At 45.9% G+C, this 71,218-nt stretch overlaps 1 protein-coding gene and 13 non-coding genes across 14 annotated transcripts; all 14 read right to left on the bottom strand.

Moving 5' to 3' along the window:
- Nucleotides 1-14,801: 14,801 nt before the first annotated feature.
- trnat-ugu (transfer RNA threonine (anticodon UGU)) lies at nt 14,802-14,875 on the bottom strand. Its single transcript has one exon. It is a non-coding gene; the product is annotated as a tRNA-Thr (tRNA).
- An 8,375-nt stretch (nt 14,876-23,250) lies between these two features.
- On the bottom strand, nt 23,251-23,324 carry trnat-ugu (transfer RNA threonine (anticodon UGU)). The gene has a single exon. It is a non-coding gene; the product is annotated as a tRNA-Thr (tRNA).
- Nucleotides 23,325-23,777: 453 nt separating this feature from the next.
- Nucleotides 23,778-23,850, bottom strand: trnak-uuu (transfer RNA lysine (anticodon UUU)). The gene has a single exon. It is a non-coding gene; the product is annotated as a tRNA-Lys (tRNA).
- A 1,059-nt stretch (nt 23,851-24,909) lies between these two features.
- Nucleotides 24,910-24,983, bottom strand: trnat-ugu (transfer RNA threonine (anticodon UGU)). The gene has a single exon. It is a non-coding gene; the product is annotated as a tRNA-Thr (tRNA).
- Nucleotides 24,984-25,426: 443 nt separating this feature from the next.
- trnak-uuu (transfer RNA lysine (anticodon UUU)) lies at nt 25,427-25,499 on the bottom strand. Its single transcript has one exon. It is a non-coding gene; the product is annotated as a tRNA-Lys (tRNA).
- Nucleotides 25,500-26,558: 1,059 nt separating this feature from the next.
- trnat-ugu (transfer RNA threonine (anticodon UGU)) lies at nt 26,559-26,632 on the bottom strand. Its single transcript has one exon. It is a non-coding gene; the product is annotated as a tRNA-Thr (tRNA).
- A 1,583-nt stretch (nt 26,633-28,215) lies between these two features.
- On the bottom strand, nt 28,216-28,289 carry trnat-ugu (transfer RNA threonine (anticodon UGU)). Its single transcript has one exon. It is a non-coding gene; the product is annotated as a tRNA-Thr (tRNA).
- A 443-nt stretch (nt 28,290-28,732) lies between these two features.
- Nucleotides 28,733-28,805, bottom strand: trnak-uuu (transfer RNA lysine (anticodon UUU)). The gene has a single exon. It is a non-coding gene; the product is annotated as a tRNA-Lys (tRNA).
- A 1,059-nt stretch (nt 28,806-29,864) lies between these two features.
- On the bottom strand, nt 29,865-29,938 carry trnat-ugu (transfer RNA threonine (anticodon UGU)). Its single transcript has one exon. It is a non-coding gene; the product is annotated as a tRNA-Thr (tRNA).
- Nucleotides 29,939-31,536: 1,598 nt separating this feature from the next.
- trnat-ugu (transfer RNA threonine (anticodon UGU)) lies at nt 31,537-31,610 on the bottom strand. The gene has a single exon. It is a non-coding gene; the product is annotated as a tRNA-Thr (tRNA).
- Nucleotides 31,611-39,457: 7,847 nt separating this feature from the next.
- trnak-uuu (transfer RNA lysine (anticodon UUU)) lies at nt 39,458-39,530 on the bottom strand. The gene has a single exon. It is a non-coding gene; the product is annotated as a tRNA-Lys (tRNA).
- Nucleotides 39,531-40,400: 870 nt separating this feature from the next.
- Nucleotides 40,401-40,474, bottom strand: trnat-ugu (transfer RNA threonine (anticodon UGU)). Its single transcript has one exon. It is a non-coding gene; the product is annotated as a tRNA-Thr (tRNA).
- A 453-nt stretch (nt 40,475-40,927) lies between these two features.
- On the bottom strand, nt 40,928-41,000 carry trnak-uuu (transfer RNA lysine (anticodon UUU)). Its single transcript has one exon. It is a non-coding gene; the product is annotated as a tRNA-Lys (tRNA).
- A 15,002-nt stretch (nt 41,001-56,002) lies between these two features.
- On the bottom strand, nt 56,003-61,894 carry LOC140411342 (probable G-protein coupled receptor 139). The gene is made up of 2 exons (XM_072500463.1): nt 61,741-61,894; nt 56,003-57,170 (listed from the first exon to the last, which is right to left on the bottom strand). The coding sequence occupies exons 1-2, from the start codon at nt 61,892-61,894 to the stop codon at nt 56,275-56,277; spliced, it is 1,050 nt and encodes a 349-aa protein (XP_072356564.1). The 3' UTR covers nt 56,003-56,274.
- Between the last annotated feature and the right edge of the window lie 9,324 nt (nt 61,895-71,218).

The raw sequence follows: 71,218 nt of genomic DNA, 5'->3' as shown, positions 1-71,218 counted from the left end.
TTTATCCACTATTACAAGGACGTCATTGTACTTTTGACATTTAGGAAGGCTGATGTAATCTACCTGTATATCCTGGAATGGACCTGCAGGAGCAGGAGCTCTTAATTGAGGCATTGATGTTATGGGTCCCAAGTTATCTTTTGACAGGTTACACAGCGGTTTGCTAACAATTGTGCATGTTTTTTTAATCCTTTACCACACCAACTTCTATGGAATCGATCCATCATTTGTTGAGGTGATATGTGTCCCCATGAATGAATTTGTTGAGCTAAAAAAGGCATTAGCGATTGTGGTGCAACTGGTTTACAAGTTTGAACTTCTCTCCAAATGTCATCATCATCACCTGGTTGAATACCTGATTCTAACCATGTCCATTTTTCTTCCTTTGTACAATCATTCTGCATTTCACGTAAATCATGTAATAAGGTAGTTACTCCCAATTTGTAAATGTGACTGGATTCTGATGCCACTGAGAGGCACAAAGGGAGGCAGCTTCCCTTGCTGCTTGGTCAGCAAGAGCATTTCCTCTTGCTTCCATAGAGTCCCCATGAGTATGGGCTTTGCATTTTAGAACTGATACTTCTTTTGGTAAAACCATAGCTTCTAGAAGATTTTGTACTTCCTGTCCATTTCGGATAGGTGTACCTGCCGTTGTGAAAAATCCTCTTTTTCTCCACAGATGGCCAAAATCATGTGCTACTCCAAAATCATATCTGGAGTCAGTATAGATGTTAGCAGTTTTATCTCTTGCCACATGACATGCTTCTGTTAGTGCCTTTAATTCGGCCTGCTGAGCTGATGTACCTGGGGGCAAGCTTCCTTCAGCTAATACTTCGTATGGGCTTGTGACTGCCCACCCAGCTTTTCTGATACCCTTGTCAATAAAAGAGGAACCATCAGTGAATAGGATTAAATCTGGGTTCTGTAGTGGCTCTTCTTCTACTAAGCGTACTTCTTCCATTTCCTCTATTATTTTCACACAGTCATGCCCTTCTCCCTCCCCTCCCTTTTGTTCCTTGGGAAGCGGGAGCAAGGATGATGGGTTTATAGGACTAGCTTTGTGAAAATATAGGTTGGGAGCTTCCAGTACTGCTGTCCACCTCGTCCATCTAGCTGATGTAACTTGTGACACTCTGTTCATGGATAGTAGAGAATGGACTGAGTGTGGACATTTAATGGTTAATTTTTGGTCTAGAACAAGGCCTGATGTCATCATTACAGCTCGACATGTGGCTTCCATGGCTCGTAAACAACTGCCAAATGCCAGTGCCTCATTGTCAAGTTTAAGGGAATAGTACCCAACTGGTCTTAACTGATCACCATGTTCTTGAGCTAGAAATGCAGTCATGTAACCATCTCTTTCATGAACAAACATGGTGAAAGGTTTTCCGTTGTTTGGAATACCTAAGGCTGGTGCCGAACACAAGACCTTTTTCAAATTCAGAAATGATTGTTTTTGTTCTGAATTGAGTTTAACTTGATCTTTTGATTTTCTGTTTCCTTTTAAAAGATCATTTAATGGCTGACATAACTGAGTATAAGAATCAATCCAATTTCTGTTAAAATTACAGAGGCCCAAGAAAGATCTGACTTCCTGTACAGTTGAGGGTTCTTTAGCTGCTTTGATGGCAATTGTTCTGTTCTGAGTAAGTTCCCTTTTGCCTTTGGAAATTTTCTGACCCAAGTAAACAACTTCTTCCTGGGCAATTTGTGCTTTGGCAAAGCTAGCTTTGTGACCATTTGTACTGAGGTGGTTCAAGACCACCCGTAAGTCTTTGTCATGATCATCTTTATTGATGGAGGCTATTAGAACATCATCTACATACTGAATAATGGTGGAAGGCAGATCAGGCAGTTGCCTGAGATGATTCTGCAGAGCCATGTGGTAAACAGTTGGGCTATTATGAAAACCTTGCGGTAGTCTAGTCCATGTGTGCTGTTGCTGATTGACTGTAAAAGCAAACCATGGTTGTACATGTTTAGCCAGTGGTACTGACCAGAAGCCATTTGCCATGTCAATAACTGAAAACCATTGAAGGTCAGGAGTTAAAGAGTTAAAGATTGTAGATGGATCTGCCACTAAAGGAGCTTTTCTGACAATGAATTGATTTGCCTTTCTATAGTCAATAGTGAGGCGCCATGTGCCATTAGCCTTTTTTACAGGCCATACAGGGCTGTTTGATGAACTGTGAATGCGCATGAAAATACCCCTCTCTTCAAGTTGTTTTATTATCGGTAGAATGCCTTGAATTGAAGTTTTATTAATAGGGTATTGTTTGGTACAAGGTGGAGCAGATCCCATAAAAGTGACTGGTTCCATTTTTAAAAGACCACAATCATTTTTGTCAATTGCCCAAATTGGATGGCTTTGTATTTCATCTTTTTTGATGTGTCTAATGGACCAGGTGATTTTTCCATTATTGAAATTGAGTGAAGAATTTAGTTGTGATAAGATGTCCATACCTAGAAGTGCTTGTGTTACCGGACCTACCCATATTGATGTCATCAGTTGATGTGGTCCAAATTCTAAAAGCAGTGGTTTAGTCTTCCGAAGAGTGACCGAGCCTCCTCCTGCAGCAAAAGCTTCAATTGTTTCTACAGTTAGGGGAAAGAAAGCAGCACTCTGTTCAGTAACACAGGTAAGTTCAGCTCCAGTGTCAAATAAAAAATCGATATAAATGCCTCCCACTCTTAATGAAATATATAGTCCATCATTTTTTTGTTCCACAAGTGCATGTAGAGAGAAATGGAGAGAATCATCAAGAGTGGGTTCTAGTAGTTTTTTGAATTATCAGACAGAGAACTTCTTTGAGCTGGAGGACAGCTGTTTAACATTTCATTCATAGCATTATCATCATCGTATGGATTCCTACGTGGGTACAGCTCGTCCCTACGTGGGTACGGTTCCTCCCTACGTGGGTACAGCTCGTCCCTACGTGGGTACGGTTCCTCCCTACGTCGGTACGGCTGAGAGGGTCTAGAATCCCTGTACGCAAGTCTGGGTGTGTCTTGTTGGAACGTAACCCTAGGTGCGTCTTGTTTGTGTGAGTTACGTAATTGACCACGAGGTGGGTATGTATTGTAATGAATATTTTCTACTTCATTATCATCTCTTGAATCCATCCGTTGTTTTTGATAGCATTTTGCCATCCAGTGTCCTACTCTACCACAGAAAAGACATTGTGGTATTTCCTTACGTGATTTTAATGGAGCAAGGGTACATGTTTGCCCTGGCGCCGGTGGTGAAATTGTAGTTACTGCTGATATTCCTGCAGGTGCTGCAACAGCCGCCGCTGGAACAGCAGATAACATGGGCTGGATTTGAGCAATAGGCTGCATTTGAGCAGCTGCAGTGTTAAAAGTTGCCTGATTGTACAAACCACGATCTATCTGAATGCATCGGTCAACTATGTCTCGGTATGTGCCAGCTGTGGCCCAAGCTGGTAAAACCAAATTCAAGGCAGCAGAAATTCCAGGTTTAACACCGGCTATAAAAGCCGTTTTTAATGGACTTAAAGTGCTTGCATCCCATGTGTCATTTTCCTGGTCGAGTGTCATCCCTGAATATTCCATCCAAGTATGTAAAAATCTTTCCTCAAAATCTTGAATATCTTCATCATTTTTTTGAATGCAAGCTGTGATCTTAGACCAATTGGTCCTCGGGGGACGGAATTTTAATAGCCAATTCTTGACTGCTTGCCAACCAGCTTCTAAATTTTGCAAATCGTCTCCAAAGGGAACTTCTACTTCATTTTTAAGGGTTAAACTTATACGAGTACCTAGCATGATAGTCAGAATTTGTACTCCATCAAGTGGGTGGAGACTGTAATTGGCTTGTAATCTGTGAATTCCATCCCATGTGGTCATACCACCCTTTTTAGGGTGTGGAAGACCCTTGGACCATTCGTCAATTTTAGAAGTATCAATTTGTTCATGAACCCATTGGTGGTCAAATATGTTTCTAGTGATAGTTTCACCATCTTCTTCTATTTTTTTGCTTCCAACCCTAACCCGTTTGCGTTTTAAAGGGGCTAGTCGAATTGCTTTAGTATTTTGTATTGTAGGAACACTATCTTCGTCTGATTCATCCGACAGAGAAAATGATTTATGTTTAACAATTGATCTCGGCTGTGCAATTGCCGATTGTGCCACTAGGTGGGTGGCTTGGACTGCTTTCTGAGTTTGTTCAATCTTTTGTACAGAAAGCATGTTTGTCAAAGAATTGCAATGTTCAGTCACGCTGGTTATATTCCTTTCTAAAACACATCTTTGTTTCACTAACTTGCAATTTTCAAGTTCAATTCGCTCAGTTTTTAATTGCAATTGTCGGTATTTTGACTCCACTTCAAAGACTTGATTTTGGAACTCTGTTATTTGAAAAGATAACTGCTGGAGTTCAGAGGTTTTGTTTTGCAGATCTGTTTTAATTTCATCAGAATGCTCAAGTTTGGATTTTGCATCTTGCAATTCTTCAACAACTGCAATTAGTTGCTTTTTAGTGGACCTATACTCATCATCGCTTCGCTCAGTAGTTAATTGCAACTGTTGGTATTTTGACTCCACTTTAAAAACTTGGATTTGAAATTGCTGGAGTTCAGAGGTTTTGTTTTGCAAATCTGTTCTAATTTCATCATAATGCTCAAGTTTGGATTTTGCAACTTGCAAATCTGTTTTAATTTCATCAGAATGCTCACATTTGGATTTTGCATCTTGCAAATCTGTTTCAAGTTTGGATTTTGCATCTTGCAATTCTGTTTTAATTTCATCATAATGCTCAAGTTTGGATTTTGCAACTTGCAATTCTGTTTCAAGTTTGGATTTTGCATCTTGCAAATCTATTTTAATTTCATCATAATGCTCAAGTTTGGACTTTGCATCTTGCAATTCTGTTTTAATTTCATCATCATGCTCAAGTTTGGATTTTGCAACTTGCAAACCTGTTTTAATTTCATCAGAATGCTCAAGTTTGGATTTTGCATCTTGCAAATCTGTTTCAAGTTTGGATTTTGCATCTTGCAATTCTGTTTTAATTTCATCATAATGCTCAAGTTTGGATTTTGCATCTTGCAATTCTGTTTCAAGTTTGGATTTTGCATCTTGCAATTCTGTTTTAATTTCATCATAATGCTCAAGTTTGGATTTTGCAACTTGCAATTCTGTTTCAAGTTTGGATTTTGCATCTTGCATATCTGTTTTAATTTCATCATAATGCTCAAGTTTGGATTTTGCAACTTGCAATTTTGTTTCAAGTTTGGATTTTGCATCTTGCAAATCTGTTTTAATTTCATCATAATGCTCAAGTTTGGATTTTGCAACTTGCAAATCTGTTTTAATTTCATCAGAATGCTCAAGTTTGGATTTTGCATCTTGCAAATCTGTTTCAAGTTTGGACTTTGCATCTTGCAATTCTTCAACAACTGTAATTAGTTGCCTTTTAGTAGACCTATACTCATCATCACTTCGTTCAGTATTTAATTGTAACTGTTGGTATTTTGACTCCACTTTAAAAACTTGATTTTGAAATTCTCCGATTTGAACAGATAACTGCTGGAGTTCAGAGGTTTTATTTTGCAAATCTGTTCTAATTTCATCATAATGCTCAAGTTTGGATTTTGCATCTTGCAAATCTTCAAGAACTGCACTTAGTTGGTCTTTAGTGGACTGAAGCTGATGATCACTTTTATTTTTAACAATGATCTCTTGCTGACTGTGTATCCGTCCCATAATTACCAAGGACCATTTTACACGTTCTGCACCGTGTAATCGTGTGCATTTTCCCCATGCTCTCTTGATATTATTGAAGGACCACTGTCCTCTGGGGATATCATACTTTGATTCAATTTTCTTTGAGGTTTCACATAGGTTAAAATGTCTACGAGTGAAAGATCTACAATCCCCCAACGTATCTTCAACAGAAACATCTGGTATTCCAGCACCCCCCTTGGATGTAGTGGGGAGTAATTTTCTGCCTTCTAAAGGCTCTGAATCTACACTTTGATTAGGATCAGCCATAACTTTTCTTGATCGCTGACTGCCGTTTTATTTTAGTTACTGCAGTGACTCATCTTCCAGTCACGTCTGATAGTCTGACCGACTGGCACTTGATTTATTTAACACAGTTTATAAAAAATGTTCTTTTCAAGGGTCGAAGTACTGATTGATGCGGCTTTAAGACTTTTAATGGGTGAAAAAGATATTTCTTACCCTAGTCTAGCCGTGGGTTCCGGCTGTCTTCTGGGCCTCCTCCGATTATCTCCGAAGCTTCCCGAAGGTTTCCGACCTCCTCCGATTATCTTCGAAGCTTTCCGTCATCACCTGGGCCTCCGAAGGTTGTCCTCAGTACTCCCCCCCACTGCCTGACTACGCCAAAACGAATGACTTGTAATCAGAAGATTCTAGGTTCGACTCCTGGCTGGCTCGCCAATTAAAGGAAACTATAATTTATAGAGATTCTTAACCTGCCGAACTACGCCAAGTTTGGGGGAAGCTTAGTTGATGAATCAAGTCCTGGCGCAATACGACAAGTTGTAAGATTTATAATATTTGTAGACTGTGTTAAGTTGTTCGATTCCTTGTATTATTCGACTGTGTATAGTTGAAGGAATTTATATCATCTCTGCTATTCGGTTATCAGTAGCACTTTGCGAATACTGGAACTCAGCAGAAATTTGCAGTATAAACTCCTCAGGTGCCAAAAAGAATTGTTTTATTTGTAGTCGCTTGATTACAATTTGAAAGTCATTTAAAAGGCAATTCGTAGACAATTCGAAGCTTTCAGAGAATTACAGACATTATCTTTCTTTGCTTAGGCAGACAGCTCGAAAGTAACTTTTTAAAGGTCAAAGTCTGGCAATGAAACATGAAGAGAGAGAGAGCTAATCTTCAGCTAAACTCAAACTCAAAGTCAAAAGTGGACTAACATCACTGACACAGACTGTTAGACTGACAGAATGCCCAAAAGACATCTCTAAAATGGAGACTATAAAGGACAAAACTGACTAAACTAAACACTAAAACCAAACCTAACCTAAAATGGCCGGGAGAAACTTTTCAGTTATATACTTTCATATCTGTCTTCTACACCATCACTTGCTGAATTTGCGCGGCTGTTCGCGCTGCACAATCTGCTCGTTCATTACCAACGTCAACTGGGGTTGTACCATTCATGTGGGCAGCGCATTTAATAACGGAAATCTGCGCGGGCATAAGGAGGGCCTGCAGTAGGTCATTAACTAAACCCCGGTTGGATATTTCTGTGCCTGCCGAGGTAAGGAATCCCCTATTCTTCCAGAGTTGTCCGAAGTCATGAACTACCCCGAAAGCATATCGGGAGTCAGTGTAGATATTTACCCGACGATCTCCCCCAAGTATACATGCACGGGTGAGGGCAAAAGGTTCGGCGAGCTGCGGTAAGATGCTGAGTCTGCAGTTGGCCCAATAGTGCGATTACCGAGTGGGAGCTATACACCGTAATATCCTGTTGGAGAGTGATGTAGGCAGCAGCCTGCAAACTATTGTATATCGCTGCCAAGATCTGGGTGCAAACAAGGTGGCCCAACGCCACTGGGTCGAGTTTGGAAGAGTAATATGCTACGGGCCGGTGCTTGTCCCCATGTTGCTGGGTGAGTACCGCTGTTGAACATCCTTCCAGAACAGTACAGTATATCTGGAATGGTCGGTCGTATAGGGGCCTACCGAGGGCCGGTGCTTGTAGCAAGGCCTGCTTCAGGCAACGGAAGGGCTCGAGTGCCTCGGTGGTGAGAGTAAAATTCCCCCCTTCACTAGTGTAAGGCGTCAGCAGCTTTGTATAGACAGCGATGTTTGGTATCCACTGCCGACAATAATTCATCATACCCAGCCAATGACGAACCTCCTTGGCTATTGTAGGGGCGGGGAATTGGCATATTGGTTCAATCCTACTGGGTTCGAGACTTCTTTCTGTGGCTGTAAGTAAAACTCCTAAGAACTTAACTTTTCCCTGAGCCACCAAGACCTTTGCTTGTGAAACAACATAACCCAACGAGGATAGGTGGTTCAATAATTGGATCACATCATCCCTATTACTGGGCTCGTCAGGACTTGCCACCAATATGTCATCTACATACTGCACCAGAGTGGAACCATGCTCCAATGTCAAGGCCTGGAGTTGGGTCTGCAGACATCTGGAGAAGAGTGTAGGTGAATTGACGAACCCCTGTGGCAGTCGGGTCCAGGTATACTGCTGTCCATTGGAAGTGAAGGCAAACAAATATTGACTTTCAGTCGCAAGTGGGAGGGCAAAGAAGGCGTGCTGAAGGTCAATTACGGCGAAGACCCGGGCTTGAGCTGGAATTTGAGCCAGTATGTGGGCAGGGTTAGGGACGAGAGCATGTAACGGCTGTACGATGGCATTAATTGAACGTAAATCCTGTACTAATCGGTACTGGTCTGGTTTGGCTGGTTTAGGCACAGCAAGTATGGGGGTGTTACATTCTGATTGGCAAGGGACCAAAATACCCTGTTTCAACAGCTCTCGGATTAATTTATCTATTGATGGAGCAGCTTGAGATTTCAGGGGGTATAGTCGAATGGAAGGTAGCTTTACATGATCCTTAATCATCACCTTAATAGGTGTAACATTTGTCTTTCCCACTTGTGATGGGTATTCCGCCCAGACCTGTGGATTGACATATTCCAACACATCATGTCCCCTGTGATGCTGCAGTCGAGTGTTAATCGTTTCAGGGACCTCAAAATATTTTATGGTAGTGCCGTCTGGCATGACTTGAAGTGCGTAGTCTGTTGGATCCGAATGATCCACCGCCCTCCTGACCATTCGCCCCATATCCCTGGCATGGTACTGGTCATGGACCTGACATGTAATATGAGGGCTTACCGAATCTGACTGTGGCCATAAATGTGGTGATATTGTAACAAAATCGGCTGTACCTTCTTTTCCCGTGACTGTGGCTGTAACCTTGACTGGCCATTCGGTCTCAAGTAATGGCCGGTATTTGTCCTCCAACTCCCTGTTTCGTCCAGTTCTGTCATAGGCCATGGTAACGTGATGCAGTGACTGTTCAACATCTAACGTCCACCACTGGGGGGTGATAGAAATATAGCACTGTTGTCTCATCCTCCATGATGTAACCGTTACCCCCTCATCTCCGCATTCTAGCTATAGCTGGAAGATACACAGTAAATCTCGGGCCAACAAGTTACAGTCCAATCCAGTAGTCACTACAAACTGATGCTCTGCAGACTTATTCTCGTAAGTGACTGTCACAGGTTCAGAAATAGGATACTCACACACCTGTCCTTGGAACCCTGACAATTGCTGCGTGTGGTCGGATAATGGTAATTTAAGTGCTGATTGCACAGAAGACATGGCTGCCCCGGTGTCGATTACAAATGAGTGATGTTGATCTCCTATCTGCAGAGAGATAATAGGTTCCCTGTCCGATTGGAGAGTCCTTATGGCTAAATTAGCTAGTCAATCCTGTGTTGGGAAAGGGTTTTCCTGGGAGAAGTCAGTGTATCTCGTCTGTCCTCCCCTTGGTGGGTACCCTCTCCTTTGGGTCAGATAATCTCCTTCTACTGCCTGTCTTTTAAAGGGGCATCCCTGTTGCCAGTGATCTACACGGCCGCAATTAAAACATGCATTGCTCACTCTATTTCTGCCCCGTCCTCTTCTTCCAGTAGACCAATGGCCCCTCAGAGGGGGCTGCGGTTGTAGAGCTGTTGATTTGTTCGGTGGGCCATAAAAAGGGGGTGAGGGTCCCTTTGGGTGGGTTTGGTATCCTCCTCTTCGCTGATCCACCCACCCAAAGTCACTATATTGGGGCTCCTGCTGGTAAACTACCATTTCTGCCGCTTGTTGGGATCGCCAATCATCCTTTTTCATTACATACTCAGTCTTAAGCTTTGTAACTGAGCCTCCTTCTTGGCCTACACCCTCCTTCCAATAAAATCTGACTACCCTTGCCATCTGGGAAGGGTCGTTCTCTGTCCAATTCATGTTATTACATTTCACAGCAGTAACCACAGAAGGTGGTAGGCAATGCATTAACATAGCACAATATTGAGGGGACTTCTGACCATTTTGACACAGCAAATCGCCTGACTGCCCCCGGTAGATTTCATTAAAACGCTCCAGAAATTCCTCTGGCTCTTCAGTCTTCTTAGGTTTTAGGTCTAAGATAACAGAAAGATTTATGGGCCTTTGAAATGTGTATTCAACGCATTCAAGATCTGTGTCCTTCCATCGTCGTCTAACGCATAGGCCTGCTGAAGTGCGGCATGACTAGCATAATTCAGGTGGTTAAGATAATTGCGGTACTCTGCTGGGGTTAAAATCTGCTGGACTAGGGCCAGAGGTCCCTTGAATCAGCTTGATAAATTGAGATGGTAGTTCTCAAGGAATCCACGAAGGCAGCAGGAGATTTTTTTCTATCTGGGATTGTAGCCATAATAGCCATCATCTCACTGGGTGTCCATGGGAAGTAAACGTCTATCGTGGGGTTCGCTCCTGCAGTCACTGCGTCGGGGTTTCGCATCTTCCTAATCAGTAACTGTCTCCGAATGTCACCAGGGGGCACTCTAGCTATTTCCCCTGGCTGTTCCAAGACTTCAACGTCTCTCCCTGTCACTAGGGGGAGTTCTTTCTCTTCAAAATAAGTTGTTTCAGCTTCCTTTGTTCCCGAATCTTGTGGTTCCTCCTTAGTTTGGGGAGACTTAGGTGATATGCTTAATTGTTTCTGGTGAGGGTCAAGCCCCTCTCTCGCTGTCCGAGATCTTGTCCTAGAGCTAACTGGGCTTGTGGGACAGAGTTCCTTTTGCTCTTCTGGTCGTGAAGTTGGTAAATCAGGACCCACACTATCACCCACACTATCATCCAAAAGGGCTTGAGTTTCTGGCATATTTGGAATCTGGGGAGCAATGACTGGGTATATATTATTGTACTCTGGTGGTTCTGGAATGAGCGCAGACCATGCTACGGGTGTAGACAGAACTTTTACTGACTTTTCCAAATTATTGAATTTTTCTTTTTCTGTCAATTCAAGGCCAGCCATTGAACTACGTAGCTCATCTCTTGTTTGACCCGCGTCTTTCCTGTCTCTACTTGCTCTTTTTTTAAATGCACATTCCTTTTTCAAGATCTGTAATGTTTTTAGGTTGCCCTGTTCACTAATTGGAATCCCCATTTTAAGGGCATTGTCCTGCCAGCTAGACAACATAATCTTATCTCTTTCCTCTTGACAATATTGCCTCCATAATCCAATTAATTCTTTAGCTTTTGTAGAGGGTGCCATCTCCGCTACTCCACTACTGGGCCGATATCTGGGGTTTGAATATCTGTGTGTGTCTCTCTCCAGCTGGCACTGAAACTTCAGAGGCCAGGGGATGTCGCACTGGGACACTTCCACTGAAGAGAGCACTGATTCAAGCCTGCCGTTTATTCCTAACCGACAGCCTGAGACTTATATCACACAGATCTCCAGACCCCTACCAATACCCAGGTGATTCTCTCTCTTGCCGGTGGTACAACACCCACCCGGTTCCTACTCCACTAGAGTAGCTTTCCCAAGAGAGAGAATAGGACACTGCTGTTTATTTCCTAACCAGCAGTCTGTCCTGAGTGAATCGCTCAAGATGACCCTCGATTCTTGAACCCGGAATTAAGGTGAGGAGTATTTTAACAATGACTTGGTCAGAGATCGCTGGTGAAAGATTGAAGAATTTAAACGACTCCAATTATCATCAAATCAAGGTTTATTGCAAAACCCAGGTCAAAATCATCAACAGAAGAAACACAATAAAATCTTATGCTCCACTACAACTAAGTCTATTCAAAAGTAATACAGCGGACACAACGAAAATTCTTATGATTACACAGTTTTTAGCAATATCACAAGGCACAAAACAAGTTCCCTTCCCCAAAGCCTCAACCACTATTAAAGTCAAGGGAGTTTCGTAAGCTGCTGCAGGGTACTTACGGTCACAGGCTGCAGAGGTCAAGTCAGGGGTGTAGAGGTCGAGCCAAGAACGAAGAGAGCCCCAATCGAAAACACAGCCCCTTTTATATTGTTTTACCTGGCTTTGTCCTGTGATCGGCCAGCCCCTTTTGCATTGAAAAAGGTAAGATTTAAAGTTCCCGCTGGTCCCGCCCCCTTTGAGCCGGTCAGACCTGTCGAGATGGGAGTACCTCCCCTAGGTCCGCCTCCAGTCTGTTTTTTGAGATAACGAGGTTGAGCTCCCTTGAAGATTTTCAAAGACTTCCATCTGCTCCGGAGATAGCTGCTATGTTGATGGGGTGTTGATTGGATTCTGCTCTGGTGGAGGCCAGGTCATTTACATTTGCATGGGGCTATGACCATCCCATTGTCCTGCTTGCATGCAAGCCTCCTGTGTATTCCCGTGCCCCTTTGTCTGTGTTTTGATGTTATCTTGTTGTCTGGCTCCTTCTTCCTTGTAGCTCCTAGGGGGGTGTTTTGGAAATATTTATGTATTTATGTCCCTACTCAGCTCAGCGGGCCAAGCCTGCTGGGAAAACTGGTTCTGTTCCCTTGGCTGGAAAGTCAGTTTACAGTCTCTGAGTTTCTCCAAAAGGGCCGAATTGCCCGAAAACTTACACTTTCATACTTTGATTTTTTCTCCAAATTTGTCCCTGGATTTTCTTAACCATTTCTAGGTCTTTGGTGCCCCCTAGTGGCCACGCATCTCCCATTTTAGTTCTTAACTGTGCTGACAATTTTCTAAAATCCTTCGCTTTGTCCGGATACTTATCACATAATATTTGCAGTGGCATGCCTGGATCATTTGTGCTATCCAAGGAATTCCCCATAATCTCAACTAGTCCTCGGAACTGTGTTTTTCGCCACTACAGTCCAAGGAGACAATTTTAGCTTAATCAACTATATTTTTAACACACACACACATGGAGGAGAACCATTTTCAATTTCAAATGTCGCATCGACCTCCCATAACCTAACCCAACCGAATTAACTCACAAATGAAGTTGAACCATTTATAGTTTTAAATGTCCCATCAACAATATAGCCTTCCCCAGCCGAATTAACTCACAAATGAAGTTGAACCATTTATAGTTTTAAATGTCCCATCAACAATATAGCCTACCCCAGCCGAATTAACTCACAAATGAAATCCCATCAATTAAAATGCTAATCCCCAGACTGACCTGTGATTTCGTCGAGGCGGTCTTTCTGTGCCAACCGCGAGTGACCAGACTAATCAGACGATAAGAAGAGCGGAACAATCAATGCGCGTTCATTTTCCAGTTCTACATTGAGGGCCCTCGTTCCCCATCCTCCTGTTCATAATCAGTCTAATTCTGATTTCGCAGTTGGACCAGGATCGCCCTGAGAAATCCCGGTTTTCGGCACCAAATGTTGAATCCCAAATTTTTTTATCCGTCAGTCTGGCCTCAATAAAAGTCAAGATGGATTTGCAGGTATAACATTAGTTATTTTATTCAGCTTGCAAGCTACCTAGTCCACATTGATACAGATAACATGTTGCTCTCTGCAGCCCCGGGAGCTAAGTGAATGTTCCAGACAAAGAGATCAGTACTGATACATTCAAATGGCATCAAGTTTCAAATACTCGACACCCGTAGGTCATCCTATGTCGCTCCTGACTTGTTAGATCTATTCTGATTGGCTCACTTCCAATCCCTTTCTCCGGCCCCTATCAATGCAGCATCACTCTCATAGACACACCTCTTCCTGCTTTTTCCATGCGGTCTAAAATCCTTTGTCTCTACTTGCCAGAATCAAAGTGGCTTATTTCTACATTACATTAACTAATATCTCTAAAGTAACTATTTTATATCACATTCGTCACAAGCAGACCGGCAGCCTCCCTTCGGCTTTCTTTCTCAAATTCTTCAACTTGGACTCGCATTTTACCAATGACCTGTGATGTGACAACTGTTGTTACCCAGGGACATGCACTGGGACTTCAAGACATTGAAGATTACGTTTAGTTCGCTGAGATATCAGTGGGAAGCTACAGAGATACAGATTGTATTTTCAGAGAGGGAATAAAGCGTGTCATCTGTTGTTTGTTGTGGCAGCGAGTGAACGCAAGTAAGCTCATCTAGAAAAGTAACAAATTATTCAAATCGCAAAGTTTCAGGGTGTAAATAGATCTGTCAACGCCACATCTTCATGGAAAACGCCCCATCCTTTATACCGCCCAAATCGTTCTTGCTGACATGCAGGAACATATATCGTCCAATAAAAAGACAAATTACTGCGGATGTGAAATCTGAAAAAAAACAGGAAATGATGGAAAATCTCAGTGGGTCTGGCAGCATCTGTGAAGAGAGAACCGAGCTCACGTTTAGAGGCTGGGTCACTCTTCATCAGAGTAAATCATTCAATCTTTGCTCACAGACATCGCTGACAGACATTCAAAATGTTCCTACTGAATTTCCTGACGTCAATCCTGTCGTGCATTCAAAGGAAAATACTGCACATGTTGTGAATCTGCATGAGAAACTAAAAATGATTGGATTAAAGCTCATAAAATTTGAGGATGTCTGTGGAGCCAGACACAAAGTTAATGTTTCAAATCCGTGTGATCCTTATTCAGAGCTGAAGCGAGGTTAGATGCAATGGAGTAGATGAGGAAATTGGAAGTTGCATGAAAAACGGAAGATTATGGAAATTTGAATCAAGTTTGACATAAAACAAGCTAAAACAATCTTGAAGGTCAGTACCACAGAAATGTTGTCAACATTATCTGTGTTCACCATTAAACATGCTTCACAGACTACATGCTTTGACCTGAATTTATAAAGGTACTGCTGAGATTTGAACTCAGGATCTCCTGTTTACAGGACAGGCGCTTTAAACATCTAAGCCACAGCACCAATCTGCAAGACAGCTTTGCAAGTGTAGAACAGATTTCAATTCTTTTGATTAAACATCAGTATTGTTGATTTCTCCTGCTGACTTTGAGAGTGCAAATTAAAATATTCATCGGCACTGGGCTTTTGAAACTGTAAAAATTGCAGTGATTCTGAAAGTTGTTAATTTAAAAGCAGTTCTGCAGGAAAGAAGTATACAAACAGGAAATATTTTGCGAATTGGGAAGTGATTAAACATGACCAGAAAACTACAGTGGTATAATGCGGGACAAGACCAGGAGAGAGTTTATACATTCACTGAAAATCTAGCAAAAATTCTTGAAAATTTTGGACGGCTGTTGCAATTTGGCAAACACGACGTTGTCACGGTTCTTCCACTTTCCATAAAGCATCCTGCATTCTTTATTTTTATTTCCTACCGTTCATTGGGAAGCAAACGCCTTGAGCTAAAATCAAACGTTGGCAGGGACTTGAACCCTTGACACTCAGATTAAAAGCCTGATGTTCTCTCGACTGAGCTATCAGGGCCCATCACAAAAATGTTCTCATCGCTCACTTCAAAGTCTCATATTGTATCTTTTGAATTTCCTTCACTGGTAATTCAGCCTCTCCAGCTCATTTCCCTCGCAAGCAGACCGGCAGCCTCCCTTCGGCTTTCTTTCTCAAATTCTTCAACTTGGACTCGCATTTTACCAATGACCTGTGATGTGACAACTGTTGTTACCCAGGGACATGCACTGGGACTTCAAGACATTGAAGATTACGTTTAGTTCGCTGAGATATCAGTGGGAAGTGTAAGGTTTTCGGGCAATTCGGCCCTTTTTGGACTGCCCAAGAATAAAACTCAGAGACTGTAAACTGACTTTTCAGCCAAGAGAACGTAACCAGTTTTCCCAGCAGGCTTGGTCCGCTGAGCTGAGTAGGGACATAAGTATTTACAAACCCCCCCCTAGGAGCTACAAGTAAGAAGGAGCCAGACAACGAGATAAGATCAAAACACAGACAAAGGGGCACGGGAATACACAGGGGGCCTGCCTGCAAGCAGGACAATGGGATGGTCATAGCCCCATGCAGATAAATGACTTTGCCTCCACCAGAGCAGAATCCAATCAACACCCCATCAACATAGCAGCTATCTCCGGAGCAGATGGAAGTCTTTGAAAATCTTCAAGGGAGCTCAACCTCGTTATCTCAAAAAACAGACTGGAGGCGGACCTAGGGGAGGTACTCCCATCTCGACAGGTCTGACCGGCTCAAAGGGGGCAGGACCAGCGGGAACTTTAAACCTTATGGATTCAATGCAAAAGGGGCTGGCCGAACACAGGAAAAAGCCAGGTAAAACAATATAAAAGGGGCTGTGTTTCGATTGAGGGTCTCTTGGCTCTTGGCTCGACCTCTCCACTTGACCTCTGCAGCCTGTGACTGTAAGTACCCTGCAGCAGCCTGCGAAACTCCCTTGACTTTAATAGTGGTTGAGGCTTTGGGGAAGGGGGCTTGATTTGTGTTTTGTGCTATTGCTAAAACTGTGTAACCATAAGATTTTTCGTTGTGTCCGTTATAGTACTTTTGAATAGACTTAGTTTGTGTTAGAGTTTAAGATTTTATTATATTTTCTTCTGTTGATGATTTTGACCTGGGTTTTGCAATAAACCTTGATTTGCTGATAATTGGAGTCGTTTAAATTCTTCAATCTTTCACCAGCGATCTCTGACCAAGTCATTGTTAAATATTCCTTACCTTAATTCCGGGTTCAAGAATCAAGGGTCATCTTGAGCGATTCACTCAGGACAGGCTGCTGGTTAGGTAATAAACAGCAGTGTCCTATTCTCTCTCTTGGGAAAGCTACTCTAGCGAAGTAGGAACCGGGTGGGTGTTGCACCACCGGCAAGAGAGAGAATCACCTGGGTATTGGTAGGGGTCTGGAGATCTGTGTGATATAAGCCTCAGGCTGTCGGTTAGGGATAAACAGCAGGCTTGATTCAGTGCTCTCTTCAGTGGAAGTGTCCCAGTGCGGCGTCCCCTGGCCTCTGAAGTTTCAGTGCCAGCTGGAGAGAGACACACACAGATACTCAAACCCCAGATATCGGCCCAGTAGTGGAGTAGCAGAGATGGCACCCTCTACAATGGCGAGTCAGGCAGGAGCCCGGTGGTTTGGAGTATGTGACTTGGCAGAGGGGGTGAGGGAACGAAGTAAAATGGAGGAGAGAATCTCCTCGTATTTGTGGCAAAAGGTCAACCTCACCAAACCTTGGGTCTCAGAACTAATCAATGCGGAGCAACCGGTAATGGCAGCGGCTGCATGGACAGAAAGTAAGGCGCACAAAAAGCACTTGGAGAAGGCAGTTTGGCTGGTTTGCCTGTCTCAGCAGGTAATCAACACAGAGCAAAGGATCGAAGAGTTAGAGCAGGAGGCGAGCGCAGCGGAACGACTGCGGGAGGAATTGGCAGAAATGAAACAGGAAAGCGAGTCTAACCGGTGTGAGAAGGACTATCTCCACTGCCAGATAGTGGAGGGTAAAGAAAAGGAACGGAGGCTCCAGGAACTCTATGCTCGGAGTACAGAGCAGTGTAGGAAGCTGGAGGGGAAGTTCCGGGACATCCAGGCAGCGTACCGAGTGGCTCGCGAGGAAGTAGGGGACTGGGCCCATGGGCCGTGCCAGGCACGAATAACGGAGTTGGAGGAGACCTTGTCCAATTTCAGGGGACAGATACACCTGGTAGGTCCAGGGGGGTTCCCTAGGGGCAAGGTGCTCCTCGCAGCGGATGATTCCCCAAAGGCCAAGGGGAATAGACCGCCTCCTGAGGCACCGGGATTGTGTCCGGGTCGGCAGGGGGGGATCGGACTGCACGTTCAGGGGCAAGTCCAAGGGGGGTCGGCAGGGTACCCCCAGCTGGCGGCGTGTCCGCCTGGTTTCGTATGTGGGTCCCCATGGGATGGGGACAGACCGCTGCCTGGGAGGCCGGTGATGGGGCCGGGTCAGCAGGTAGGGTTTGGACCGCCCGGTCAGGGGCAGGTCCAAGAGGGGTCAGTGGTGTATCCCCAGATAGCGGCGTCTCCTATATGGGTAGTTAGCCCAGGGACAGGGGGGCTACCCAACGGGGCAGGAGAGCTGGACAGTGGGGAGGAGGAGCAGGGACCCCAGGTAGGGCAGATGTGCCCTGTTAGACAAAGAAGGTATGGTCCCCCGGCGGGGCTGGCGAATAGGGGACCGGTTGAGGGCGACATTATCATTCCTCATGAGGCATCCGCGCTCAGGGGGATGGTGGCCCACGTTCCCAGGCTAACTCCAAAGGGGGATCCGTCGCTTCATTTTATGGAGGTGGAGCAGGCAGCCAGCATTAATGACTGCGACGAGGGGGAGCAGATAAGGATGCTCCTGATGACCCTAGATGCACAGCTATGCAGGACAGTGACCTCTGGGAATGGGGGAAGACCTGACACATGGGCGGCCGCACAGACTGCTGTTCTGGAGGCGATGGGCTTGAATCTGGGGAGCCCTTTCATGAGAGTGGGGGAAACCAAGCAGCAACCAGGGGAATCTCCCACCATGTTCGCAGACAGGCTGTGGATTGTCTATATGGAGGCATGCGGGGTTCAAGCGGATAGACGGAATTTAGGGGAAAGAACCGCCCACTGGCTGAAGACCCTAGTTGCCAACTGTCTCCCTAACGTTAGGGCAAAAGCCGAACACTGGTTCGACCCGCAGAGTCCGGACCTTAATGAGGAAGAGGTCCTTAGGAAACTTACCCTCGCATATCGTAATGGGGAGAGGGGTGAGGACAAGCCCCTTAAGGGTAGGGTGCATGGAATCGCGCCAGCAGCCCCTAAGAGAGAGTGGAAGCATGAGGGCACCCGGACCTCCGACGAGAAACCGGTATGCTACGGGTGTGGGAAGGCCGGGCATTTCAAGAGGGAATGTAAAAATCCTAGCAAGCAGGAGAGGGCTCCCGCAGTAGAGAGTCAGACCCCGGCGGTAGGAGCAGCTGCCCCGGGAACCATCGAGATAAGTAAAATTTTAGCCCTTTTGCAAGGCTCAGGACAGGTGGCAATGGCAACGGGCCAGGGCCTGCCCGCACCCACACCACAAGAACCCGTATGACTACCCAGGGAGCAGCCTCAGGAAAAAGGGAGCGCAGGGGTAGTTCTAGCCCCAGACCCTGGTCCGGTCCAGGTGCAGGGTCCCATTCTGGAGGCTGCCTCAGGGGCTATTTGCAGTTTAAATCCCTTAAGGTGGGACCCATGCGAACGCCACATCAGTCAATTTAAATTGTTCCACCCCATAAGGACAAGAAAGAGCAAGGTGGGGGGAAGACTGGGGGTGGTAGTGGAGAAACCCCCCGTAGAATTAACGACGGTGGGGGAGGTCCCTGACTCCACGGTCACACAACCGGTGACAAGGTGCTGTCCCGAAGGGGCAGTCCCAAAGAGACCGACAGTGCTGCAAGCACCCAGCCCAGGGACAGTAACGATTCCCAAGCCCTTACCTGTGGGTCAGGTGGCCTGCCTTAGTATAGAGGCTAAGGAGGCGGAGGAAGTGGAGGTATCACCTTGGGTTTGGGAACCAGTCAGGGGACGAAGGAGCAATCGGGTCTCCAAGCCCCCTCTAAGATGGTCCCCATCACACCTCCCTAGAACCCGGTCCCGCAGTAAGGGGGCCCGAGTAGAAGGGAACGCTGAGGGATCCCCGAACCCTGTTGGGGAAGGAGAGGCAAGGGGCAGCCCGAACCCCCGGGAGGGGACGGTCTGGCCCGAGCCGTTGGACCAAACAGGTGAACTGCCCCAGTTTAGCGGGGCACAGTTTTAATTTGGCCACCCGGAGACGGGTGGCATTGTATATAGCATTCCCCCCCCTGTTAGTTCTAATTAGTGTGTAGTGGTGTGTGAATTATTTAGGATCGTGGGATCACAGAAGCGCCTAGTGCAATGGTAAAATGATGAAGCAGCAGGCACTAGGACCCTGGTGCAGCCGGGCTGTAGACACAGAATCACAGACAGGCTGCGGCAACTTCAAAGCGGGAGCTGCTGCTGCCGCCGGATAGCAGCAGGCACTAGGACCCTGGGGAGCCGGGCTGTGGACACAGAATCACAGACAGGCTGCGGCAATTTCATGTTGATTTCACAACTTCAAAGCGGGAGCTGCTGCTGCCGCTGGATAGAACCCATGCACTTTAAGGTAGGTAGTTCTGTAGAGGCAAGGATGTGTTTTGTTTTTTTTACAGATGGGGCACCCGACGATGTGGAGTTTGCTGATCTTGGCGATGGTGGGACCGGGAGAACTCCGCAGAGGCGAGACAGAAGAGTCCTTCGACTGACCGGGTTAGGGTGACTGAGGGCAGGCGGGTGTGTTTAACCTGTGAGGGGGACGTTCCTTTGGGGAGATGGTGGTGGCCCAGGAAGCTGAGGCTGGACATGAGGGATCGGTCCTCGGACTGGGAACGCCTGGACAACACCTACCGGACCATCACGGGGTCACCGGGTAGGATCACCGTTTGCTGGGATAAGTGGTGGGCTTCTGACCAGGGCATTTATTTCTGTTTATGGGGATCTACCAAGGCATGTCCACAAGGGGCATTAATCACTTTTGTAAGGTGGTGGCAGAACCCAGGGAACGGGATAAATTGACCGCAGTGGGGAGGGATGTGTAACGCCCAGGGAAGGGATGACTGTAAAAGCTACCGAACTGCTGGTTCAGGTAAAGCGACCCCTGCCCACAGCCCAACCGATCGACCCTCACAACTGTCCGATCACCACCAGGGGGGGGCCTGAGAATGGTTTAGTGTTTGCCCCCACAAAGAAAATGTTGTACAGGGGGTACATTATGCTGTCGCCTCAGTTGGACTAAACCTCTCAGCTGCAGGTATCGACGACGGAGGAAAAATGAAGAGCCTTCAACGGGAAGAAGCGAAGTGCAGCCAAGAAAGGAGGATCCTTGGTGAAATAAAGAGATGCAATTGTAAATAGTTGTATGGATTCGCGGGTTTCAGTTACTTGATTGTGATATATGTACAGGGACCCTTACGTTTGGGGTTCCGGTGAAATGTGTATATGTTACTGTGTGTTTGAATTAAGTATGGTCTTGTCTTTCCCTTTCATTGAAATCAGGGGCAGCCTAGATTAAGGGAACTGTCTTGGGACTTGTAGTTTCGCATGTTGTTGGGGGGGGGGCCTACGGTCCACACAAAAGGAAATGATTGCCCTTCACCTGTGTCGATACGGTCCAAGCAGGTAGGGACGTATCGAAGGGGCAACTGTAAGGTTTTCGGGCAATTCGGCCCTTTTTGGACTGCCCAAGAATAAAACTCAGAGACTGTAAACTGACTTTTCAGCCAAGAGAACGTAACCAGTTTTCCCAGCAGGCTTGGTCCGCTGAGCTGAGTAGGGACATAAGTATTTACAAACCCCCCCCTAGGAGCTACAAGGAAGAAGGAGCCAGACAACGAGATAAGATCAAAACACAGACAAAGGGGCACGGGAATACACAGGGGGCCTGCCTGCAAGCAGGACAATGGGATGGTCATAGCCCCATGCAGATAAATGACTTTGCCTCCACCAGAGCAGAATCCAATCAACACCCCATCAACATAGCAGCTATCTCCGGAGCAGATGGAAGTCTTTGAAAATCTTCAAGGGAGCTCAACCTCGTTATCTCAAAAAACAGACTGGAGGCGGACCTAGGGGAGGTACTCCCATCTCGACAGGTCTGACCGGCTCAAAGGGGGCAGGACCAGCGGGAACTTTAAACCTTATGGATTCAATGCAAAAGGGGCTGGCCGAACACAGGAAAAAGCCAGGTAAAACAATATAAAAGGGGCTGTGTTTCGATTGAGGGTCTCTTGGCTCTTGGCTCGACCTCTCCACTTGACCTCTGCAGCCTGTGACTGTAAGTACCCTGCAGCAGCCTGCGAAACTCCCTTGACTTTAATAGTGGTTGAGGCTTTGGGGAAGGGGGCTTGATTTGTGTTTTGTGCTATTGCTAAAACTGTGTAACCATAAGATTTTTCGTTGTGTCCGTTATAGTACTTTTGAATAGACTTAGTTTGTGTTAGAGTTTAAGATTTTATTATATTTTCTTCTGTTGATGATTTTGACCTGGGTTTTGCAATAAACCTTGATTTGCTGATAATTGGAGTCGTTTAAATTCTTCAATCTTTCACCAGCGATCTCTGACCAAGTCATTGTTAAATATTCCTTACCTTAATTCCGGGTTCAAGAATCAAGGGTCATCTTGAGCGATTCACTCAGGACAGGCTGCTGGTTAGGTAATAAACAGCAGTGTCCTATTCTCTCTCTTGGGAAAGCTACTCTAGCGAAGTAGGAACCGGGTGGGTGTTGCACCACCGGCAAGAGAGAGAATCACCTGGGTATTGGTAGGGGTCTGGAGATCTGTGTGATATAAGCCTCAGGCTGTCGGTTAGGGATAAACGGCAGGCTTGATTCAGTGCTCTCTTCAGTGGAAGTGTCCCAGTGCGGCGTCCCCTGGCCTCTGAAGTTTCAGTGCCAGCTGGAGAGAGACACACACAGATACTCAAACCCCAGATATCGGCCCAGTAGTGGAGTAGCAGAGATGGCACCCTCTACAGAAGCTACAGAGATACAGATTGTATTTTCAGAGAGGGAATAAAGCGTGTCATCTGTTGTTTGTTGTGGCAGCGAGTGAACGCAAGTAAGCTCATCTAGAAAAGTAACAAATTATGCAAATCGCAAAGTTTCAGGGTGTAAATAGATCTGTCAACGCCACATCTTCATGGAAAACGCCCCATCCTTTATACCGCCCAAATCGTTCTTGCTGACATGCAGCAACATATATCGTCCAATAAAAAGACAAATTACTGCGGATGTGAAATCTGAAAAAAAACAGGAAATGATGGAAAATCTCAGTGGGTCTGGCAGCATCTGTGAAGAGAGAACCGAGCTCACGTTTAGAGGCTGGGTCACTCTTCATCAGAGTAAATCATTCAATCTTTGCTCACAGACATCGCTGACAGACATTCAAAATGTTCCTACTGAATTTCCTGAGGTCAATCCTGTCGTGCATTCAAAGGAAAATACTGCACATGTTGTGAATCTGCATGAGAAACTAAAAATGATTGGATTAAAGCTCATAAAATTTGAGGATGTCTGTGGAGCCAGACACAAAGTTAATGTTTCAAATCCGTGTGATCCTTATTCAGAGCTGAAGCGAGGTTAGATGCAATGGAGTAGATGAGGAAAATGGAAGTTGCATGAAAAACGGAAGATTATGGAAATTTGAATCAAGTTTGACATAAAACAAGCGAAAACAATCTTGAAGGTCAGTACCACAGAAATGTTGTCAACATTATCTGTGTTCACCATTAAACATGCTTCACAGACTACATGCTTTGACCTGAATTTATAAAGGTACCGCTGAGATTTGAACTCAGGATCTCCTGTTTACAAGACAGGCGCTTTAACCATCTAAGCCACAGCACCAATCTGCAAGACAGCTTTGCAAGTGTAGAACAGATTTCAATTCTTTTGATTAAACATCAGTATTGTTGATTTCTCCTGCTGACTTTGAGAGTGCAAATTAAAATATTCATCGGCACTGGGATTTTGAAACTGTAAAAATTGCAGTGATTTTGAAAGTTGTTAATTTAAAAGCAGTTCTGCAGGAAAGAAGTATACAACCAGGAAATATTTTGCGAATTGGGAAGTGATTAAACATGACCAGAAAACTACAGTGGTATAATGCGGGACAAGACCAGGAGAGAGTTTATACATTCACTGAAAATCTAGCAAAAATTCTTGAAAATTCTGGACGGCTGTTGCAATTTGGCAAACACGACGTTGTCACGGTTCTTCCACTTTCCATAAAGCATCCTGCATTCTTTATTTTTATTTCCTACCGTTCATTGGGAAGCAAACGCCTTGAGCTAAAATCAAAACCCTGACAGGGACTTGAACCCTGGACCCTCAGATTAAAAGTCTGATGCTCGACCGACTGAGCTACCAGGGCCCATTACAAATATGTGCTCATAGCTCACTTCAAAGTCTCATATTGTATCATTTGAATTTCCTTCACTGGTCATTCGGCCTCTCCAGCTCATTTCCCTCGCAAGCAGACCGGCAGCCTCCCTTCGGCTTTCTTTCTCAAATTCTTCAACTTGGACTCGCATTTTAACCAATGACCTGTGATGTGACAACTGTTGTTACCCAGGGCCATGCACTGGGACTTCAAGACATTGAAGATTACGTTTAGTTCGCTGAGATATCAGTGGGAAGCTGCAGAGATACAGATTGTATTTTGAGAGAGGGAATAAAGGGTGTCATCTGTTGTTTGTTATGGCAGAGAGTGAACGCAAGTAAGCTCATCTAGTAAAGTAACAAATTATGCAAATCGCAAATTTTCAGGGTGTAAATAGATCTGCAAATGCCACATCTTCATGGAAAACGCCCCATCCTTTATCCTGCCCAAATCGTTCTTGCTGACATGCAGCAACATATATCGTCCAATAAAAAGACAAATTACTGCGGATGTGAAATCTGAAAAAAAACAGGAAATGATGAAAAATCTCAGTGGGTCTGGCAGCATCTGTGAAGAGAGAACCGAGCTCACGTTTCGAGGCTGGGTCACTCTTCATCAGAGTAAATCATTCAATCTTTGCTCACACACATCGCTGACAGACATTCAAAATGTTCCTACTGAATTTCCTGAGGTCAATCCTGTCGTGCATTCAAAGGAAAATCTGCACATGTTGTGAATCTGCATGAGAAACTAAAAATGATTGGATAAAAGCTCATAAAATTTGAGGATGTCTGTGGAGCCAGACACAAAGTTAATGTTTCAAATCCGTGTGATCCTTATTCAGAGCTGAAGCGAGGTTACATGCAATGGAGTAGATGAGGAAAATGGAAGTTGCATGAAAAACGGAAGATTATGGAAATTTGAATCAAGTTTGACATAAAACAAGCGAAAACAATCTTGAAGGTCAGTACCATAGAAATGTTGTCAACATTATCTCTGTTCACCATTAAACATGCTTCACAGGCTACATGCTTTGACCTGAATGTATATAGGTACTGCTGAGATTTGAACTCAGGATCTCCTGTTTACAAGACAGGCACTTTAACCATCTAAGCCACAGCACCAATCTGCACGACAGCTTTGCAAGTGTAGAACAGATTTCAATTGTTTTGATTAAACATCAGTATTGTTGATTTCTCCTGCTGACTTTGAGAGTGCAAATTAAAATATTCATCAGCACTGGGCTTTTGAAACTGAAAAATTGCAGTTATTCTGAAAATTATTAATTTAAAAGCAGTTCTGCAGGAAAGAAGTATACAAACAGGAATTATTTTGAGAATTGGGAAGTGATTAAACATGACCAGAAAACTACAGTGGTATAATGCAGGACAAGATCAGGAGAGGGTTTATACATTCACTGAAAATCTAGCAAAAATTCTTGAAAATTCTGGACGGCTGTTGCAATTTGGCAAACACGACGTTGTCACGGTTCTTCCACTTTCCATTAAATTCTTTATTTTTATTTCCTACCGTTCATTGGGAAGCAAACGCCTTGAGCCAAAATCAAAACCCTGACAGGGACTTGAACCCTGGACCCTCAGATTAAAAGTCTGACGCTCGACCGACTGAGCTACCAGGGCCCATTGTAAATATGTGCTCATAGCTCACTTCAAAGTCTCATATTGTATCATTTGAATTTCCTTCACTGGTCATTCGGCCTCTCCAGCTCATTTCCCTCGCAAGCAGACCGGCAGCCTCCCTTCGGCTTTCTTTCTCAAATTCTTCAACTTGGACTCGCATTTTAACCAATGACCTGTGATGTGACAACTGTTGTTACCCAGGGCCATGCACTGGGACTTCAAGACATTGAAGATTACGTTTAGTTCGCTGAGATATCAGTGGGAAGCTGCAGAGATACAGATTGGATTTTGAGAGAGGGAATAAAGGGTGTCATCTGTTGTTTGTTATGGCAGAGAGTGAACGCAAGTAAGCTCATCTAGTAAAGTAACAAATTATGCAAATCGCAAATTTTCAGGGTGTAAATAGATCTGCAAATGCCACATCTTCATGGAAAACGCCCCATCCTTTATCCTGCCCAAATCGTTCTTGCTGACATGCAGCAACATATATCGTCCAATAAAAAGACAAATTACTGCGGATGTGAAATCTGAAAAAAAACAGGAAATGATGAAAAATCTCAGTGGGTCTGGCAGCATCTGTGAAGAGAGAACCGAGCTCACGTTTCGAGGCTGGGTCACTCTTCATCAGAGTAAATCATTCAATCTTTGCTCACACACATCGCTGACAGACATTCAAAATGTTCCTACTGAATTTCCTGAGGTCAATCCTGTCGTGCATTCAAAGGAAAATCTGCACATGTTGTGAATCTGCATGAGAAACTAAAAATGATTGGATTAAAGCTCATAAAATTTGAGGATGTCTGTGGAGCCAGACACAAAGTTAATGTTTCAAATCCGTGTGATCCTTATTCAGAGCTGAAGCGAGGTTACATGCAATGGAGTAGATGAGGAAAATGGAAGTTGCATGAAAAACGGAAGATTATGGAAATTTGAATCAAGTTTGACATAAAACTAGCGAAAACAATCTTGAAGGTCAGTACCACAGAAATGTTGTCAACATCATCTGTGTTCACCATTAAACATGCTTCACAGACTACATGCTTTGACCTGAATTTATAAAGGTACTGCTGAGATTTGAACTCAGGATCTCCTGTTTACAAGACAGGCGCTTTAACCATCTAAGCCACAGCACCAATCTGCAAGACAGCTTTGCAAGTGTAGAACAGATTTCAATTCTTTTGATTAAACATCAGTATTGTTGATTTCTCCTGCTGACTTTGAGAGTGCAAATTAAAATATTCATCGGCACTGGGCTTTTGAAACTGTAAAAATTGCAGTGATTCTGAAAGTTGTTAATTTAAAAGCAGTTCTGCAGGAAAGAAGTATACAAACAGGAAATATTTTGCGAATTGGGAAGTGATTAAACATGACCAGAAAACTACAGTGGTATAATGCGGGACAAGACCAGGAGAGAGTTTATACATTCACTGAAAATCTAGCAAAAATTCTTGAAAATTCTGGACGGCTGCTGCAATTTGGCAAACACGACGTTGTCATGGTTCTTCCACTTTCCATAAAGCATCCTGCATTCTTTATTTTTAATTCCTACCGTTCATTGGGAAGCAAACGCCTTGAGTAAAATCAAACGTTGGCAGGGACTTGAACCCTGGACCCTCAGATTAAAAGTCTGACGCTCTTCCGACTGAGGTACCAGGGCCCAATATAAAAATGTTCTCATAGTTCACTTCAAAGTCTCATATTGTATCTTTTGAATTTCCTTCACTGGTCATTCGGCCTCTCCAGCTCATTTCCCTCGCAAGCAGACCGGCAGCCTCCCTTCGGCTTTCTTTCTCAAATTCTTCAACTTGGACTCGCATTTTAACCAATGACCTGTGATGTGACAACTGTTGTTACCCAGGGCCATGCACTGGGACTTCAAGGCATTGAAGATTACGTTTAGTTCGCTGAGATATCAGTGGGAAGCTGCAGAGATACAGATTGTATTTTGAGAGAGGGAATAAAGGGTGTCATCTGTTGTTTGTTATGGCAGAGAGTGAACGCAAGTAAGCTCATCTAGTAAAGTAACAAATTATGCAAATCGCAAATTTTCAGGGTGTAAATAGATCTGCAAATGCCACATCTTCATGGAAAACGCCCCATCCTTTATCCTGCCCAAATCGTTCTTGCTGACATGCAGCAACATATATCGTCCAATAAAAAGACAAATTACTGCGGATGTGAAATCTGAAAAAAAACAGGAAATGATGAAAAATCTCAGTGGGTCTGGCAGCATCTGTGAAGAGAGAACCGAGCTCACGTTTCGAGGCTGGGTCACTCTTCATCAGAGTAAATCATTCAATCTTTGCTCACACACATCGCTGACAGACATTCAAAATGTTCCTACTGAATTTCCTGAGGTCAATCCTGTCGTGCATTCAAAGGAAAATCTGCACATGTTGTGAATCTGCATGAGAAACTAAAAATGATTGGATAAAAGCTCATAAAATTTGAGGATGTCTGTGGAGCCAGACACAAAGTTAATGTTTCAAATCCGTGTGATCCTTATTCAGAGCTGAAGCGAGGTTACATGCAATGGAGTAGATGAGGAAAATGGAAGTTGCATGAAAAACGGAAGATTATGGAAATTTGAATCAAGTTTGACATAAAACAAGCGAAAACAATCTTGAAGGTCAGTACCATAGAAATGTTGTCAACATTATCTCTGTTCACCATTAAACATGCTTCACAGGCTACATGCTTTGACCTGAATGTATATAGGTACTGCTGAGATTTGAACTCAGGATCTCCTGTTTACAAGACAGGCACTTTAACCATCTAAGCCACAGCACCAATCTGCACGACAGCTTTGCAAGTGTAGAACAGATTTCAATTGTTTTGATTAAACATCAGTATTGTTGATTTCTCCTGCTGACTTTGAGAGTGCAAATTAAAATATTCATCAGCACTGGGCTTTTGAAACTGAAAAATTGCAGTTATTCTGAAAATTATTAATTTAAAAGCAGTTCTGCAGGAAAGAAGTATACAAACAGGAATTATTTTGAGAATTGGGAAGTGATTAAACATGACCAGAAAACTACAGTGGTATAATGCAGGACAAGATCAGGAGAGGGTTTATACATTCACTGAAAATCTAGCAAAAATTCTTGAAAATTCTGGACGGCTGTTGCAATTTGGCAAACACGACGTTGTCACGGTTCTTCCACTTTCCATTAAATTCTTTATTTTTATTTCCTACCGTTCATTGGGAAGCAAACGCCTTGAGCCAAAATCAAAACCCTGACAGGGACTTGAACCCTGGACCCTCAGATTAAAAGTCTGACGCTCGACCGACTGAGCTACCAGGGCCCATTGTAAATATGTGCTCATAGCTCACTTCAAAGTCTCATATTGTATCATTTGAATTTCCTTCACTGGTCATTCGGCCTCTCCAGCTCATTTCCCTCGCAAGCAGACCGGCAGCCTCCCTTCGGCTTTCTTTCTCAAATTCTTCAACTTGGACTCGCATTTTAACCAATGACCTGTGATGTGACAACTGTTGTTACCCAGGGCCATGCACTGGGACTTCAAGACATTGAAGATTACGTTTAGTTCGCTGAGATATCAGTGGGAAGCTGCAGAGATACAGATTGGATTTTGAGAGAGGGAATAAAGGGTGTCATCTGTTGTTTGTTATGGCAGAGAGTGAACGCAAGTAAGCTCATCTAGTAAAGTAACAAATTATGCAAATCGCAAATTTTCAGGGTGTAAATAGATCTGCAAATGCCACATCTTCATGGAAAACGCCCCATCCTTTATCCTGCCCAAATCGTTCTTGCTGACATGCAGCAACATATATCGTCCAATAAAAAGACAAATTACTGCGGATGTGAAATCTGAAAAAAAACAGGAAATGATGAAAAATCTCAGTGGGTCTGGCAGCATCTGTGAAGAGAGAACCGAGCTCACGTTTCGAGGCTGGGTCACTCTTCATCAGAGTAAATCATTCAATCTTTGCTCACACACATCGCTGACAGACATTCAAAATGTTCCTACTGAATTTCCTGAGGTCAATCCTGTCGTGCATTCAAAGGAAAATCTGCACATGTTGTGAATCTGCATGAGAAACTAAAAATGATTGGATTAAAGCTCATAAAATTTGAGGATGTCTGTGGAGCCAGACACAAAGTTAATGTTTCAAATCCGTGTGATCCTTATTCAGAGCTGAAGCGAGGTTACATGCAATGGAGTAGATGAGGAAAATGGAAGTTGCATGAAAAACGGAAGATTATGGAAATTTGAATCAAGTTTGACATAAAACTAGCGAAAACAATCTTGAAGGTCAGTACCACAGAAATGTTGTCAACATCATCTGTGTTCACCATTAAACATGCTTCACAGACTACATGCTTTGACCTGAATTTATAAAGGTACTGCTGAGATTTGAACTCAGGATCTCCTGTTTACAAGACAGGCGCTTTAACCATCTAAGCCACAGCACCAATCTGCAAGACAGCTTTGCAAGTGTAGAACAGATTTCAATTCTTTTGATTAAACATCAGTATTGTTGATTTCTCCTGCTGACTTTGAGAGTGCAAATTAAAATATTCATCGGCACTGGGCTTTTGAAACTGTAAAAATTGCAGTGATTCTGAAAGTTGTTAATTTAAAAGCAGTTCTGCAGGAAAGAAGTATACAAACAGGAAATATTTTGCGAATTGGGAAGTGATTAAACATGACCAGAAAACTACAGTGGTATAATGCGGGACAAGACCAGGAGAGAGTTTATACATTCACTGAAAATCTAGCAAAAATTCTTGAAAATTCTGGACGGCTGCTGCAATTTGGCAAACACGACGTTGTCATGGTTCTTCCACTTTCCATAAAGCATCCTGCATTCTTTATTTTTAATTCCTACCGTTCATTGGGAAGCAAACGCCTTGAGTAAAATCAAACGTTGGCAGGGACTTGAACCCTGGACCCTCAGATTAAAAGTCTGACGCTCTTCCGACTGAGGTACCAGGGCCCAATATAAAAATGTTCTCATAGTTCACTTCAAAGTCTCATATTGTATCTTTTGAATTTCCTTCACTGGCAATTCAGCCTCTCCAGCTCATTTCCCTCGCAAGCAGACCGGCAGCCTCCCTTCGCCTTTCTTTCTCAAATTCTTCAACTTGGACTTGCATTTTACCAGTGACCTGTGATGTGACAACTGTTGTTACCCAGGGACATGCACTGGGACTTCAAGACATTGAAGATTACGTTTAGTTCGCTGAGATATCAGTGGGAAGCTACAGAGATACAGATTGTATTTTCAGAGAGGGAATAAAGCGTGTCATCTGTTGTTTGTTGTGGCAGCGAGTGAACGCAAGTAAGCTCATCTAGAAAAGTAACAAATTATGCAAATCGCTAAGTTTCAGGGTGTAAATAGATCTGTCAACGCCACATCTTCATGGAAAACGCCCCATCCTTTATCCCGCCCAAATCGTTCTTGCTGACATGCAGCAACATATATCGTCCAATAAAAAGGCAAATTACTGCGGATGTGAAATCTGAAAAAAAACAGGAAATGATGGAAAATCTCAGTGGGTCTGGCAGCATCTGTGAAGAGAGAACCGAGCTCACGTTTCGAGGCTGGGTCACTCTTCATCAGAGTAAATCATTCAATCATTCAATCTTTGCTCACAGACATCGCTGACAGACATTCAAAATGTTCCGACTGAATTTCCTGAGGTCAATCCTGTCGTGCATTCAAAGGAAAATACTGCACATGTTGTGAATCTGCATGAGAAACTAAAAATGATTGGATTAAAGCTCATAAAATTTGAGGATGTCTGTGGAGCCAGACACAAAGTTAATGTTTCAAATCCGTGTGATCCTTATTCAGAGCTGAAGCGAGGTTACATGCAATGGAGTAGATGAGGAAAATGGAAGTTGCATGAAAAACGGGAGATTATGGAAATTTGAATCAAGTTTGACATAAAACAAGCGAAAACAATCTTGAAGGTCAGTACCATAGAAATGTTGTCAACATTATCTGTGTTCACCATTAAACAAGGAGCATTCTTCACAGGATACATGCTTTGACCTGAATGTATAAAGGTACTGCTGAGATTTGAACTCAGGATCTCCTGTTTACAAGACGGGCGCTTTAACCATCTAAGCCACAGCACCAACCTGCAAGACAACTTTGCAAGTGTAGAACAGATTTCAATTGTTTTGATTAAATTTTGTATTGTTGATTTCTCCTGCTGACTTTGAGAGTGCAAACTAAAATATTCATCGGCACTGGGCTTTTGAAACTGAAAAATTGCAGTTATTTCTGAAAGTTATTAATTTAAAAGAAGTTCTGCAGGAAAGGAGGATACAAACAGGAAATATTTTGCGAATTGGGAAGTGATTAAACATGGCCAGAAAACTACAGTGGTATAATGCAGGACAAGACCAGGAGAGAGTTTATACATTCACTGAAAATCTAGCAAGAATTCTTGAAAATTCTGGACGGCTGTTGCAATTTGGCAAACACGACGTTGTCACGGTTCTTCCACTTTCCATAAAGCATCCTGCATTCTTTATTTTTAATTCCTACCGTTCATTGGGAAGCAAACGCCTTGAGCCAAAATCAAAACCCTGAGAGGGACTTGAACCCTGGACCCTCAGATTAAAAGTCTGACACTCTTCCGACTGAGGTACCAGGGCCCAATATTAAAATGTTCTCATAGTTCACTTCAAAGTCTCATATTGTATCTTTTGAATTTCCTTCACTGGTCATTCAGCCTCTCCAGCTCATTTCCCTCGCAAGCAGACCGGCAGCCTCCCTTCGGCTTTCTTTCTCAAATTCTTCAACTTGGACTCGCATTTTACCAATGACCTGTGATGTGACAACTGTTGTTACCCAGGGACATGCACTGGGACTTCAAGACATTGAAGATTACGTTTAGTTCGCTGAGATATCAGTGGGAAGCTGCAGAGATACAGATTGTATTTTGAGAGAGGGAATAAAGGGTGTCATCTGTTGTTTGTTGTGGCAGAGTGTGAACGCAAGTAAGCTCATCGAGTAAAGTAGCAAATTATGCAAATCGCAAAGTTTCAGGGTGTAAATAGATCTGTCAACGCCTCATCTTCATGGAAAACGCCCAATAATTTATCCCGCCCGAATCGTTCTTGCTAACATGCAGCAACATATATCGTCCAATAAAAAAGCAAATTACTGCGGATGTGAAATCTGAATTAAAATAGGAAATGATGGAAAATCTCAGTGGGTCTGGCAGCATCTGTGAAGAGAGAACCGAGCTAACACTTCGAGGCTGGGTCACTCTTCATCAGAGTAAATCATTTAATCGTTCAATCTTTGCTCACAGACATCGCTGACAGACATTCAAAATGTTCCTACTGGATTTCCTGAGGTCAATCCTGTAGTGCATTCAAAGGAAAATACTGCACATGTTGTGAATGTGCATGACAAACTAAAAATGATTGGATTAAAGCTCATAAAATTTGAGGATGTCTGTGGAGCCAGACACAAAGTTAATGTTTTAAATCCGTGTGATCCTTATTCAGAGCTGAAGCGAGGTTACATGCAATGGAGTAGATGAGGAAAATGGAAGTTGCGTGAATAATGGGAGATATGGAAGTTTGACATAAAGCAAAGGAAAGCAATCTTGAAGGTCAGTACCTCAGAAATGTTGTCAACATTTTCTGTGATCACCATTAGATGAGGAGGATTTTTCACAGGCTACATGCTTTCACCTGAACAGGTAAAGGTACAGTTGAGATTAGAACTCAGAATCTCCTGTTTATAAGACAGGCGCTTTAACCATCTGAGCCACAGCACCAACCTGCAAGACACATTTGCATGTGTAGAACAGATTTCAATTGTTTTGATTAAACATCAGTATTGTTGATTTCTCCTGCTGACTTTGAGAGTGTGTGGTAGTATGTATTGGGGGTCATGTGGGACTGGAAGCCCTAATGTCATTGGCTGACAGATCCCGGGTCCTGGTTGGCCGTTGACCTCATACTCCGCCCTGAAGGCGAAGTATAAGAAGCCGGTGCCTTCCCCCGCAGGCCAGTTTACTATCGGGCTGCTGGGGAACAGACACGCTTAATAAAGCCTCATCGACTTCACTCTGTTTGTCTCACGGAGTCTTTGTGCGCCACAATTTATTAAGCGTGCCTAAAAAGGACTATGGAGCTCAGGATCATTCCAGAATGCCTGAGGATCTGCCCCCACGCAGTGAATGCGGCAGCAGCCTTCAAACACTGGCAGACTTGCTTTGAGGCCTACATCACATCGACCACAGGCCGCGTCTCAGACGAACAAAAACTGCAGGTCCTGCACTCGAGGGTGAGCACGGAGATTTTCACCCTCATTGAAGACACCCGCGATTTCCAGACGGCCTTCACAGCACTGAGAAGTCTCTATGTTCGCCCAGTTAACCAAATCTACGCTCGCTACCAGCTCGCGACAAGACGGCAAGCTCCCGGAGAATCGATGGACGAGTTCTACGCCGCGCTGCTGATTTTGGGACGAGCCTGCAGCTGCCCGTCGGTGAACGCAAACGAACACACGGACATGTTAATGCGCGATGCTTTTGTTGCAGGTATGCAATCCTCCCAAATCCGCCAAAGACTTCTAGAAAAAGAGTCACTAGGACTCTCAGAGGCACGGGCCCTGGCAGCCTCGCTGGACGTAGCCGCGCGTAATACCCGCGCCTACGGCCCCGACCGCGCGGCAGGCCATTGGGCCCCGTACGTACCCGCCGCGGCAAACCCCCTACCCCCCCCCCCGGACACCCCACAGGCTTGCGCAGTCCAAACGCCGAGTCGCACCGGGGGCGCCCGCTGTTATTACTGCGGCCAGGCGAAGCACCCCCGACAACGCTGTCCGGCCCGCGCAGCCATCTGCAAAAGCTGCGGGAAAAAGGGCCAGTATGCGGTGGTGTGCCGATCCCGCGTGGTCGCCGCCGTCCCGGGAGAACAGGGAGCCCTACAGGCAGTCTATGCCTCCCAACCCCCCCCAGCACGCCATGTGCGACCCGCAGGCGCCGCCATTTTGGGTCCCGATCACCGCGGCCCCGGGAGATCTGGGAGCCCTGCACGCCGCCTACGCTCCCCAACCCCCCTCCCCGCAGCCCATGTACGACCCGCCGCCGGCGCTCCCGATTTGGGTGCTGGCCAACACTCTCCACGGAGAGGAGGGGGTTTTTCGCATCCCTAACGCCACCCTCACCCCCGTCCCGCGCCCCACGCCTGACCCGCCGGCGCCACCTACCTTGACCCCGACCACCGCTGTCCCCGGCGAGGGAGCTCCGCGCGTGCCAGCGCTCGCGGCCCCACGCCTGACCCGCCGGCGCCGCCGACCTGGGCCCTCACGCCCGTCCCGCGCCCCACGACTGACCCGCCGGAGCCGCCGACCTGGGCCCTCACCCCCGTCCCGCGCCCCACGCCTGACCCGCCGGCCTGGGCCCCGACCACCGCTGTCCCCGGCGAGGGAGCTCCGCGCGGTGCCAGCGCTCGCGGCCCACGACTGACCCGCCGGCGCCGCCGACCTGGGCCCTCACCCCCGTCCCGCGCCCCACGACTGACCCGCCGGAGCCGCCGACCTGGGCCCTCACCCCCGTCCCGCGCCCCACGCCTGACCCGCCGGCCTGGGCCCCGACCACCGCTGTCCCCGGCGAGGGAGCTCCGCGCGGTGCCAGCGCTCGCGGCCCACGACTGACCCGCCGGCGCCGCCGACCTGGGCCCTCACCCCCGTCCCGCGCCCCACGCCTGACCCGCCAGCGCCGCCGACCTGGGCCCTCACCCCGTCCCGCGCCCCACGCCTGACCCGCCAGCGCCGCCGACCTGGGCCCTCACCCCCGTCCCGCGCCCCACGCCTGACCCGCCAGCGCCGTCGACCTGGGCCCTCACCCCCGTCCCGCGCCCCACGCCTGACCCGCCGGCAATACAACTTACCTGGACCCCGATCTCCGTCCCCGGCGAGGGACCTCCTCACGGTCCCAGCGCTCGCAGTACTGACCCGCCGGCCTTGGCCCCGACCACCGCTGTCCCCGTCGAGGGAGCTCCGCGCGGTCCTCGCGCCCGCGGCCCTGGCGCTCGCAGCCAAGGAACTCCGCGCGGTCCTAGCGCCCGCAGCCCGGGCGCTCGCAATGCAGGAACTCCGCGCGGTCCTAGCGCCCCCCAGACCCCCCCAGCACTCAATGTGCGACCCGCAGACGCCGCCATTTTGGGTCCCGACCACCACGAGGGGAGGAGGGGCCCCGCCATCTTGGACCGCCCCCGACCTGTACGACGCATGGGGCGGCCATTTTGTCCACCCCCGACGCCATCTTGTGACCCCTCAGCTACGGGCGAGGTATGGGGGTGGCCATTTTGTCCATCTCCGACGCCATCTTGGACGGCAACAACGGACCCCACCCCACTACTACAACCACGGCTCGCTTCGGTTACACTCGATCAGGCTCGGCCCGGGACTCTCCAGACGACGACGACAACGGTCCTAATTAACGGCCACGAGACGCCATGCCTAGTCAACTCCGGGAGCACGGAAAGTTTTATACATCCCGACACGGTAAGACGCTGTTCCTTAACTACCTTCCCCAGCGCACAAAAGATTTGCCTAGCTGCAGGATCCCACTCCGTACAGATCCAGGGATTCTGCATAGTTACCCTAACGGTACAGGGGAGGGAATTCAAAAACTACAAACTTAACGTCCTTCCCCAACTCTGTGTCCCCACCTTGCTGGGCTTAGATTTCCAATGTAACCTACAGAGCCTTACGTTTAAATTCGGCGGCCCCATACCCCCACTCACTATCTGCGGCCTCGCCACCCTCAAGGTGCAACCCCCGTCCTTGTTTGCGAACCTCACCCCGGATTGCAAACCCGTCGCCACTAGGAGCAGACGGTACAGCGCCCAGGACCGGACCTTCATTCGCTCCGAAGTCCAGCGGCTACTAAAGGAGGGCATAATCCAGGCCAGCAATAGTCCCTGGAGAGCGCAGGTGGTAGTAGTGAAGACAGGGGAGAAACAAAGGATGGTCATTGACTATAGCCAGACCATCAACAGGTACACACAATTAGACGCGTACCCTCTCCCCCGCATATCCGACATGGTCAATCGGATTGCCCAGTATAAAGTCTTCTCCACCGTGGACCTCAAGTCCGCCTACCATCAGCTCCCCATCCGCCCAAGTGACCGCAGGTACACAGCCTTCGAGGCAGACGGGCGATTATACCACTTCCTAAGGGTCCCTTTTGGCGTCACAAACGGCGTCTCGGTCTTCCAACGGGAAATGGACCGAATGGTTGATCAACATGGGTTACGGGCCACGTTCCCGTACCTCGACAATGTAACCATCTGCGGCCACGATCAGCAGGACCACGACGCCAACCTCCAAAAATTCCTCCAGACTGCCAAAGCCTTGAACCTCACGTACAACGAGGACAAGTGCGTTTTTAGCACCGATCGGCTAGCCATTCTGGGCTACATAGTGTGCAATGGGATACTAGGCACCGACCCCGAACGTATGCGCGCACTCATGGAATTTCCCCTCCCGCACTGCCCAAAAGCCCTGAAACGCTGCCTGTGGTTCTTTTCATACTACGCCCAGTGGGTCCCCCAGTACGCAGACAAGGCCCGCCCCCTAATACAGACCACGACTTTCCCGCTGTCGACAGAGGCTTGCCAGGCTTTCAGCCGCATCAAAGCGGACATCGCAAAGGCCACGATGCGCGCCATTGACGAGTCCCTCCCCTTCCAGGTCGAGAGCGACGCCTCTGACGTAGCTCTAGCGGCTACCCTTAACCAAGCGGGCAGACCCGTGGCCTTCTTCTCCCGAACCCTCCACGCCTCAGAAATCCGCCACTCCTCAGTGGAAAAGGAAGCCCAAGCCATAGTGGAAGCTGTGCGACATTGGAGGCATTACCTGGCCGGCAGGAGATTCACTCTCCTCACTGACCAACGGTCGGTAGCCTTCATGTTCGATAATGCACAGCGGGGCAAGATCAAGAACGACAAGATCTTGCGGTGGAGGATCGAACTCTCCACCTTCAACTATGAGATCTTGTACCCGGAAAGCTGAACGAGCCGTCTGATGCCCTATCCCGCGGGACATGTGCCAACGCACAAATTGACCGCCTCCAAGCCCTCCACGAGGACCTCTGCCACCCGGGGGTCACTCGGTTTTACCACTTCATCAAGTCCCGCAATCTCCCATACTCCTTAGAGGAGGTCCGTACAGTCACAATAGACTGCCACATCTGCGCAGAATGCAAACCGCATTTTTTCAGGCCAGATGGAGCGCACCTGATTAAGGCTTCCCGCCCCTTTGAACGCCTCAGTCTCGATTTCAAAGGGCCCCTCCCCTCCACCGACCGCAACGCGTATTTCCTTAATGTAGTGGACGAATACTCCCGCTTCCCTTTTGCCATTCCCTGCTCCGACATGACCGCGGCCACAGTCATTAAAGCCCTGAACAGCATATTCACACTGTTCGGTTACCCCGCATACGTCCACAGCGACAGGGGGTCCTCTTTCATGAATGACGAGCTGCGCCAGTTCCTGCTCAGCAAGGTTATAGCTTCAAGCAGTACGACCAGCTACAACCCCCGGGGGAACGGGCAAGTAGAAAGGGAGAACGGCACGGTCTGGAAGGCCGTCCTACTGGCCCTACGGTCCAGGGATCTCCCAGTTTCACGGTGGCAGGAGGTCCTCCCGGACGCTCTCCATTCCATCCGGTCGTTATTATGTACGAGCACTAATCAAACGCCTCACGAGCGTCTCCTTGTCTTCCCTAGGAGGTCCTCCTCTGGAACGTCGCTGCCGACCTGGCTGGCGGCCCCAGGACCCATCCTGCTCCGAAAGCACGTGCGGGCACATAAGGCGGACCCGTTGGTCGAAAGGGTTCACCTCCTCCACGCAAACCCCCAGTACGCCTACGTGGAGTACCCCGAAGGCCGACAGGACACGGTCTCCATGCGGGATCTGGCGCCCGCCGGCTCCACGCACACTCCCCCGGCACCATCAACCCAACCGCCCCCCTTCCTGCCACTGCCGCACCCCGCGACCGCCCCCTTCCCAGGAGGATCAGTCCCCCTCCCCTTTGCACCGACAGCTGAAACCGTGCGGCTCCCGGAGGCGACAACGCTGGTACAAGCACCACCACCACCGCCGGGGCCGAGGCGATCGACACGGACGACCAGACCGCCCGACCGACTCGTGGCGTCGCTGTAAAACAAAGATGGACTATCCAATAAACATTTTGTTTTTCCTATATCCTCTATAAATAGTTGTAACAGGACGATACTGTCCAATACGGTACTACCATGTAACTGTTCTATCCTCCCAGGACCAGTACTGTAAACCCTTACCACCATACGAAGCATCACCCCGCCGGGTTCATTTTTGACAAGGGGTGAATGTGGTAGTATGTATTGGGGGTCATGTGGGACTGGAAGCCCTAATGTCATTGGCTGACAGATCCCGGGTCCTGGTTGGCCGTTGACCTCATACTCCGCCCTGAAGGCGAAGTATAAGAAGCCGGTGCCTTCCCCCGCATGCCAGTTTACTATCGGGCTGCTGGGGAACAGACACGCTTAATAAAGCCTCATCGACTTCACTCTATTTGTCTCACGGAGTCTTTGTGCGCCACAGAGTGCAGACTAAAATATTCATCGGCACTGGGCTTTTGAAACTGTAAAAATTGCAGTTATTTCTGAAAGTTATGAATTTAAAAGCAGTTCTGCAGGAAAGGAGTATACAAACAGGAAATATTTTGCGAATTGGGAAGTGATTAAACATGGCCAGAAAACTATAGTGGTATAATGCAGGACAAGACCAGGAGAGAGTTTATACATTCACTGAAAATCTAGCAAAAATTCTTGAAAATTCTGGGCGGCTCTTGCAATTTGGCAAACACGACGTTGTCACGGTTCTTCCACTTTCCATAAAGCATCCTGCATTCTTTATTTTTATTTCCTACCGTTCATTGGGAAGCAAACGCCTTGAGCCAAAATCAAAGCCCTGACAGGAACTTGAACCCTGGACCCTCAGATTAAAAGTCTGATGCTCCACCGACTGAGCTACCAGGGCTCATTGCACAAATGTTTTCATAGCTCACTTCAAAGTCTCATATTGTATCTTTTGAATTTCCTTCACTGGTAATTCAGCCTCTCCAGCTCATTTCCCTCGCAAGCAGACCGGCAGCCTCCCTTCGGCTTTCTTTCTCAAATTCTTCAGCTTGTACTCGCATTTTACCAATGACCTGTGATGTGACAACTGTTGTTACCCAGGGACATGCACTGGGACTTCAAGACATTGAAGATTACGTTTAGTTCGCTGAGATATCAGTGGGAAGCTGCAGAGATACAGATTGGATTTTGAGAGAGGGAATAAAACGTGTCATCTGTTGTTTGTTGTGGCAGAGTGTGAACGCAAGTAAGCTCATCGAGTAAAGTAGCAAATTATGCAAATCGCAAAGTTTCAGGGTGTAAATAGATCTGTCAACGCCACATCTTCATGGAAAATGCCCAACAATTTATCCCGCCCAAATCGTTCTTGCTAACATGCAGCAACATATATCGTCCAATAAAAAGGCAAATTACTGCGGATGTGAAATCTGAATTAAAACAGGAAATGATGGAAAATCTCAGTGGGTCTGGCAGCATCTGTGAAGAGAGAACCGAGCTAACGCTTCGAAGTTGGGTCACTCTTCATCAGAGTAAATCATTTAATCATTCAATCTTTGCTCACAGACATCGCTGACAAACATTCAAAATGTTGGTACTGGGAAAATGGAAGTTGCGTGAAAAATGGGAGATATGGAAGTTTGAATCAAGTTTGACATAAAACAAGCGAAAACAATTTTGAAGGTCAGTACCACAGAAATGATGTCAACATTTTCTGTGTTCACCATTGAAGGAGCATGCTTCACAGAATATATACTTTGACCTGAATGTATTAAGGTACTGCTGAGATTTGAACTCAGTATCTCCTGTTTACAAGACAGGCACTATAACCATCTAAGCCACAGCACCAATCTGCAAAGAAGCTTTGCAAGGGTAGAACAGATTTCAATTGTTTTGATTAAACATCAGTATTGTTGATTTCTCCTGCTGACTTTGAGAGTGCAAATTAAAATATTCATCGGCACTGGGCTTTTGAAACTGTAAAAATTGCAGTTATTCTGAAAGTTATTCATTTAAAAGCAGTTCTGCAGGAAAGAAGTATACAAACAGGAAATATTTTGCGAATTGGGAAGTGATTAAACATGGCCAGAAAACTCCAGTGGTATAATGCAGGACAAGACCAGGAGAGAGTTTATACATTCACTGAAAATCTAGCAAAAATTCTTGAAAATTCTGGACGGCTGTTGCAATTTGGCAAACACGACGTTGTCACGGTTCTTCCACTTTCCATAAAGCATCCTGCATTCTTTATTTTTATTTCCGACCGTTCATTGGGAAGCAAACGCCTTGAGCCAAAATCAAAGCGCTGACAGGGACTTGAACCCTGGACCCTCAGATTAAAAGTCTGACACCCTACCGACTGAGCTATCAGGGTCCATTATGAAAACGTTCTCATAGCTCACTTCAAAGTCTCATATTGTATCTTTTGAATTTCCTTCACTGGTGATTCAGCCTCTCCAGCTCATTTCCCTCGCAAGCAGACCGGCAGCCTCCCTTTGGTTTCCTTTCTCAAATTCTTCAAATTGCACTCGCATTTTACCCGACCAGTGGAAACAACCTGCCCGCATCAATCTGTAGATCTCCAAATTTCTTCCTCTTCAGTCTGGCCTCAATAAAAGTTGAGACGGATTCGCACGTAAACAGAAGTTATTTATTTAGCTTGCAAGCTTGAATCATCTTACAGAAATGTAAGAGACATCCAGCTTCTTACATCCCAGAAAACGACTGAACTAAAAGACAAAGGGATCTCTGCAAAATCAATTCAAATGGTATCAAGTTTCACATACTCGACGGACATAGGTCAGCCTATGTCCCTCCTGACCTGTTCGATCTATTCTGATTGGCTCACTTCCAATCCCTTTCTCTGGCCCCTATCAATGCAGCATCACTCTCATAGACACACCTCTTCCTGCTTTTTCCATGCGGTCTCAAATTCCTTTGTCCCTAACTGCAAGAATCAAAGTGGCTTATTTCTACATTACATTAACTAGTAACTCTAAAGTAACTATTTTATATCACATTCGTCATTCCCTCCTTTTACCATTCCATGATAACCGAACTATCCAATCTATAGCTACGGTTCCTCATCTAAAAAGATCCGTCGCTGCATTTCCAATTCCTGCCTTAGCCCCCCTTCATCTCTCATGGATTTTAACAGTTAAATTTTTTTTCTCGGTGATTGGGGCGGTGATCTGATCTAGTGCAACCCGCATTCTACCCATCACACATTTAAAGATAGCCAGGCCCACAAAGATGCAGCCGATAGCTACCACTAGATACATGGCCATATTTATCACCCAGTCCTTCCATCCTCCAGATCCCCAGTTACCCCAAGAGTCAGGATCCTGCATCCCGTCCAAGTGATCCCGTATGCGATCCATAAATGTAGTAATGTTAGCGGTCAAGTCCTGAACACCCATGAGCCACTTGCCCTGTACTATGGCGCAAACCCCACCCTCACGTGCCAGAAGATAGTCAAGAGCATACCGGTTCTGCATTGCAAACAACCGTAGCTGAGACAACTCCTTAGTTATTGCCCCGAGGGCTCCCAAGGTTTCATTTCCCAAGATGGTAAGGCCGCAAATAAAATAATTCCGATCACTAACAGCCAAGGAACCCCCCACACCTCCCAGTGTCAATACGCTCAGAATGCCCCACCCGGCTGAGTGGCCCCGGTTGGGTGCGAGAACCTGAGGTTTTTTCCAGTTCTCGCAAAATTCAGCAGAGACTGCCCGGCGTGCTAACTGATTATGCAGGTTCCACGCCGAAGGGCAGGGGACTGTGGTAGGGACTAGAGTCCCTATAGCAATTCGGCGGGGAAATGGGGTGACAAAACGTTGGTCGCCGTACCATTAAATAAAAAGTATTATCCTTGTTCCGTGTGGAGACTAGCATCACAATCAGCATATCGGTTGCGTAAGGACCTCCCAGTAGCCCAGTTTATCCAATTTTGAAATGCCCATTCGGGCCGCCCAGCAATGCAGAAAGCCCTATTCCCAACAGTGATATGAGAGACATTCGCCCAGCCACAAAGGAGCTGGAGGCCAGCGTTCAATGGAACGCAAGTGGTGTTATAACAAACGCATTGGCCAGACGCCTGGGTGATATGGCACCTCCTGTCCGTACAGGTGGGAAACAGACATGTTATATTTGTGTCCACCTCTACCAGCAAACAGCCATATCCTTCACTGCTGAAGCAATTCTCGTACGACCGGGAATCCCTATTGGGAGTGAAGTGGCTAGGTATGTACGCCCTCCACCGTCGCAGCCTATCGTACTGTGAATGGGAATTATCCCGAGGGAGGGGAAGGCAAATAGCCGGTGGTGCTGAATCCGGATCGTAAGGAAGAGTGACTTGCTCGGGCAGTGGTTCGGAATGCTGACAATGAACCACCGTTTGGGGAGTGCCCCAAAGCGGTGAAACAGAAAATAACCTAGACACGGCTGCGGGGTTTGGGTAGCAGACAACCCGTCCCTGGCCATACAGACGGTGGTAAATCTGGTAGAAGAGATTCATACTACCCGGGTTTTCCTCAGTTTGGCCTTTAATTAACTTAAGTGCATCTCCCGGTAACCTACGTTCTAGCTGTACTTCCCTTCTCACACGCCCCGTCCTCTCTCTAGTCCCTTTCTCTTTCTCATGGTCTCTTCCTACACTCTTCTGACAGCCTGATGTTACCTTTATTGTACCACTTTTAACACATCCAAAATCAAATTTACATGTATTCCAAAAACAAGGCAATGTCCATATAATGTTCCCTTCCCATCGCCGGGACCGGTGCAGCTGCTTCATGACTCCCACATTCTCCTTAACTTTGATGACCTTCCATGAGTCGATACCATGTCCTCGTATATGGGGGCAGTGAAGAACATCACCTTTGCATAGGTGATGTATCCTTGTAGATTGGTTGGGGCTACACAGATACATAATATTCCCCTTTTCCATGTCCATCGCCAATAACACGCCAAGCGAAGTGAGGCCAAATATCAGACAGACGATGCGTAGCCACTCCATCATGCTCCACACCTGTAAAATAGCACTGGAGAAGGGAGGCAGGTTAGTATCCGACCTTTTACAGTAGTGGAGATGGACTCAATTTACAGTGATGTAGGTGGACCCAAGCACTTCGCCCCTCCACTTTAACTGCTGTGGGGGTGGTAAGGAGAACTTGGAAGGGCCCGTCCCATCGCGGCTCCGACCCCTTCCTAGTCCAATTTTTGACCATGACATAACTACCGGGCTGGACTGAAAGTGAGCTAGGTACTGGGGCAATGGCTGGTGAGCCGCACGGACTGGGCCATGGAGTTCCTTGAGCACTTGCGTAAGGGCTAGAACATAGGTGGTCATTTCTTCAGTCATCTGATGAAACTGAACCCGTCTGGGAACCTGCAGGCTCCAAGGAGTTCTAAGAGGCCTGCCATAAAGAATCTCGGCGGGAGAGAGCCGGGCCGGTCCCGCAGGTGTAACCCGCAGCTGGAAGAGGGCAACGGGGAGCAACTTAAGCCATGTCAGTCCCGTGTCTGCTCTTAATTTAGCCAATTTAGTTTTGAGGGTCTGATTGTGTCTCTCAACCACCCCGGCTGCCTGCGGTCTGTAAGCACAGTGTAACTGCTGGCGTATGCCCAACTGGGAGCAAAACTCCTTGTTAATTTGTCCAATAAAATGAGGCCCATTATCAGAACTTAACTGAGCTGGTATACCGTACCGGGGAATGATTTCCCTCATCAAGACTTTAACCACAGTAGCAGCTTTACTATAGATAGTCGGATACGCCTCGACCCATCTGCTGAACACATCCACAATGACCAAAACATATTTGTAACATTGACACCTTTCCAACTCAATGTAATCCATTTGGAGCGTCTCAAAGGGACCACTGGGCAACGGGGTTTGCCCCTTCCCACAAGGGATACCTTTTCCGGTGTTATATTGCTGACAAATCAAACACCGATTACTGATACTTTGGGCCAACCCCTGCATTTTAGGGTGCCACCAAGTGTCCAGCAACAAATCACTAGTCCCTCGAGCCCCACAATGAGTTGCAAAGTGTACACATTCGATGACCCATAAAGCCAGTACATCAGACATACAAGTCTGATGTGCTGGCATGGTCCATAAAGAGGAAACAGAATCATATGTACAACCTAACCGTTTCCACATTTGTTTATCACTCTCAGGAGCGTCCTCCTGTAACCTTATGACGTCTGGCATTGGCTTGTCAGAAGCAGACACATTCATAGTAGATCGTTTAGTCTGACTTAACATTTTAGGCACCATCACTTGCTGAATTTGTGCGGCTGTGCGCGCTGCACAATCTGCTCGTTCATTACCAACGTCAACTGGGGTTGTACCATTCGTGTGGGCAGCGCATTTAATAACGGAAATCTGCGCTGGCATAAGGAGGGCCTGCAGTAGGTCATTAACTAAACCCCGGTGGGATATTTGACCACACATAATCATGTCAGGTTGTTCTGACGAAATGTCACTCAAATCGCCCCTTATTGTGGTAGTTTCCTGAATCAAGGCTAAACAGTCGTGGCCAGGTGCGTCTTCATGGACAGGGGGACCACTAAGAAAACAGGCTGGATTGATAGTGGTACAGTATTTAAATGTCAGACGTGGATTGTTCAAAAGGTATATCTCATACCTATTCTGACGAGCTGCGGTAAGATGTTGACCATTCGCCCCATATCCCTGGCATGGTACTGGTCATGGACCTGACGTGTAATATGAGGGCTTACCGAAGCTGACTGTGGCCATAAATGTGGTGATATTGTAACAAAATCGGCTGTACCTTCTTTTCCCGTGACTGTGGCTGTAACCTTGACTGGCCATTCGGTCTCAAGTAATGGCCGGTATTTGTCCTCCAACTCCCTGTTTCGTCCAGTTCTGTCATAGGCCAGGGTAACGTGATGCAGTGACTGTTTAATGTCTAACTGGGGGATGATAGAAATATAGCACTGTTGTCTCATCCTCCTCTTCGCTGATCCACCCACCCAAAGTCACTATATTGGAGCTCCTGCTGGTAAACTACCATTTCTGCCGCTTGTTGGGATCGCAGATCATCCTTTTTCATTACATACTCAGTCTTAACCTTTGTAACTGAGCCTCCTTCTTGGCCTACACCCTCCTTCCAGTAAAATCTGACTGCCCTTGCCATCTGGGAAGGGTCGTTCTCTGTCCAATTCATGTTATTACATTTCACAGCAGTAACCACAGAAGGTGGTAGGCAATGCATTAACATAGCACAGTATTGAGGGGAATTCTGACCATTTTGATACAGCAAATCGCCTGACTGCCCCCGGTAGATTTCATTAAAACACCCCAGACATTCCTATGGCTCGTCAATCTTCCTAGGTTTTAGGTCTAAGATAACAGAAAGATTTATGGGCCTTTGAAATGTGCTATTCAACGCATTCAAGATCTGTGTCCTTCTTTTCTCTATTTGCTCTCTTTTTTTTTAAAACTTAAAAATGTTTGAAAATTCAAATTGAATTACTGCAACTTGCAAGCTTAGCTCTGATCTCAACTCAGAACTAAATTTACAATTTGCTTAACACAAACTTGTATAACATTTACAACTTAATTATTTCTTTATCTTAACAATTTTTCTTTTAACAAGTTTTTTTTCCTGTTACATACACATAAGTATTAGCAAAATCAACTATCATAAGTATTAGCAAAATCAACTATCATCTCCAGATTGACACTTTTTAAAATGGTGTCCATGATCTTCTTTAAGTTTCTATTAATCTCCAGATAAAATGAGATAAACCTTATTTCAAGTAAATAAAATTTAAGATTCTGGCAATTTCAATCAATTGCTTTCGAAAATAATAACTTTTATCAAAGAGGTGGAGAAACCCACTGGTTTCCTTTAATTAATTCAAAACGTAACTTTGCTGGTGTTCACTGACTCAAAGGAAAGGTATCCGATTACACTGCAGACTGGTGCTGTTATCTCAAGGCCTGAGTGAGAAGCACTGTCTGTTTTCAACTCCGCCTGCTGCTGTTAACCCTTTGAGAGACTTCTGCTTCAACCAATATGCAGCATTCCTCACAATCTCAACTAGACCTCGGAACTTTACAGTCCAAGGAGACAATTTTAGCTTAATCAACTATATATTTAAAACACTCACACATAGAGTTGAACCATCTTCAGATTTAAAAACAGTTATACTGGACTGAACCTTCATTAATTAAGTCACATCAGCCTCTGAACCCTGATAATAGACTGAACCTTCATTATTTAAGTCCCATCAGCCTCTGAACCCTGATAATAGACTGAACCTTCATTAATTAAGTCCCATCAGCCTCTGAACCCTGATAATAGACTGAACCTTAATTAATTAAGTCCCATCAGCCTCTGAACCCTAACCCAAGCCGAAACAAAAATATGAAATCCCTTCAATTAAAGTGCTAATCCCCAGACTGACCTGTGATTTCGTCGAGGCGGTCTTTCTGTGCCAACCGCGAGTGACCAGACTAATCAGACGATAAGAAGAGGGGAACAATCAATGCTGGTCGTTTTCCATTTCTACATTGAGGGCCCTTTGTTCCCGTCCTCCTGTTCATAATCAGTCTAATTCTGATTTCGCAGTTGGATCAGGATCGCCCAGAGAAATCCCGGTTTTCGGCACCAAATGTAATCTCCAAATTTCTTTCTCTGTCAGTCTGGCCTCAATAAAAGTTGAGACGGATTCGCACGTAAACAGAAGTTATTTATTTAGCTTGCAAGCTTGAATCATCTTACAGAAATGTAAGAGACATCCAGCTTCTTACATCCCAGAAAAACGACTGAACTAAAAGACAAAGGGATCTCTGCAAAATCAATTCAAATGGTATCAAGTTTCACATACTCGACGGACATAGGTCAGCCTATGTCCCTCCTGACCTGTTCGATCTATTCTGATTGGCTCACTTCCAATCCCTTTCTCTGGCCCCTATCAATGCAGCATCACTCTCATAGACACACCTCTTCCTGCTTTTTCCATGCGGTCTCAAATTCCTTTGTCCCTAACTGCAAGAATCAAAGTGGCTTATTTCTACATTACATTAACTAGTAACTCTAAAGTAGCTATTTTATATCACATTCGTCAAATCCTTTCTATTCCCTTCATAATTTTATCTGTCTCAATAAGATCCCCCCGCATCCTTCTAAACTCCAATGAGTACATTCCCAGTCTACTCAACCTCTCATCATAATCCAATCCCCTCAACTCTGGGATCAACCTAGTGAATCTCCTCTGCACTCCCTCCAGTGCCAATATGTCCTTTCTCAGGTAAGGAGCACAAAACTGAACACAATACTCCAGATGCGGCCTCACCAGCACCCTCTACAATTGCAGCATAACGTCACTCGTCTTGAACTCCATCCCTCTAGCAATAAGACAAAACTCGATTAGCCTTCTTAATCACCTGTTGCACCTGCACACCAACTTTTTGCGACTCGTGCACCAGCACACCCAGGTCCCTCTGCACAGCAGCATGTTTTAACATCTTACCGTTTAAATAATAATCCATTCTGCTGTTATTCCTCCCAAAATGGATTGCCTCACACTTGGCAACATTGAATTCCATCTGCCAGACCTAGCCCATTCACCTAACCTATCCAAATCCTTCTGCAGACTTCCGGTATCCTCTGCCCTTTTTGCTTTACCACTCATCTTAGTGTCTGCAAACTTTGACACATTGCACTTGGTCCCCAACTCTAAATTGTCTATGTAAATTGTGAACAACTGCGGGCCCAACACTGATCCTTGAGGGAACCCACTAGTTACAGGTTGCCAACCAGAGAAACACCAATTTATCCCCACTCTCTGCTTTCTGTTAGTTAACCAATCCGCTACCCATGCTCCCACTTTACCCTCAATGCCATGCATCTTTAGTTTATGCAGCAACCTTTTGTGTGGCACCTTGTCAAAAGCTTTCTGGAAATCCAGATATACCACATCCATTGGCTCCCCGTTATCTACTGCACTGGTAACGTCCTCAAAAAATTCTACCAAATTAGTCAGACACGACCTACCCTTTGTGAACCCATGCTGCGTCTGCCCAATGGGACAATTTCCCTCCAGGTGCCCCGCTATTTCCTCCTTAATGATAGGTTCCAGCATTTTCCCTGCAACCGAAGTTTAGCTTACCGGCCTATAATTACCCACTTTCTGCCGACCTCCTTTTTTAAACAGTGGTGTCACGTTTGCTACTTTCCTATCCTCTGGGACCACCCCAGAGTCTAGTGAATTTTGATAAATTATCACTAGTGCGTTTACGATTTCCCTAGCCATCTCTTTTAACACTCTGGGATGCATCCCATCAGGGCCAGGAGACTTGTCTACCTTTAGCCCCATTAGCTTGCCCAATACTGCCTCCTTAGTGATTACAATCCTCTCAAGGTCCTCACCTATCATATCCTTATTTCCATCAGTCACTGGCATGTTATTTGTGTCCTCCACTGTGAAGACTGACCCAAAAAACCTGTTCAGCTCCTCAGCCATTTCCTCGTCTCCTATTATTAAATCTCCCTTCTCATCTTCCAAAGGACCAATATTTACCTTCGCGACTCTTTTTTGTTTTAGATATTTGTAGAAGCTTTTACTATCTGCTTTTATGTTCTGAGCCAGTTTACTTTCACAGTCTACCTTACTCTTCTTTATGGCTTTTTTATAGCTTTCTGTTGTCCCCTAAAGACTACCCAGTCCTCTAGTCTCCCACTAAATTTTGCCACTTTGTATGTTTTTTCCTTCAATTTGATACTCTCCCTCACCTCCTTAGATATCCACGGTCGATTTTTCCCCTTTCTACCGTCTTTCTTTCTTGTTGGTATGAACCTTTTCTGAACACTGTGAAAGATTGCACGGAAGGTTCTCCACTGTTCCTCAACTGCTTCACCATGAAGTCTTTGCTCCCAGTCTACCTTAGCTAGTTCTTCTCTCATCCCATTGTAATCGCCTTTGTTTAAGCACAAGACACTAGTGTTTGATTTTACCTTGTCATCCTCCAACTGTATTTTAAATTCCACCATATTGTGGTCGCTCCTTCCAAGAGGATCCCGAACTATAAGATCATTAATCAATCCTGCCTCATTACACAGGACCAAATCTAGGACCGCTTGTTCCCTTGTAGGTTCCATTACATACTGTTCCAGGAAATTATCCCGGGCACATTCTATAAACTTCTCCTCAAGGCTGCCTTTACCAACCTGGTTAAACCAATCGATATGCAGATTAAAATCTCCCATGATAACCACTGTACCATTTCTACATGCATCCGTTATTTCTTTGCTTATTGCCTGCCCTACCATTCTGTTACTATTTGGTGGCCTATAGACTACTCCTATCAGTGACCTTTTCGCCTTACTATTCCTGATTTCCACCCAAACTGATTCAACCTTGTCCTCCATAGCACCAATATCATCCCTGACTATTGCCCGGATGCCATCCTTAAGCAACAAAGCTACACCACCGCCCTTACCGTCCATTCTATCCTTTCGTATAGTCTGATACCCTTGGATATTTAACTCCCAGTCGTGACCATCTTTTAACCATGTTTCAGTAATGGCCACTAAATCATAGTCATTCACGATGATTTGTGCCATCAACTCATTTACCTTATTTCGTATTCTACGAGCATTCAGATAAAGTACACTTATGCTGTTTTTTATGTTTTTGTCATGAATCCTAACACCTTGATCAGCAACTTTTCGCAATTTATTTTTCCTCTTACCCTTTCTCCTAATTCTTCTTGTCTTTGAACCCATATCTCTACAAAATAACCTGTCACGTAACCTGCTGCCTTGATCTCCATTAACCATTACACTGTCCATAGCTTTACACTTCCCTTCCGCCCAACTTGCTAGTTTAAAGTCCTTGTGACCAACCTATTTATCCTATTCGCTAGAACACTGGTCCCAGAATGGTTCAGGTGAAGACCGTCCCAACGGTACAGGTCCCTCCTGCCCCAGTACTGATTCCAATGCCCCATGAAATGGAATCCCTCTTTCCCGCACCACTCCTTTAGCCACGTGTTAACTTCTCTAATTTTCTCAACCCTCTGCCAATTGGCACGTGGCTCGGGTAGTAATCCAGAGATTATAACCCTGGAGGACCTGCTATTTAATTTAGTCCCTAGTGTTTGATAATCCCCAAACAGGTCCTCTTTCCTAGTCTTACCTATGTTGTTAGTCCCAACGTGGACCACAGCAACTGGATCCTCCCCCTCCCTCTCCAAAATCCTTTCAAGCCGATCAGAGATGTCCCTCACCCTGGCACCGGGCAGGCAACATACCATGCGGGACTCTCGATCTGGCTTACAAAGGATGCCATCAATCTCCCTAATTATAGAATCCCCTACAACTACCACTTGTCTTTTTGCTCCCCCCTCTTGAATGGCTTCCTGTACCACGGTGCAGTGGTCAGTCAACGCATCCTCCCTACAGCCCTCTTCCTCATCCACACAGGGAGCAAGTACCTCATACCTGTTGGGCAAGGTCAAGGGCTGAGGCTCCTCAACTCCTAAACTCAGGATCCCCCTACCTGCCTCCCTTGCAGTCACATCACTCTGTCCCTGACCACTGTCCGAATTAACAGAACTTATTCTACCGGGTGTGACTGCCTCCTGAAACAAAGCGTCCAGGTAATGTTCCCCCTCCCTGATGTGCCGCAGTGTGTGCAGCTCGGTCTCCAGCTCATCAATTCTGAGTCGTAATTCCTCGAGCAGCCAACACTTGCTGCAGATGTGGTCACTGACGGTCTCAATGGGATCCACCAGTTCCATCATCATACAGCAACAGCACATCACCTGTCCAGCCATATTCAACTAGTTAATTAATTTAAATATTTAAAAAAAAAAACATTTTTTGTCGAACCTCAAGGATAAACCCGAACACCAACAAAAACATAGCCCTCTCTGGCCACTCACCCGAACTCAGTCACTCACCTAAACTCAGATGCACTCTTCACTCACCTAAACTCAGATGCACTCTGTTCCAATCAGCACTCCGTGACTAAAGGCACTCCTGCCACACCTTTTGTGCACTCACCTCTCCCAGCACTGTCCCGGCTCTCTCCTCCAGCGCTTTTTAAATCTCCCGGCTCTCTCCTCCCGTGCTTTTTAAATCTCCCGACTCTCTCCTCCCGCCCTTTTTAAATCTCCCGGCTCTCTCCTCCGGCGCTGTTTTCGCTGTCCCGGCTCTCTCTGCTCCCGCGCTGTTTTCGCTGTCCCGGCTCTCTCCTCCCGCGCTTTTTAAATCTCCCGGCTCTCTCCTCCCGCGCTGTTTTCGCTGTCCCGGCTCTCTCTGCTCCCGCGCTGTTTTCGCTGTCCCGGCTCTCTCCTCCCGCGCTTTTTAAATCTCCCGGCTCTCTCCTCCGGCGCTGTTTTCGCTGTCCCGGCTCTCTCTGCTCCCGTGCTGTTTTCGCTGTGCAGCGGGACCTGGGTGTCCTTGTGCACCAGTCGCTGAAGGTAAGCATGCAGGTGCAGCAGGTGGTAAAGTGGTACGTTGGCCTTCATTGCGAGGTGTTTCGAGTATAGAAGGAGGGATGTGTTGCTGCAATTATAAAGGGCCATGGTGAGGCCACACCTTTAGTGTTATGTGCAGTTTTGGTCTCCTCCTCTGTGGAAGGATGTTCTTGCTCTCGAGGGAGTGCAGCGAAGGTTTACCACACTGATTCCAGGGATGGCTGGACTATCATATGAGGAGAGATTGACTAGGTTAGGATTATTCTCGCTGGAGTTCAGAAGAATGAGGGGGATCTCATAGAGACTTATAAAATTCTGACAGGACTAGACAGGGTAAATGCGGGGAAGATGTTACCAATGTGGGTGTGTCCAGAGCCAGGGGTCACAGTCTGAGGATTCAGGGTAAACCATTTTGGACAGAGATGAGGAGATATTTTTTCACCCAAAGAGTGGTGAGCCTGTGGAATTCATTACCACAGGAAGTAGTTGATGCTAAAACATTGAATATATTCAAGAGGCGGCTAGATATAGCACTTGGGGTGAATGGGATCAAAGGCTATGGGGAGACAGCAGGATTAGGCTTTTGAGGTGGATGATCAGCCATGATCGCGATGAATGGCGGAGCAGGCTCGAAGGGCCGAAAGACTTCCTCCTGCTCCTATGTTCCACAAAAGGCCACCAGTGAGTCTGCACCGGCCCTTGGAAAGAGCACCCTACTTAAGCCCCACGCCTCCACCCTATCCCCTTTATCCCCTTAACCCAGTATCCCCACCTAAACGGTTTGGACACTGAGGGCAATTTAGGGTGTCCAATCCACCTAACCTGCACATCTTTGGACTGTGGGAGGAAGCCGGAGCACCCGGAGGAAACCCACACACACACAGAGAACGTGCAGACTCCGCACAGACAATGACCCAAACCAGAAATCGAACCTGGAACGCTGGAGCTGTGAAGTAACTGTGCTAAGCACTGCGCTAACGTGCTGCCTGAAGGCCATTGTCTGCAGGGGGTAAAAGTCAGACATGTTAGCATGGTGCGTACTCGCATGCCCAGCCAGGTCCAACAGGCTGTACTGCAGACCGTGCCCCCACTTGTCCTGCTCCCTCCCCCCCGGCCACTCCTCCAGCACTCTGCCCTCCACAACCCTGGCTCCATCGGTGCCCTGTGCCTTGGGGACCTATGGCCCTGGTGCCCATCACAATGCAGCATGAAGTAGACCGCTTGGACGCTCTCAAACAGCTCCCCATGAACTAAAAATGTCCAGATATCTGGGGGCCATTTTAGCTGCCCTCCTATTTTCTAAAAGAACAAAAATGGCTTCACATCATTCTCTTCAAATTTGGAAAGGAATCTCACAAACTTGATGGTCTCAGAAAGTAGTCCCACGTGAGAGGGATGGTGAGGGGGATGGGGTGGGTATTTCCTCATCGAGAGAGATATTAACTTGCAGCGACGCCGTCTATACTCTCCTTACCTTTGAGTTGCCAGCTCCATTTCCAATATTCGGAAAAAGCAAATTCTCTTTCCTTTTCTTGATCCCTTCCTCTCCCTTCTTTCTCTTTCTCACTTTCCCTCTCTTTAACATTCCCCACGCTCTCTTTCCCTCTCATGAGCTTCTTCCTCTCTCTCCACCTCCTCGTAATTGTAGCTGCAATTAAATTGACGAGGCCATAGATTTGGAGTCACCATTGAGCTATTGATCCGAGTGCTCAACGGGAGGCGCGAGATCCAGATGTTCCACTGACGACTGGATCAGCCCATTTTGTTTGATTTTACTGGAAAATGTTCACTGCTGGGAGCTGGGACCCCAACCAGAGGCGGTAAACGGGTGAGGGTGTCGGCGGACATCTTTCCCCAGCAAACATTTTCAACTGATCCGTTTTAAGGACGCCAAGGTTTCCCCATTTAAATTCTTTCGCTGAAAAAATATTTGGCCATTTTCTTTGCGTTACAATGAGGAATTCGCTGTGCGAATGTGTTTGCTTTCAAATTGGTTCCATTTGAACATACAAAACTGGAGCAGAAGAAGGTGACTGGGCCTCTCAAGACAGCACCAACATTCAATAAGATTATGGATGTTTTGATTGTGTTTCGATTTTTAAATTCCCAACGACTCTCAAAAACTTTTGCTGCCCAACAAGAGCAATTTATCTCTGATTTAACAATATTCAGTGACCCCGCTTCCATTGCTTTCTGAGGTAAAGCCTCAAAGTTGGACAACCCATGGACAGAGAAAAATCAATCTTCTCTATCCCATAAGGGTGCCTGGATGTTAAAAACAGCGCCCCCTAGATCTCAGCTCAAAAGAGGAAACATCTTTCCACACAGACCTTGTCGTTACCATTCAGGCTTTTATATACTTCAAAATTATGCCAAACTAAATTTATATGAGAGAGCTGAATTGCTGACACAGGCACCATGCCACCTGGATTATACACCCAGGTAGGGCAAGATTTATGATGATCAGTCTTTCAGATCTCAATTTAGCATCTTTGCTCCACCTGCGGGAGTCTGCAGGCAGATTCGGTTTATCACTATGCCTGGTGGCATCGAGCTGCCTGCTCCTGTGCTTACACTGCACCCTTACATGGTGCCACCTTCTTCAACATCTGTTGCCAGTTGAATAGGGGAAGAGGAAGAGGGAGCAAGCTTTCCATCTCCAAATGGTTCAGCGACCAAAGGTTGGCTCCAGGCAATGGAGTATTTGAAAATGAAGAGGAAAGCTCTTTCCATCATTTTACAGGGGACAGGGGTGGCAATTTGTGTCGTAGGCGATGTTGCTATGAGGGGTTCTCGCTTAGAAACAATGGACATAAAGTCCTTGCTCTCTGTCTCGGTCTGAAGCCTGAATAAGCAAAACTACACGAAACCCAGGGCAATATGAAGCTACAATTTGAGAAAGGAATCCAGTCCCTCCTACTTTTTGATCAATGATCTTTGTTGCATCACAACATCATCTATCATTGTTCCATTGTCCTGTCAGTTAGAATGATCTACCTGCAGGAGTTGCTGCTTCAGACACTGACCATCCCGACTGACATGGCCAAGGATCTCTGCTCCCCCTCCCCAAGACCTCCCCACCCCGTCCTCCCACAGCCACCCCACAAGGAAAATGGGTCCTGGTGGTGACGACCAACCTCCACACCGCTCTGCCAGAGTCTAGGCTTGACCACACCCCACCTTTCACGTCCAGCAAATTCACCATCCCCATCTTCCCCACCCCCCACCTTCTGTGTATTCCACATTCCTCATTCCCAACATTCCCCATCCCTGATGTACCACATTCCATACCTTCTCCTGTCGCCACCTTCCCAATCATGACTGTTCCACAAAGGTCACCTTTGCCATCCCAACCACCCGATCCCCTAACTTTCCCACCCTCACCATGCCAATACCCCACTCCACCCCCATGACACCAATTTCGCACCCACCTGTCCCAACAAAACATTCCCAACCCCACCCCCTTCCTCGTCACCCAACTTTCCCATTGCCCATTTTCCCATCCCCCAACTTAGCCATTCCTCAACTTGCCCCAACCCACATTTTCAATCCTCCACAATCCGCATCCACTACATTTCCCATCCTCCACATTCTCCACCCTCTCACCTTCCCATTTCCCACAAATTCCAGTCCCGCCTGCTCCATCCCGCGTGTTCATTGAGCCCATCTTCCACATCACCTAGTCAACCTTCCCACTCCACACACCACCTTTCCCAAACCCGCTCTTCCCCGTTACCCACCTTCCACAAACTCGCATATACCACATTCCCCATCTTTCCATTCCCCACCTTCCCAATTTCCCAGCCAGGCGTTAAGAAAGCTCGGGACTCAGATTTAATAAAGCGTTTATTGACTCAATGAATGTATTGATAAATAAATAAGAATAATGCATTGTCACAGTAATATTTCTAATATGCGAACAATTTTGTTTTTCCGTGAACCCGCTAAGTTTTACTTTTGGGAAAATGCGAGGAAATGGGAAATCAAGCAGAGGAGGTAAAGGAACGATGGTGTTTGCTGATTTATTTCCAGCACACCAGGAAATCATCTGACTCCTCTCCTGAAACATTCATATTCACCCTTGCCCATCCCTAACAGTTATTTTGTTTCCCCCACTCCTCCTGGCCTTTCCTTTCCGAGCTACCTGCTTTACCCTCTTGCATTTCAGCACTGCCTCACCATCTGATTGGTCTCAGATGTGTTGTTTATTAATTAATTTAATAATTGATATAACTGGGTATTTCAGCATGCTCTTCAATTGCTCTCTGAAGTTAGACTGAGTCAGGACGTAAATCAGGGTGTTTGTGCAGCAACTTAAGTTCCGCAACATATAGGCAACATTTTCAAAGATGTAAAATGAATCAGCATCTAAGAAGTCATTCACATCAAAGAAATACAAAACATAAACAAACCACAGGAGGATGAAGCTGCCGGATATGGAGAAGAGTAAAATCATCGACTTCCTTCTGCTCTCCATCTCCGGGTCACTGTGATTATCCCCCACGCTCTGACCTCTCAGTTTCTTACGGACCCGGCTGGTCACCAAAATGTGTCTGACTGTCAGTACGTTCAGCAGCAAAATTAAAGCGAATGGTATCAGTGGCGTTAGAACTTTTTCAGAGATTCTAAATCCAATCCAAACAGGGTCAGTAAAATAGCTCCGCTTATTTGAACACATCCATGGTACATTGTCGATAATCCATCTCGGTTTAAATCGAAAGTAGATGGGGATGTTTTTCAAAGTGAACAGAATGCCGATAATTGCTAGGACCACAGCTGCAGTTCTCTTGGTGCAATATTTAGATTTCAGCTTCTGACAGCAAATGGCGACAAATCGATCAAAAGTGAAAGCGACAGTGAACCAGACAGAACAGTCTATGGCTATACGGAGCAGGACGTAGCAAACACTACACACAGGGGTGATTCTTAGGAAATTCAATGGGAAATAATAATCATCGATTCGGTTTAGTATGACCTCAGTGATAATGACCAGAAGATCCGCTGTTGCCATCGCCACCAAGTAGCGTGTGGTGCAGGTGGAGAGGCTGCACTTTCCACGGGAAAGAATCAAAATTGACACCAAATTCACTGTAACACATAAAAAGGAAAAGAGAGTGGAATTACAGAAAATATTGCCTATTCCTGAGACCAGGCAGGAAGCATTAGCCAGATAATATGTGTGGCTTACAATTGGGTCATAGCTCAATAAATCCAACCATGACTCTTGCACTGTTTTTCAGGCGGACATGAGAATAATCTTCAGACACTCAGCTTCTAAATATGTGCCGCTGTGGGCACGCTCTGAAATGCAAAGAGCTGATTTCTTCAAGCGCCCAGTTGATCCGTCTCCTTTCTTCCAGATGTCAAGATCCTGGTCCAGAACACAAAATTGCATTGGTACGGGATGAGAATGGCAAATTTAAACAAAGAAGTGACCGCATTAACATCAAGGAAAATAACAGCAATTATCGGGTAAACAGTGTTTGAACACAAGGAAAAACTTCAACTCATGCCTCACACCTTCCCGATTTCTCTATTCCAACAAAGCAACACAATAAAGTTAAAATTCTACTGATAAATAAAGTTAGCAGAACATGATTACTTGCTTATTTGTGCAGACCTTTGGAGAGAGATTGCCTTTCAGGAACAAACTGAAAATTCTTCTGTCTTGTCAGAATTCTCCTCCCAAGCTGACCACATTTGGCAAAAGCGCTGTTCAACTTAAAATTTCTAGCAGACAGCAAAACTACAGATATACCTAGCCTGCATTCATTATATCCTTGTATCCCACTAAGTTCCATGGCCTGCTTAGCTTGGATTTAGCACCACTCTCCCATAAATTACCGACACTCCGGGGAATCTCCAGCAATCGGATCACAAGTTAATAGCCCATTTATCTGTAAAAAGTACTGAATGGTCGGAATCAAGCATTTCCCCACCATTTGCCACTCTTAATTACAGCTTTAACAGACATACAGTCTGGATATCACAACATAGATTCTGTAATAATATTACTGCATCAAATATATACCTCATCCAGGCTATTAAAACATTACTGCCTCAAATATAATTATTATATGTAATATATAACAATTTCTACATACATTAGACCTTCCCCCTAACTAGCAATATGAAGAGATTGTTTATTTTTTAAAGCCAAACTTGCAACTGCCAGTGTAAAAAATCATCCTAGCCTATGTTGAAATCATTGCATTCAACTGATCAACAGGACTCTATGCGAATGAATATGCCGCTTCCCAACAATTTCACGCAAATGCTGCGTTTGTCCAAAAAAACACCTTTTATCAGCAGATTTCTGAACTTTCAGTCAGCTCTTACAAAATGTTGTTTAAAACTAATACTATTGGGGAAACCGACAGGCCCCAAATTTTCTTTGAATACCAGACGGGAACCCAGAGCTCTTTTTCTATTTGTAAAACTGTAAGGAAGGGTACTTCACCCCAGGAATGATAACTCTGACCAATAAGTATAGTCTATGTCAAAACACATGTTAATTTAAACACAGAATTAACAAGATTAGCATCAAATAAATAACTTTGTTAACAGGTCTTAAATAAAATTTTAAAACGTGTACTTACTGTCTGCACCTCACTCACTCATTCCAATTAAACAACCCAATACAGTTCAAATATCATTTCTACGTAAAGTTGACAAAATAGGTTACTTGCTTATCTCGGTGTAGACCTTTTGGAGAAAGAGAGACTTTTTTAACAGCAGATCCAATACACTGCGTCTTAATAGGCCCTGGCAGAATTTGCATAACTGCTGTTCAACATAAAAGCTGATCACACACTGCAAAACTACAGCAATACAAGGCTCGTCCCATTAATTTCATCATTGCATCCCACTATAATGTCCCGTCACTTAATCAGCTAGCACAAAATACAATCTCTCATAAATGATCTATTACCCAGGGGATTTCCAGAAACAATAACAATGTTTCATTAACTTTCTGTATGAAAAGACATAAATAGATAGAAACAATGGTTACCTAATGTTTTACTCATCTTAAAATAAGTTTTAACAGAAACACAGTCTGGATATCATAATCAAGGTTCTTTAATAATATGACTGCAACAGATATTACCTTAACCAGACTTTGAAGAGCATTCCTGCAACAGATATGAAATGCAATGGAAATATACCAATTCTGTACATTCCTCACACTTAACCCCTTAACCGAATGAACTAGCAATATAAAAATATGGCTTCATTTTGCATAACATTTTCAACTTTAAACACTACTCATTACTATACACTCACATTGCTCTATATGATACATATCCCCTCATATTTATGCATGAACATTTAAACAGCAGTATAGTACATTTAAGTCTGTCTTTCCCAATTTTGACGTTCCATTCTTCTTTCATCTCAAATGATGATAAAATATCGGCATTCACATTCTCTCTTCCTGCCACATGTATAACTTTCAAGTTAAATTGTTGTAGCAATAAATTCCATCTAATAAGTATTTTGTTTCAATCTTTAAACTTCACCAAATACTTCAATGGATTATAGTTTGTGGAAACAATTATCGCTGATGAATTTGTAGCAACATCAATGCCAAAAGGTTGCAAAGCCAATGCCAAACCCAACGCCTCCTTCTCAATGGTCGAATACTTCCTTTGGCGAGTATTTGGCTTTTGGGGGGTGGGGGAGCAAACAAGTCTTTCCATAGCTTCTTCATTTTCTTGTAACATAACAGCACCAAGGCCCACATCACTGGCATCAATGGCCACCTGAAATTGCTTGTGGTAATTCGGTGTGATTCAAACTGATGCGACAGCTAGCATAGTTTTCAGTTTGTCAGTACCTCCAAACGGTCAGCCATCCAAAGGAATTTCTAGTTCTTTCTTCCAAGGTCAGTCAGTTGTAAGGTGCCTTTTGTGGTGATTCCTTTATTTCCCATTCCTTTTACTTGGTGGTTATCATTTTGATCATGGATATTTTCTGAACATATACCTTTAAGGCGAAAGAGCAAGCAAGGAACTCAAACGTTGTAAAATAATGAACTGTGGAGTTTTTGAACAGCAGAACTCAGACTTTGTGGCACCCGAGAGATCGGAGGTAGGCGGTTCAATTGGTTGGCTGGTAGCCAATGAATTGGCAAAGGGCCATATTCTGCCCGGTGACAGGCAATGATGGGTCCTACCTGAGTGGAATTGTTTTCAGATCACCATAGAAAGGACATTCGGAGCCTGGACGCTGAGTTGAGCAGCTGTGAATGTGTATCTTTCTCTTTCACATTCTCCCTCTCGCTCTCTCTTCCTCCATTAATGCTGCCTAATGAGGATGTCTGTACCTGCGGAGAGCTTCTTTAGACTTGGATGAATCTGTATTGAAAACCATTATGGACTGAAAACAAAAACCTCGAACTGAAGGGCTAGACTGTAGAAAGGAGTACGAGAAGGCTAACGTATGAAAAAGCTGAACTATAATACAACCATTTGAAACAAAGACCCTGATCCTTTTACTTCCATCATTGTATTTACACCTTTTCCCCCTCTGTGTTTGTTTGTCAGTCTTGCGTTTGTGTGTACAGAGAGTGGGGGTGAGATAAAGAGGTAGGTTAGTAATTAGATAATAGTTAACCACTTTCATCTACTGCATAGTTAATTATAGTTATTGTTATTAATTTTTCAAAATGTGTTTACATTTACAAACCTGATGACTGTCGACTTTTGTCAGCGACAGTCCAGAGCCCGCGGATATTTTCGAAGAATTAATTGTCAATTTAAATTGTGCTGCGACTCAGGGTGAAGTGAGGCTGGAATTGACCGCGCACTAGCCCAGGGTGGCGGAACACAGTGGAACAACCATCATGGTGAAATGTGGCGTGGGGTTTCTGCCAAAAGGGACACAATATCAGAAATCTCAGAACTTCTCTTCTCGTCGATGGCATTGTGAAGTGCCCAATCACTTTAAGTTTCTCATTCCATGCGTTAATCTGACCATGACCAACAATGTGGCTTCATAATGTGATTTAGCTTTGGTAAACAGACGTTGAGTCAGGTTTACCACCAAATCATCCCACTGTGGACAATCGAGCAAATCCTTCAGATGTTCCAAAAGCTCCTTTCGCAGTGACCTGAACACCACCAAACCTGCAGTGTACACTGCACAATTGTGTAGTCCAGTTAGTCTTCGCAATGTTGCTCACGCATTATTCATTCCAAATGGCACCACTTTAAACTGATGCATGCCATGTGGGGCAGCACGGTAGCCTTGTGGATAGCACAATTGGTTTACAGCTCCAGGGTCCCAGGTTCGATTCCGGCTTGGGTCACTGTCTGTGTGGAGTCTGCACGTCCTCCCCGTGTGTGCGTGGGTTTCCTCCAGGTGCTCTGGTATACTTCCACAGTCCAAAGATGAGCAGGTTAGGTGGACTGGCCATGATAAATTGCCCTGATTGTCCAAAATTGCCCTTAGTGTTGGGTGGGGTTACTGGGTTATGGGGATAGGATGGCAGTGTTGACCTTGGGTAGGGTGCTCTTTCCAAGAGCACTTGATGGGCCGAATGGCCTCCTTCTGCACTGTAAATTCTATGATCTATGATCAAAAGCCAGAATCTCCTTCACCCTTTCTGTTAAAGGTACTGCTCAGTATACTTTTAGTAAATAAACTTTGATATTACACTTTGCTTGTCCAACACACAATCGTTTCATTCCATCTGGTTTTGGTACCATCAGAATAGTTGATCTCCAATCATTGTAACTGACTTCAGTGATATTCTTAAGCATGCTTGCAATCTCCTTTTGTATCTGCGCGATCTTTGTAACTGTAGCCATCTAAAATGGCTATCTGCAAAAGATCATGGGAATTGTGGTCAGCTTGAACACAGACAGGAACACAGCCTCTGTGTATTGTGCAAAGAAGCCAGGCCTGACTGAAACTTCTACCCATAAAGAGTCAATCACCATTTCCGCTAGGACAATCAAGTTTGAATCAAGGAGTTACAACAGTAGCAGACGAACCGGCGCCACTTGCCATTAGTTGTAAAGGCCGTCGTGCCTATGACAATGGTAGCTAGGACCCGCCCAGCCACTGAGGTATCCGCCCCCTAATTGGCCAGAATCAATGAGGGTGATCGGAACTCTATCGATCTATTGGATCTGGAGTTCGGACCATCCCAAAGGGCGCGAAAGCCCAGGGGGATAAGAAGAACTGCAAACCGAAAGATCGGCCTCTTTTGGACCAGCCTGTGTGAGACCGATTGCCGCATATCAACTAGCCAAGTTCAAGGACCCACAATCGCTACCTGAAGGACGAGCCCAGCCGCGACAAACCTGAAGACTTCCAACCGACCCACGTGGACATAGTTAAAGGCCTGATCTCTTGCACAGAGCCGGTCACCCCGAAGTGAAGTAAAGGTCATCTTAGTGATTAGGTCTAGTTTAGTGCGTAAACTAAATATCATTGCATATAGAAATAATCTTGTGTTATTAATAAACTGTCTTTGAACTAGTACACCAGTCGTGTGGTCATTCAGTCAATATAGGAAACAGCTTGTGGTTCACAGAGAAATAAAGAAGACAACACAGTCAAAATGTTGGCAGCACGGTAGCCTTGTGGATAGCGCAATTGCTTCACAGCTCCAGGTTCGATTCCGGCTTGGGTCACTGTCTGTGCGGAATCTGCACATCCTCCCCGTGTGTGCGTGGGTTTCCTCCGGGTGCTCTGGTTTCCTCCCACAGTCCAAAGATGTGCAGATTAGGTGGATTGGCCATGATAAATTGCCCTTAATGTCCAAAATTGCCCTTAGTGTTGGGTGGGGTTACTGGGTTATGGGGATAGGGTGGCGGTGTAGACCTTGGGTAGGGTGCTCTTTCCAAGAGTCGGTGCAGACTCGATGGGCCGAATGGCCTCCTTCTGCACTGTAAATTCTATGATAATATGGATGTTGTCTTTAAAGTCTGATTCCACTTATCAAATGCCACCTTTCTAAAGCTCCTTCTGATGCTGGATGATGCACTTTATTCCTCAGCTATTAATAACTTCCCTGAATAACGTTGCGATAAAATTGGATCCCTGATCCGACTAGATATCTTTTGTTAGCCCGTATGTGGCTAAAACAAAGTTAAGTCCACTACAACCTTCTTTGCTGCAATATTTTGCAACAGAATTGCTTCCGGAAATCTAGCAACCACACCCATTATTGTCAACAAACATTGATTACTTTTTATCATCTTAACAATTGAGGCCTCAACAAATGTTTACTCAAATGCAAGAATGGGTATTAAGGTAGCTGGCTTGCTTGTTGTTTAAGATTTTCCAATACCAATCAAGTATGACGTGTATGGCAAAGTTCAACGACATCCCGCTGCAGGACAGGCCAATGAAAATGTTTTTGTATATTTGCTGGAGTTGTCCTTACTCCTAAATGACCCCCTACAGAAATCTCATGTGCTACCCACAGAACTTCATTTCTATAATGCACTGTTAATACCATGTGATCAAGCTCTGACCTTTTATCAACAACCTGAGCATTTAAAGGGCTTCACTTCCTTATTAATACATTATTTATTGTGTAATAACACTCCTGGCTACTCAGATTCTATCTCTGTGTATGCTTTCTGATCAACTTTATCTCTGAATTCCTCTGTTGTAATTCTCCTAATTTTCTGGAACTAAAGATATGCGGAATTTTCCGGTCCACCAGTCCTGCACGTCGCACCCCCGTCGGCAGCAGGATTCCCCATTCCCGTAGCTGGCCAATGGAGTACCCGATTGTGGGCCGACCCTCGCCGTCAGCAAACGTGGTGTGGGTGTGCTACCGGCGGGCCGGAGGATCCGCTGACAGAGAATTCCACAGCTGAACTCCACCCTCCACTTGCTCTTGTTCTTTATCAGTCATCTGGTTAAAGGCTGGACCTGATAAATGAACCTCAATCTCGCTATCCGTACTCCTTGTTTTCTCCGCCTCATGTCTCAACCTGTGACTTTGTGATTTTATTCCCACACAATCTAGTAACACCACTCGGATATGATTCTTGAAACACCTCAGTCGTTTCACTTTCCACTGCCTTTCAACCACAGTAGGCATCACTCGCTATATAATTACCCACAAAGGACTGGACCTGCCTGTAAAAGATAATTACCCTGCAGCCACTTCACCAGTTTTACATAATGGAATACGACACACTTCATTGTGATCCCACATTTTACCACTTTATCGGGCAATTTTAATCTGAACTACATACCACTGTCTCTCACCCATTAAAGATTGACTTCCTCCTGTATGCCTGAAGGTCTTAATCTCTTTACATACCCGCCTTGTCGACATGTGTAAACCCTACCCCACATCTAAAATATTTAAACAAACCAGACACCTTCCTAACATGCACCCTCTGAGCCAGTGTGCAGTATTGTGCACCTCTTGAGAGGTAACCACATTTTTTTCCCATTTTAATAAACCCTGTTAGTTTATCCTGTATGTCTACCTAGTTTTTATCTTAAGACATCAACACCGTGACTTGGTGGATCCAAACTTATTACAATGAAAACATTGAACTTTTCTTCAATCTCTTCCACACCCAGACGATTCCTTTCTGACCTGAGCTGACATGATTCCTTCCATAGATTTCTAAACTTTCATCCATAGGAATCTGGCACTAGTCCATATGCATTTAATTGGCTTTTATCACCTCATCATAATCCCTAGATAACTCCTCTGCTAACAATGCAAACACTTCACTCGCTCCATCTAACAATTTTGTTTGAACCAACAATACCCACATGGTATTTGGCTAATTTCTCAACGAGACAAAAGACGTTTTTTGACATCTTTCTCGTCAACCGTAGGAAGTTCATGAATATATTCAAACATTTTCACTCGAGGCTTTTGACAAAGAGGGGTCCTGCCTTCCTCTGAACTTGCCTCTGTAGTGATCTCTGTATATGTATATACATAAAGGGTTAATGGTTAGTCAGTACAGTCAACTGATCACTAGAGGGCAACACTAATAGGGGGTATAAATACAGGCTCAATCTGTTTCCCCGTTCTCTTTGGGTGTGTTGTGACTAGAGAACAGAAGCGTAGAGGTAGCTCAGAGAACAAGTATAATATTCATAGTTAATCCAATCCTATCTTGTTTAATTTAACTGCTAATAAAAGTAGTGATAAAAGTATTGAAGAATCAAACTCACAAGTTAATTGATTAGTTACTCAATAAATTATTCGCTATCACGAGATGACTTTGAGTATTCATCATCATCAAAGTTAAGAACTTCTCGGCATAAACAAATGTGTAACACACATTACTTCAAGTAATATAACATGCTACCAGGAGAAGTAATATAATACAACAGCCTCAATGTCCGCATTTAACTGCAAACTTTTCAGTTTGTAATCTATTTGCAGATTCATTTTCCAAAGTTCAAAATCTCTCTGCTTGCCTTTTCCCTCTACCGTTGCTGCTCTTTCCTTTACCTTTTCTTCTTCGTTTGCCTCTTTCCTTTTCATCCCTTGCTCATCTTTCCATTTCCACAACAAGTTTCCTCATTTCAATTTTCTTTTGAGGAGCTCAAGCTTTTCCTCCATTTCAAAATGTTTCACTCGTAATTAAATTTTAGCTAGTTCTAGTGATTCCGAATGATGCCTTTGGTGAATTTAAATGCTGAGCTATCGCTTTAATTATCTCCAACGTCTGCACCCCTTCAGGTGAAGTCAATTGCAGTTTGACCGCCAAAGCCAAAAGTTTTGTTTTAACCACTCTTTGCAAAACAACTAGAGTAACCTCTTCCACACCCAGGAAACTCGTCCTCACTGAAAGAGTAATCTTACCAGTAAATTCCCCCTTAAACTGAGTGATCACTCTGATTAATAAGTATCCTTTATTTCAAACAAACTTTAATTTAAGAATAGAATTACCCACATTTAGAGCAAAGAAGATAGTTTTACAATTATCAGTTGAAGAGCTCTTAAACATAAGGGAAATCTCAAACTGATGCCTTACACCATCGCCATATATATTCCAACTAAGCAACCCAAGATGGTTCAAATGCCACTTAGAAGTAAAGTTAACACAACGCTTTCCCTGCTTATTTGTGCAGACCATTGGAGAGAGTTCCCTTTCAGGAAGTCTGAAAATCCTTCTGTCTTATCAGACTCTTGTGCCCAGCCAGACTGCATTTGGCAAGCCTGCTATTCAACTCACACCTTCTGGCAGACTGAAAAACTGCACACAGATCTGGCTTCTCCCATTGATTATATAATCTGTAGCCCACTAGGTTCCATGACCTGTTTAGCTAGGACTGACCACCACTCCTTGTAAAATTATCTGTACTCCAGTGAATCTCCAGCAATCAAAACACATTTCCATTGGTTGCTTGAATTTTAAATAATCAAGTGGTTGTCATCAATAATGGCCACGCCTTTTACAACACAGAAGCACAGCTTTAGCTGATATAGAGACTGGACACCTTAACATAGATTAGTTAGTCACATTACTGCCACAAACATAACATATATTATGTAACAATTTCTGCATTCAGCACGCAGACCGAAACCAAAAAACAGCTTGTAAGCCGTTTTCCAGGCACTTTTTAAAATGCTGTGATTTCCAGGAACAGCAACAACCAGTGTCCTTGAATTAAACAATAATGTTCTTAATCCTTCGTGATGAAAGATTTTCTGTGACTAAAGCAGCCATGAGAAGGTGAATTCTGGAAACCAGCGCATGTGCATAATTTCAGAACTTCATTTGTTATAAACCCTTACCTGGAACACCAATTATGGCAAGTATCAAGTAGTATATTTTCCTGACCATCTGAATTGATCGATGCATTTTCTGTGTGGAGTGAATCTCTTCCGTTGAGAAGCAACCAATGTCTCTCAATTAAACTGCATTCATTTTATACTCTCCAGGATCTCTCCAGGGAAGCTGAGGTTAGAAAACGGTTCAAGTTGTTTTTTTGTAATTTCCCACAAACAAGTTTCGACAGCTGAATGAATTCCCTTGTAGAAACTCTGTGATGCAATTGTACTCCACCTCCTTACCACAAGAGTGTACAAGTCCCATCACATGTAATAAAAAACAATTGGAAGCTGTATTAACCAGCATTAGAATCGTTCCTGTAAACAGCATGATTCCCATATTTAGATTTCATATCATTTCACCCAATGGCCTTTGTCTTTATTATTTTTTATATTATTTTTATTCAAAATTTTTGTCAAATACATAATTTTTGCATACCGTGCGCAACCATTAACAGAACAAAATGAAGTAAAAGTTAATCATATATACAAAGAAAAGAACAATACAACATAACAATTCTCCTCCCCCCCCCCCTCCCTGGGATGCCGCTGCTGCTGAACATTACTGCTCTCCGAGAAAGTCGAGGAATGGCTGCCACCTCCGAGAGAACCCTCTCAAGGCAAACTTTATTTTCTCGAGACTGAGAAAGCCAGCCATGTCACTAACCCAGGTCTCTACACTCGGGGGCTTTGAGTCCTCCCACATTAAAAGGATCCGTCTCTGGGCTACCAGGGAGGCAAAGGCCAATACGACGGCCTGTTTCGCTTCCTGAACTCCCGGGACGTCTGACACACCAAAGATCGCTATCACTGGGCTCGGCACCACCCGCGTGTTTAAGATCTTGGACATTGCCAGAGCAAAACCCTGCCAGAAACCCTCAAGAGTCGGGCATGCCCAGAAAATATGGACATGATCTGCAGGGCTTCCCGCACACCTCGCACATTTATCCTCAACCCCAAAGAGCTTGCTCATCCTGGTTGCCGTCATGTGTGCCCGGTGGACCACCTTAAACTGGATTAAGCTAAGCCTGGCACATGATAATGAAGAATTAACCCTGTTTAGGGCATCCGTCCACAGGCCCGCATCTAGCTCCCCACCTAGCTTCTTCTCCTATTTACCGTTAAGTTCCTCCACTGGGGCTTCCTCCGCCTCCTGAAATTCCTGGTAGATGTCCGACACCTTCCCCTCCCCTACCCAGGTGCCGGAGACCGCCCTATCCTGTATCCTGTGGGGGGGTAGCAGCGGAAATGACACCACCTGTGTTTTTAGAAATGCGCGTACCTGAAGGTATCTGAAGGCAGTCGCCCAGCAGGCCGAGGGGGAGGAGGTGCAAAGGAGGTTCCGCATAAAGCCTCATGTGTACCGGTAGCACATGTGATCCCAGGACCTGCCGGATCGAGCATGCCGTCTAAGACATATCTACCAGATCATGGTGCATCTGGCACCCCGGGGGAATGGGGGAGTACACCCGCTCCCATTGGCCATCAAGGTGATGGTCGCCCTGATCCTTTATGAAAAGGGGAACTTCCAAGCGCTGAGTGGGGGCTTGTCGGGAATCTCACAGAGCTCGGTGATTGATGGGATGCATGTCACCCTACGAGCTCCGGTACAGGACAGGCTGGTCTTCACAAACTGAAAGGGGTTCCTCTCGATGAACGTGCAGCTGGTGTGTGACCATGAGATGTGCATCATGCACCTCTTCACCCGAAACCTGGGCATTATGCACGTCTGCGCCCGAAACCCGGGTAGTGCGCGCGGCACCTTTACCTTGGCGCACTTGGCGGTTCATGAACTCTTTGAGGCGCCCAGACCAAGGTCGCAATGCTCGCAGCCATGGAGGGCAGGGAGTGGAACTCATCCCTCTAGGACTGCGCCATTTCACCCAGGGACTGGGCCATCACATTCTGGGTCTGTGCTACATCGGACAGTGACTGTGCCACCTCCCTCTGGGTCTGTGGCACGGCGGCCAGCACCCGGGCAATGCTGCCGAGGCCCTCAGTCATGGTCCCCCTGTGACTGGGCCGTGCCCAGGAGTGCTGCTGCAAAATCCAGGTGGCCCTGGCACATGGCTGCCTGTGAGAGGGTAGCCCTGTCCTGGGCCTTGGCCACTGACAGTGCAGAGTGGCCCAGGCCTTGGACATCTTGACCCATGGCCGAAATCTTCGCCCTCAAGGCCTCCATTGCAGATACTGCACGTACGGTGTTGACCTCAGTAGTGCGCATGGTCGGCACCATCTCCTGCCCTACAGCTGGTTCACCAGCTCTAACTGCACCTTCAGGCGATGGGTGGTTGCCGACTCCCCTCATGTAGTCCCTGGCTCTGAGACTGCATCTCCACAATAGATGGGACCGCCCTTTCCTGAAGCCCGAAACTTGCCCACAAGGCAGCATGTCCATGGGAAAGGGTCACCGTCCCACCGTCCACCCCTTCGGGGGATCCTCCCTCCACCTGCTGTACTGCTCCATGTGAGTGATGTGCACCAGATCCTGCCACAAGGCCCACTTCACTGAATTGCCCAGCCCAGGTGAGTGTCTCTGGGATGGTGGAGGGTGTTGGAGACAGCTCTGATGGGAAGTCAATTTCATCCCCAGACTGGTGCTCTGGGGTACCTCTGGCTGCGGGTCGAGGGCGCCCACCCGTGCCTGTGTCTGCATCCTCCTCGCTGCTCTCCTGGTATTGGGGTTGGGGACACCAGAAGGGCCCGCATCATCGCCCGGTGATCCTGCAAGACACAATTCGTGACCCATGATTGGAGGGTGATGGTGAGAGGATGGTGTTGGGGTGGTGAGAGGATGGTGAGGGGGTGGTGGGAGAGTGGGGTGGGGTGGGGGTGGGGTGGAGTGATGAGGGAGTGGTGTGGGTGTGGGCAGGGTGCTGTGTGGGTGGTGTGAGGGTGGGGTGGGATGGTGTGGGGGTGGTATGCGGTTGGTGTGGGGGTGGGGTGGGGTGGTGTGATGTGGGGTGGGGTGGGGGAGGGATGGTGTGGGTGTGGGACGAGGTGGTGTGTGGGTGGTGTGGGTGTGGGGTGGGGTGGTGGTGGGGTGGGCGTGGTGCCCATGCGTTCCATGGGAATCCACCATGCAGCGAGGAGCTCACTTGGTTGCCCAATTCAGATCTCCGTCTCGGTGACTGCCCTCTCTCCGAGCCAACCTACAAAGTCCAGTGCCCACTGTTCCGCAACTGCTGAGGTCAAACGGTCCCGCTGCGGTCCCCTCTCTCACTGTGGTTATTCGCCATCTTCTCCTGCGGGAGGGAGGAGACAGAAAGTGGACAGTGTTCGGCAGTCAGACCCGTGCCACACTCGGTGGAGCAGCTGGTGGCGTCCGTGGTCAGGGCACCAGCCATGGTGGCCGATATGGGTGTTGACATTTGTTGCAGTGCGGGGTGCGTGCACACCGCCGGCGGGTGGGGTTTGGTGTGGGGGAGGGGGGTTTACAGGTGTTTTGGATGGCGTTAGTGCCAGGGGCACAATTCTGCCTATTCACCCTGACGGCCCTGAGAAACTGGTGCAGCGTCTTCCACCATTGCTGTCCAGTCCTGATGGTGGGGCCCACGGCACTCACAGCCTCTGCCACCAGCGCCCAGCCCCATTGTATGATGGCAGTTGGCATCCTCCTTCCCACCTTGGGGAACAGGGTGTCCCACCTTTCTTCCATGGCGTCCAGCAGGGACCTGAGCTCTGCATCTATGAATCGGCTTCCGCTCTCTGTGCTGTCGTCTTCCTGGCTGGAATGAGTGCGTGTGGGGATTGGAGAGCTAACCTGCGGCTGCAGGTTGTCAGTCTCCTGTTGTGCAAAATCGCTCTATTTACTTATTGAGCCTCCATCACATTGCTGGCAGTCCCTCTGAGCTACAGAGGAAGGGTTCCTGGCCTCATACTCATGCACACTTCTAAATGGGCCTCCACCAAGACAAGCATCTGCTGGGTGGCACCCTGCGTCTCCTCCTCTTTATTTCCCCTCGGTTAAAATGTTTGTGCAGGAGACAGTCACAAATGCTTCTCTCCATCTCTGGGAGGAAGCCATGGGAGTCACTGGGACGGAAGGACAAGATCACGAGGCTGCAAACCTTTCTCCGCCCATTTAAACCTGGGGAATAGGCACAGACACAGATTAATAATGTGAGGATCTACATCTCGTCCAGCCATAACTCCTCTTATTTAGGTGTGATAGTAATTCCACTCCGTGCCCAGGGTAACTCCAGGTAATGAATTGTAACTAGGGGCTGATTCCCGTCTCCAGCTGACATCACAAATGGAGCCGAGGACCAAACAATGAATCTTTGAGACACAAACCCTCGCATATTGATGGACCCTTAACTGCAACAATGAAAGGCCCCTCACATTTGTATTGTCT

This window comes from Scyliorhinus torazame, chromosome 4 (genome assembly GCF_047496885.1).
Source record: "Scyliorhinus torazame isolate Kashiwa2021f chromosome 4, sScyTor2.1, whole genome shotgun sequence".
NCBI lineage: Eukaryota > Metazoa > Chordata > Chondrichthyes > Carcharhiniformes > Scyliorhinidae > Scyliorhinus > Scyliorhinus torazame.
Note: the sequence above shows the minus strand (reverse complement) of the source record. Positions and strands in the feature narration are given on the sequence as shown.

Bases quoted from the DNA above. Each gene is read 5' to 3' on its own strand.
- LOC140411342 (XM_072500463.1), bottom strand. From the start codon at position 61,894: ATGGCTACAGTTACAAAGATCGCGCAGATACAAAAGGAGATTGCAAGC. The intron at 57,171-61,740 runs GTAATATCAAAG...TATGTGTTACAG, and splicing joins GTGTGTTGGACAAGCAAAGT to TGAATTTGGTGTCAATTTTG.